Source organism: Pinus tabuliformis, chromosome 5_2 (genome assembly GCF_031772625.1).
Source record: "Pinus tabuliformis cultivar Carrire ecotype Pingquan chromosome 5_2, CPIR1, whole genome shotgun sequence".
In the NCBI taxonomy this organism is placed as follows: Eukaryota; Viridiplantae; Streptophyta; class Pinopsida; order Pinales; family Pinaceae; genus Pinus; species Pinus tabuliformis.
Window position 1 is genome coordinate 167,123,170 of NC_142306.1, and position 72,089 is coordinate 167,195,258.

The window sequence follows — 72,089 nt, forward strand, 5'->3', positions numbered from 1 at the left end:
GATACCTATAGGAAAGAGGTCTAGAATTGGTTGATAGCAAAGATTGAGGCCAGAATTTCTCACTGGAGTTTTAAGTGGCTCTCCAGAGCAGGAAGGTTAACTCTAATTAAATCAGTCTTTCTAGCAATCCCTGTATATTGGGTAGCGCTGACCTGGGTTCCCAAAGGTATTTTGGGGAAGATAAGAAGAATCTGTAGCAGATTTCTATGGGCTGGAGCAAAGGAAGACTCAGTGCTACCTTGGATTGCCTGGGAAAAAGTGGCAAGGCCAAAATAATGGGGAGGGTGGGGAATAAAAGACATCAAAGCTTTTGGGTCCTCCCTGGCAGCGAAATCAGGGTGGAGGATCATTAACATGAATAACCTATGGATGAAAGTGGTGAAACGAAAATACATAGACCCCACTCCTCTTGAGAATTGGATAAGGAACCCCAAAAAAAAGGAGGCAATATGTCAATAGTCTGGAAGGCGACCTTAGATGCTTTCAAAGTTATTGAACAAGGATTATCATGGCAGGTTGGGAACGGTGAAAACATTCGAATAGGAAGGGACCCCTGGGTGGGGTGTAATGAAAACTTTGCACTACCTCCAAGGTTGATCAGGCATCTAGAGTTCAAAGGAATTTTTTTCCTAAATCAGGCAGAAAAAATTGGTCACTCAACCATCAGGGGACAAATGTGGAAATCAGGAGAGGATTTGGACCTTCATCCTCGATGGTGGAATAATTGGCAGATTTACATTCAAGAACTCTCCAGATCGAATGTAAGGTTGAAAGACAAACCAGATCAACTGGTTTGGGCTCACGCTGATTCTGGAATCTACTCTCCAAAGTTTGGATAGAAGTTTCTCATGACAAAAAGGGTTGGGGAGACCCCGAATGGTGGGCAAAGTCAATATGGAGGTTAAAGTGCCCTGCAAAAGCAAAATTGTTCTTCTGGTGTATTTTAAAAGGTAAAGTCCCAACATGGGACATTCTGCAATCCAGATTTAAATCAGGACCAGGAAGATGCGCTATGTGTAAAAATGACTCTGAAACCATATTGCACCTTTTTGTTGGTTGTCATATAGCTAACAAAGTATGGAAGGAGATTGAGAAGATTATTCAGGCACCAATAGCCTGGGAAGGAGATAATATATCCAAAGTTTGGCATAAATGGTGGCACTCAAATCAATCTTGGAAATTGAGAAATCTGCCCCCTATCATTTGTTGGGGCATTTGGGTTGCAAGAAACAGAGTCATCTTTCAGGACAAAGAAACTTTAGTGGAATCAATTTCCATTCAGAGTACCTCAATTTACTCAAACATACTGGATTCTAAGGAAGATAGGATGCCTAGATAGATTAAAGAAGAACAAATTAAGGAAGGAGTACCTTAGGCTTACTTTGATGGAGCCTCTCATAATAACAAAGCTGGAGCAGGTTTAATCATTCATATTACAAAAAGACATTCTCTAAAAGCCTATGTAGGACTAGGCAGTGGCTCTAATAACTATGTTGAACTATTTGCTCTAAAGCTTCTCCTATGTTGGCTGATTCACAGGAACATCTTTACAGTTCAGATTTTTGGGGATTCATTGAATGTGATCAAATGGGAAAATGATCAAAGCAGATGTCAAAATTATATTTTGCTTCCTTTATTAGAAGAAATACAACATTTAAAACTATCTTTTAACGCATTCTCCATTCATCATATCTACAGGGAACGCAACGAAGACGCAGACAAGCTTTCTAAAGAAGGTTTACAACAAGATCTGGGTAGCTGGAGAATAGAGGAGGAAATCAATGGAGGCGTTCACCACTCGGACCAGCCTCCTCATAGGCTGCACGCCTCAGCATAGCAGCGAGGGTCTTGCCAGTTTTCTTTTTTTGCTTATAGCTGAAAGTCTGTCCTACTGAAACCTGTTCCTAGTCTTTTATGTTAGCAATGCACTTCTTTTTTGTCTTGGGTTGTTTTCCTCGATAGAGGAAACCCGGAAAAAGATGCCAGAAAATGTTTTTATCACTAAAACTATAAACTGTTTTGACTCTTTTTGATAACACTAAGAAAGGGAGTTGTTTTCCTCATTAGAGGAGGCTCTGCTTATGCTCAGAATGACCCAAAAAAACGCTCTATTAAAGGGAGGAAGAATAGCCTTTCAGCAGGTGTTATGATGGTTTATCATACAACAAAAGGAGCTGCGGCATGTACTTGTAACTTTTTATTATGAATAAAAAGTTCGTTTTTTCTTTGGAAAAAAAAAAAAAAAAACTTAATACTCCTAATAAACTTATGATAAACTTACAATATAATAAGATTCTTAAGTATTGATATTCATTCCCATTTTCCCCGATCTTAATTTATAAAACGAAATTTAACAAACAAAAATTAATAAATTGGAAAAATATAAAGTACAAAATCATGGGCAAAAATTAATAAATGAAATAAATATAATGTACAAAACCATCAACTATAACCAAACTATGAGCGATAACACTTTTCTCAAAAGCTACTTTTAACACAATTAAATATGGTTTGGTAAATTATAAACTCCAATGATATTTAGATAGCTTGAGTGAGCCTAATGGTTAAGAGCATGTGTTTCCTCCTAAAAGGTCACAAGTTCAAAACTAGAGTGGGGTAGAGTATGTATGCATTTGTAGACTTAGCCCTTGTCCCACAAACAAGGGGTCTCATACACCAATTTTCTATTAATTAGACTTTATGGAATAAAATTAAAGATAATAATTAATTTATATTAATTTACAAATTTAAATTTCAAGAATTAAAAAAATAATTTCAAAAATAATAAATAAATATTTATTATAGATTTTTTTTTAACATAAATTACTATTAATATATTATAATTTATATTAATTTATAAAAATTATATTTAGACACTAATACTTAAATATATTTGAGATGTGATTTTTTCAAAAATTTAGCAGTTCTTAAAATACCATGGATGGAAAGGTTCTGCCATCTCTGTGAGAATAGAATATCGAGGATGAAAATCACTTCCTCTTAGAGTGCCCTATGTACAACCACATTAGATCTCAGTTTTAAAATCTTTGTGGCAATACTGACCTTCCTAGCCTTTTACGTTGTCAAAATTACAGTGAGCTCGGGAGACTTCTCCCCAAGCTTTTTGAGCATAGGAATAAAATCTTAAATCAAACTAAATAATTCGTTTCTTTAGGTCTGATAGAACAAAGTTTGGTCTCAGTGGATGTTAACGACCATCATCATCATCATATTATAAGTTATAAAAATAATATTTATCAAACAAAATACTAATACTTAAATATATTTGAGATATGAAATAAAAACAAAAATATATTATTTTTAAAATCGATTTAGATTTATTTTAACTTTGGATTCACCAAATATCAAGAGTGATCAGATCTTTTGAGATACAAACTTTTTTTATAATAAAAAAAAAATTGATTTCTCCATAAATCCAAAATTAAAATAAATCCAAAATAATTAATATCTATATAAAAAAAATCATATATAACTATAAAAATTAATTATTAATTACGAAAACAAAAAGTTCACCAAGAAATAAATATTCTCCTAAGTTGGAACTACTTCAACGATGAGTACATCTTTCTCAAAAAAAAAAAAATTGAAGAATCGAATTTTAATGGTTAATAAATGTTTTGAAGGATATTTGCAAACTTTTGTAAACGATTAATAAGATCAACCATATGAATATACACGGTTAGTGTAATGATGGTGTAATACCATTTATCGTACTACAAAATATAAGCTTTTAAAGTATCATATGGAAATGGTATCATATGGGAATGGATCACCATTGGTATGTAAATATGTTGGTTTCAAATAGCAAATTCCTCAAAAATAAAGATGGCTAGAAATATCAAAATAAATGGTTTTCAAAAAATTATTTACTATAAGCACCTAATTGTATAAAAGTGTTAGGATATCTAAATCACATCCACTATGAATTTGTACTTGGGAATTAGGTGTCTAATTATCTTCAATGCCAATGACAAAATTCTATTAAACATGGTAAGAACTATAATTTGACTCCAAAATTTTATGGTTCTTGTTAGAGTTATAAATAAGTAGCTTTTATAAGTTTATGCAATTGACATTTTTAATAAAGGGAAGATACATGATATCTTCTATGCATTGTGTTTAAAAAAAAAAGTAAATTTAAAAATAAAAATATCGCTTATTTAGATGAAGAAGGAAAGTTAGTGTTCGAACCAAAAAGAATTTTGGAACTAAGAACTAATTCCTCACATCTCAAAGACATATTTGAATATCTTTTCATGAGACAATTTATCATAAGATGAAATTACTGGGGAACTAAGAACTAATTCCTCACATCTTAAAGACATTATTGAATATCTTTTCATGAGACAATTTATCATAAGATGAAACTACTTGGGAGAATGAAGAATTTCACCTTTGACATCTATTTCTACCTATGTCTTGGATGAATTATTTCAAAAGTACTTGAGGAAAGGTTTGCACCTCGAGAGATTTGGTTGCTCTCAACGCTTTATAGATCCGGGGTTATGATGGATCTAAGTTGGTTATATAATACTATATAATATCTATATTTGTATCTACGTGTCTCTTTCTTATTCCCTCTCTCTATCTCACCCCCAAACATACACACTCTCTCACCATATCTATCTCTCTCTATCTTCCCCTTCTCTCTTTCTCTCTTTCCCTGCTCTCCCTCTCCCTCTCCTCTCCCTCTTCCCTTCCGCTCTTCTCTCTCCCTCTCTCTCTCTCCATCTCTCCCTTATCACTCCCTGTCTCTCTCCACCTTTCTCCTTCCGTGTCTTTCTTCTTCCCTCCCTCTCCCCCCCCCTCCAACTCTCTCTCTCTCTCTCTCTCTCTCTCTCTTCCTTACTCTCTCTGTCATTCTCTCCCACCTCCCTCTGTCTCTTTCCCCCCATCACTCTCCCTCTCTCTCTTCCCTCTAACTCTGTCACTATCTCCCTCGCTCTCTCTTTCTCTCTCTCCCCTCCATCTTTGTGTCTCCCTCTCGCTCTCTTCCCCTGCTCTCCCTATCTCTCCCCTCTCCTCTCTCTTCCCTCCTCTCTCCCTCACTCTCTCCCCATCTCTCCCTTGTCACTCCCTCTCTTTCTCCACCTCTATCTCTCCATGTCTTTGTTCTTTCTTCCCTCTCTCTCCCCCTCCCCCTCCATCTCTCTCTCTCTCTTTCCTCCTCTTTGTCTTGCTTCCTCTCTCTCCCTTTCTCCCCCCATCAATCTCTTTCTCTCTTCGCCCTTCAGCTTTGTCACTATGTCCCTCCGCCACCCCCCTTCCCCCCCTCTCTTAAATTTGATTCCATGATATTGCGTTTAAGAAAGTATCTAAATTAAAAAAACTCAGTTGGTTGTAAAATATTAAACCTATATTTTGGATCAATCATATCAAATAAAGTACAATAATGAAAAATTTAAAACAATCATGCACTATCTTTCTTCTATTATTGTTAGTCAATTTGTTTGCTCGTTGCTTGAATCCTTAATTAAGATGGATCTATGTTGGTTCTTAGTAATATTATTCATGGTATATATATTTCACATCTTTATATATAAACTATTCTCATTTTTAATTTTATTGAAAGCTTGATTTAATCTCTATGTGAATATTTTTAGTAGTTGTGAGGATAGAGGGTTTAGATATATCTTAAAAACAATGATAACCTTTTTCCTTTTAGATTTAATTTAAAAAATGTTATAAAATTAAATTAAATTAAAATATTTTGATTGTGAAATAAGTTATGTTTTTTGAGCATGTGGTATTGATAAGCCATGGTATTGGCCCATGGTATTGTAACAAAACATATTTACATGTTAATAATATCCACCCTAAAGTGGAGGTGAATATACATGGTGAAGAATCATGTCATATTGTTATAAAATATTTTGATTGTGAAATAAGTTAAGGTTTTTGGGCATGTGGTATTGATAAGTCACTATATTGACCGTAGTATGGTAACAAAGCCTATTCATGAGTTAATAACAAAATCAGAATATAATAAATTGGCTTTAACTTTAATTTTTTTATTATTAATTGAGCCAACATGACCATAGTATGGTAACAAAGCCTATTCATGAGTTAATAACAAAATCAGAATATAATAAATTGGGTTTAACTTTAATTTTTTTATTATTAATTGAGCCAATATTTAAATGTTTACGTTTTATATTACTTTTAACTTTTTTTTGGTTACCTTTAATGTTTTATTTTTTAATTTAGCAAATGTTAAATGTTAAATATTTACTCCTACACATATACACCTATATCTACCCCATACTAGGTTGTATAGCATGTTAAATGTTAAACATTTACTCCTACACATATACGCCTATATTGGGCCGACATTGACATTATATTAATTTTGTTAAATGTTAAATGTTAAACATTTACGCTTGACATCTACCCCATACTGCTGTAAAGTGCCTCTCAATGCAATAAGAAATATTAATAAGTAAAGTTATTGAGATATAATAAACACTCATCATTGTAAGTGGATACTACAAGTCTATCATTTCTCAAACTTATATGAATTGAAATGTGACACATTATACATCATCCTCACACACACAAAAGATAAATATCATCAATTGTCCCATTGCACAAATACAAAAAAGGATATGGTTGCCTATGATATCATCATACATGAATGTGCGTAAGCACTATAATGTTAGAGTGACAATATGACTCAAATCAATGTGTCACATTAACATTATAACCAATCTCATACATAAGATATTCCACTCTACAAGTGGACATGATACAAGTTAAAAACCTACCAGGTTTAAGCCATGGAGGATGAAATTATCATTAGATTTATACAATACAACTTGAATTAGTGGGCCACATCAACATTATAGCCAATCTTATATGTGAAATATTACACCCTACAATTGTACATAATATAGAGTGGGATAAAAACCTGCAAGTTTGAGGTAGCTGAGGATGGAATTATCTTCAGATGTATCTATATCATGTGTATCTAACTACCTGTTTCCTTCCACTTACAATATTACTCAAAAACTTTATACTAAAAAAATCTAAATATATAAGATTTAAATTTTTTCACGTAATCATCATCAAAATTTAACTATATAATTTTTGTTAAATTATAATTTTCCATACTAAAAAATCTAAATTTATAATCTAAATATATAAATTTGGATTTTTTCACACAATCATCATCAAAATCCAACTATATAATTTTTGATTAAATTATAATCACAAAACTTAACTCCTTATAATAACATATAACATCAAGGTTAGGATGGTGAAAGAGATGGTGTGATGTTCGAAACCCACCCTCTTGGGCTCCCCATCATGCACTCCCAAGATTCTGTATAGATATTTTTAATGGAAACGCTACACGAGTCAGCATCCTTCAGTCCAAGGATTCGACGGATTATTTCCGGAAAGCGTTCTTCTTATAATAATTTACCACCGCCCTGATTTTGACCATACGCGTAGCTTTTACATTTAATGTCCTCGTCCTTAATTTTGATTTAGGGGTAACTCAGTTGAATATGTCAACGAATTTAGAATGGATGGCTGAGCTGCATAACACAGTGAAAAAAACCCATTAAATTCTATGCTAATTCATTTTATCTGTAGTTAATTAATGATTTAAACCCTTGATGGGTTAGTCGGCGAACAGGCTGCCAAAATGGCCCACGTCATCTGAATTAAATAAATGGAGTATCGGCAGATATCTTCATATATTTTGGTTTGAAGTGAGCGAGTGGCACGGCAGAGACGATGAACAGAGCACAATGAGATGCGGATGCCCTGGAATAATACATAGACATTGTATATACAACACTTGAGAGCTGCAGTTGGTACTGGCGGTGATTAATTTCAATCTGTTTTGCGTCTTTTCAAAGGGCCTGGAAACCTCTATTTTGGTTTTTTTCAAGGGGTCAATTATCTGCAGATTATATTAAATTAAATTTGCGGCGTTGTAGTTGATTTGGTGGTCTTTTGAGGAAAAGCGGTCGAGTAGGCGCATTTTGTTCTCTGGAATGGTTAGTGCAGTCGATTGAAGAAGAATAACTGGGCACTTACAAGTCCTTTCTTCAGTGGGGTTTAAGGAAAGTTATATCTAATATATTTGTTCCAAAAGGGTTATAGGAGCTGTTGAATTAAGATCGAATTTTGGTTTAAGCTAACGGTAGCAGCGGCACGATGAACGGCGCTGAGGATGTTGTGGATGACGTCAATGTCATGTCAGTTGAAGATGCACTCAATATCATTACTACTGGATCGCCGAGGTAACTCACTATTTATTCTTAGGTTTTTAATAATTATCTTCTGCAACAAAAAAGGCCAAACCTGCCATGGTTGTTTGGATGTTGGGCTAAGATGAGAGTGGCGGTGATTGAACGCAGTGGCATAATTACTGGCGTGGAAGATGTTTTCTCCGACAAAGATTATGTGGACGACATTAGCCTGGTCAGCGGTGGATCAGAAAGGTACTTAAAATAGCTTCTTTTTATGCTATTTTTTAATTCTTATTTTTTTACAAGATGCTGTATATTATCACGAGTGTGGCAAACGAGTTTTACCCCAATCTGGGAATATCATAATGTGATCTAGCGATATATATTTTTTTATAAGATGCTGTATATTATCACGAGTGTGGCCAAGGAGTTTTACCCCAATCTGGGAATATCGTAATGTGATATATATATAACATTGTTTGATTATATGAAGCTATAATGAAATTTGCGTAATTGTGTTTATGGAAATTTTCTTGAATTTTATTTGTACCCCCTAATTCGAACATGAACCTGAGTCAGCTGAAACAGGTCTTGGTTTTATATTTAAAATTTATGCACTCTATCACACATTTGTCTTCTCTACAGAGACGATTTTAATTATGTATATTTATTTGCAAGGAACCTCTACCCCTGAGGGTGGCTCAACCACCAACCGCAATAATAGCAAGTGGATTAATTAAAGAAAAACAGTGTGTTAATTTTAGTATTATAAACCAGACATCTTGACATTACGTTATCTTCATAAGCATAATTTCAATGAATTTCCTCTACTTGCAATAGATATGTTGCTAATCTCCTAGCAGGAGGCGTTGGTTCAAATTTAAAAGGTTCTTTTGAAATCAAGAAGTGTGTGAAAGTTGAAGTTATCATGGAAAGGACGTTCTACGTTTCTTGGCATAGCATGGACATAACTACATTGTTGGCAGGATATTTACAGGGAAATCATGTAGGACTTTTTTTGAGAGTACTTACAAATATAAACTCAACATATTGTCTTTAGTATTTGTCAAGATTTTCTAGTGGTAGTTGGAATGGCCTTAAGTTTTAACATTGCAATTACAATTGAACCTGGCGTACCAGAGTTATGCAAGATAGTGTGTCATTGCTGTGTTGCTTGTTTTCGGAAAACTATTGCATGCCCATCCATCAGACTTTTTAGCAAAAGAAATTTCTGGAATACTTGGATTAGAGGCTTTTGTAGATTGATCAAGGTATTAGTACTTGCACTTCAGACTGGCTAGTACATAATGGTTTTACATAGCATAATACTTTCAAGACCAGGAACCATAGGATTGTCTCTCATTACTCTGCACGGGTAAAGTTCTACTTTCATGTTTTTAGCGTTTCCAACAGGGCATAGACGTTTTATTTTGGCATTTTGTGCAACTTTGCACAAACATCATATGGTGAACTTTGATGTGATGGACTTTCGTTTAAATCTGAAGCATTGGGTTTGGTGATGTCATCAATCCCAAATTGGTATTCAGGAGAGCCCAACTTTTCCTTTCTACATGCTTTCATTTTGATGAAAATATGTCATTACCGTTACCATGTTATGTGATTCCTAGAATCCTAGTCTTTAGTTGAATGTTTTTGCTACAAAGTAGATGTGCATATCCTAGTAGAAGCTGATGCTTGATCTGAGATTCGGCTGCATATCATATGCATGGAATGCTATGTTTTTGGAACAGAGAATATTCGTACAAAATATTTTACTGAAATATTTCAGGAACATGGAATGTGCAGCAAACTTGCAACATTCAAACTTCCTTTTCACTTGGGTGTGGATTTTAAAGGTGCTACTGTGGGTTTACAGATACTTCCTTCTACTTCCGTACTTGTTGAATACCATATAGCCTTTAGCTTCCTAACGTGTTTAATGCTTTACAGCTTACATTATCTAAATATGTAGCTCCTGTCATTTTTATGAGTTTACTGTATATTTTCATTTTATAGTATTAATTGCTGGTGATTCTAAGTGACTAGTTGTTTCTTTGGAGCCTATTGTATCTCATGTATTGACATATCTGTGGCATTTCTTCATGGTTTTCTTATGATAAAATCTATGAAGTAATAATCAGAGAACCATAATCTACTGCAAGACCAATTAAAGATAAATAAAACAGTTATTCCAGGTAGAGAGTGGGTGTAATTAAAGTTCCAATCTTATAAAAGAACAGCATGCATCAGAGATATGTTGTAAGAAAGTCTTAAAAATCCATTTCTTTTGGACCATGAGAAATAAATAATATAAATGAAAGAACATCCAAAAACCTGTATAGGATGAATTATATCAAGTTGTATGAATGAATTTGTTTAAAGAACTTTAAACAGGGAATTGTGCCATTCACATTTCAAACTATGGATGTTGTTGGCAAACTGACTTTGAAGAAAGCAACACATCTTCCATTTCAAAGAATGAATTATTATCATAAATATGGTGGTTAAGGTCATCCTGTATTTCATACCTGCTGCTTGGTTGTGTACTCTGTAATGAATGATGAAATTGTTAAGGGAAATGCTTGATCCACATTGTACACTATATAGGGTACCTTTTTGGGATTTTTTCAAATTGGAGATAATTTTGGATGAGTATTATAAAAGAGTTTTATCAAACTCCCACTTAAAGCATCAAACTCGGCCAAACTGATGTCACTTAAAGAGTTTATCAAACTCGGCCAACTGATGGCACTTCAAGAATCCCTTTCCCTCGATTATAACAACATTAGACTTGGTTCACATTTTTCTTAATTGCAAGTATTCTTAATTAGTTCAGGGTTATTCTGTTGTCTTAATTCTAAGATACACTTTTCACTTGGTTATTCTACCTTTTCTCTTCTACAAATGTAGCTCTTCTTTATTCTTTTATAAATACACCTAGAATTTGTATATGGGATATGTTGACTGTTCCTGATTCTTAGTGTTTGGTTGCCTCTAAGTGTCTGTATTATATTTCGCTATGGTATATTGTAACTTCATATTTCACAAATTTTGTTTTTTTAAGTGATGAAAATAATGACTTATACCTTCAATGCAAAACCTAACTAGGAAAGAAAACAGCTAAATAACATTTACAAGACAAGAGTTGTATGCTCACAGTGACAAAGGAGTCTTGAGTTTCACACTGCATTTTTCATGCTTCTTGGTCACAACAAACACTGAAACTCCTGTGATCCATATATTTTTCTGCTGTGCACAATTGAACTATTTATGGTCTATTAAAATGCAGTGAAGATAAGCGTTGTATCTATGGATATGCTAGCTGTCAAGGGAGAAGAGCAACAATGGAGGATTTTTATGATGCAAAAATATCAAAGATCGATGGTCACATGGTTGGCTTTTTTGGGGTTTTTGATGGTATGTTTCCATTCAGGACTTGACCTTTTATTTCTATGCAAGTTATTTATTTGTAAAGGCACTCTTATGTTTTTAAATGAACAATGGTAATGAGAATATTCAACACGAGATAAACACTTGTTTTGGCTTTTTGTTCTAGTTCTGAGATTTTTTGCTGGGTTGTTTCTCCTAGGCCATGGTGGATCTCGCGCTGCTCAGTATCTAAAGCAACATCTTTTTGATAACTTGGCAAGCCACCCCAAATTTATGACGGACACCAAGTTGGCCATAAGTGCGTGCAGGTTTCGAACGCCTCCTGGCTATGAGTTTCCTTATCGATGTTATAATATTCAAATTGGATCCTTCATAACCATTACGTTGTGTACTCTAATTCTTATCTGATATTTAAAAATTTCAGCTGAAATCTATCAGCAAACTGATGCTGAGTTCTTGAAGGCTGCAAGTAGTAGTTATAGAGATGATGGGTCAACAGCATCAACAGCTGTGCTAGTTGGTCACAATCTGTATGTTGCCAATGTTGGAGATTCTCGAGCAGTTATGTCAAAGGCAGGCGAAGGTGAGGCATCTTTATTTATATGCTACCGTCTGTAATATCTTCATTTTGACAAGTTCCTTTTGTATTTTGGTATGGAATATCTGCCTATTAGCATGTCTGTACAGCCTTTGAATGACTTTGACCGGAATGCAAATAAGGACATTTTACTGTTACTGGTGTTAGTTCAGAGCACTGTTGCAAATATCTCTGGTTCCTCCTGATTTTTGTTTTTTTCCTGGTTTTTCAGGCTATTGATATTTCCAAGATTTTCATACTTTTTCAGCTTGCTAATATTTCTAAGATTTTCTGGGTTTCTAGGTGTAGTTTATGCCTTGCCATAGTTATTATTTTCTGATAGTTTCCCTGATATTCCTTAAAAGTTTATTTTTTTCCTTGAAAACAAACCTGTAATCTTATTACTGAAAACAAAATTACATTTTGTAAATGCTGTTAGAAATGCATTCAAGAGATAGCTATAAGGCCTTCAAAAAACTGAGCATAAAGCTCCAAGAAACAACCCCCAACATCCGGAGGTCCACAAAAAATACATACACCAGGCCCAAACCCCCTCAGAAAAATAAAAAATAGGGCGCAAAGGCTTGCCTGCAATAAATCCCACAGGGGACCAAAAATATCACGGGTCGAACTCAGAAGAAGGGCACACGATGCAAACTTCGGCCCCGACAAAACCCCCAATCCGCAATGCCATGAACAGCCATGCCACAAACGAGCCTGATCAGAGGACAAACGTGTAGACGGCACCGGTGGAAGACAGCAGAAGAAAGAGGCCAAAATCAACGAGTGGAGAAGCCATGGCAACAATCTAGCGCCCAAAAATGCAAAAGGACGGAAGCACCAGTGGAGAGAGGCAGCATCGGCAGCAAAGAAAACCCTGAGAACGAGCCACGAAACACCAAAGGAACCGTGCCAGTGGTGGACAAAGGAGGAAAGCCACGACCACGACCACTCGAACCAGGCTGAAAGTGGGCAGGCAGCACGAACTAGAGGGCAAAGGTGGCTAGGGTTCCAGCTGCCTAGCCCTTCAGCCCCTCAATGCCATCAAGTTTTCTCTAATTATTCCCCCTTCAAGGAAATCATTCCCAAAAAGTTTCTTTCTGGTTCCTTAGCGATATATCCCCCAAAATGATAGTTAAAACTTGGTTCAGAGCACATATGCATGAGACGCTGTATTGACCATATCATTTTTAAATTTTCTTTACCCAAAGCCTCTCCCTGAACAATCGAACTTTATTCTTGTTTGCTAGCCGATTTCCATTTTTACAATACAATTCTTTAATTTTTTTGTTCTATGCTAACTTTCTCAGCTGCGAAGATGGATCTGAATATGCTTGGCATTGACATAAAACATTTTGATTGTCACAAAGCGATGGTGGTTTGAATATTTTGAAAGCTGAATTGGTGTCCATATACGGTAACTATCCCGTGAACAAGACACCCAAGCGCATACCAAATGAGTAACCTGTGGTACGTTTCTTTCATTGATGCAACCTGCCTAGTTTGATGGTTGTGGCCAATCAACATGAAGTTATCAGTTTGCAGTGTGCACACTTTCAAGACCATAGTGCATCATTCAAGACCTTAGGATTCTGTTTTCTGCCTTCTAATGAATGTCTTTGGGATGTGCCATGAACTGTGAAACCATTTCAACATAATTGCTCAATTCTAGCATGGTAGTAGCATGGTAGATTGGGCTCCCTACCCCCAATCCCTGTACAATGTTGCAGTGACTACCTTTGAGTCTTCACAGGTTGATAGCATTCATCCTTGTTTCTATAGGAGTTGCTACTAATTTACAATAGCCATGTTAAACCTTTTTACTATGTATTTTTTTTTTGTATAATCTAGAGAAATAATTCCCCACAGCCTCACACATTTAAGCAAAGAATGAGGAAGCTGGTACCTTGCGAGTGCCATTCTTTCCCGCTCTTTCCCATATTTCTAGATGGAGGTGTGAAAATTCCAATATGGAATCCTATTGCAGCAACTACTATTATTTCTCTTAACTGATAAATTAATTATTCAGTTTATTGCTACGACAACATCGAAATAAACACACTGCAACCTTCACAAATAAAACTGCGGAAAATAAATAGTGCTGGAAACTGAGAAATGCTGGTACACGTATAAAATATGAGACAATTATTTTTGGACAAATGTCCCTAGAAAAACCCAACTTGGGAAAACCAGTGCAACTGTGAGGATTTTTATTATTATGCAATAGTGAAAATCTAAGTACAATCTGGATGCTTGAAACTGACAATCCACAATAAGAAAATTGGGCAAAATTATTGAAGGGAATTACCAGTGTTGTGAAAATTGCAATTTTTTGCCTGAAACGATTAAATCAGCCGATCAAATTGGCAATTTTTTCATTTTGAAAAAATCACGATTTAATCCTGATTTTTCCCAAAAAATTGTGATTCAATCCAGATTTCTCCCAAAAAAATCTTGATTTTTTAATTTTTTTAATTTTATATCTATATATATATATATATATATATATATATATATATATATATTTTTTTTTTAATCTCGATTTTCACGTATTTTATCCCGTTTTTTGCGATTTTTTCCGATCTCGGAGCCTCGTTGATTTAATCTCGATCGCAATGTTTGCAACATTGGGAATTACCCTTCCTCCACAAGCAATCCTGACACAACCTGCCTACAGAGAACTCAGCCTCCTGAAGCCTTTGCGTCAACCTCTGTACTACACTGCGCAGTCTCTATGACGTCAAGCTTCTAATTGGTCTTTGATGAAGTCGTTTTGCCTTTTGTTGCTGAGGAAATCGTCTCTCCGACCCTCTGGAATCTCTACTCGGTCACTGGAACTGAGAACAAATTTTCTCCTCAACAAATCGAACTGCCCTCTTTGAAGCAACTCTGCAGTCCTCCGTGCTGCCTCACTGGGAAAACTCGGCCCTCTTGCTGTTGCCTCTCCAGATATGGAAAATATCCTCCGTACTCACTGTCCCGCCCCTCACTGTCCTTGCCCTGCACTCACTGCTTCGATCTCTGGATCTATTCGACAACTGACAGCTGCTACTCAAGAAATTGATCTGCCAAGAAAATCGAACTGCTCAAGTGATTTCTCCAAGTGCCCATCGACTTTTTCTTATAATCCTCTGTTGGGACTCCAACGACCAAGATTAAATCTTAAACATTGGCTAGGATTATCTTGAAGTCTCATGCATTCTAGCCTCTCCACCAAATTTCGTGGTTAGAACACATCTAATGCTACAAAAACTAACAGGAGGGTCGTATATACCACTAGCCGCTACATCTGCAATAACTGCTGGTAACCCCTTAGGAGTTGTTGTTTATGGATCATTTTTTTAGTCTTTTTTGTGTATAATTAGTTCGGGATAGGAAAATGTTGTCATCCATCCACTGTCCAACATACTTCCTCTCCTAGATATAACAAAGCTAAATCTGTCATTTCAAAGGCTTTGTGTGACATGTAGTTTAGCTCCTCAATCCATATCATATGTGTAATAATGAGGTCATCATTAATATTTTCAATGATCAAGTTATCATTTCTTCTCATCTTTAATTCATATGTAGACCTTTATGCTTGCTTTACTCCATTAACACATTAAAATGCATTCATTAAACATCATAGGTAGGAGTTAATGCTTTCATACTCTCCCTTAATGAATACATGTGATCCAAACACTTCTCTTTGTCTTTTTAATTGGTCGCATTTTCTTTTTATATGGTCTTTGCCTTTGTCTTTTGTCTTCTGCAATCTTTGGCCTTCTTCATTTGTCATGCTCAATCTTCTTCAATTTTCATCTTGTACTTGCAAAACATAAACATTGTGTTTTCCATTGAAATACTTGGGTCATCAATTGTTGTACCAACCAATTCTCTAGGAAGCATTTTTAATACATGGTTCATCAACCATTTTTCACTCACAAACATTTTTGCCCCCTGTATCATCATCAATCATCATTCCGGGTTTTCTTTGGCTTACTCGTAACTATCACATCCTTAAGCGGTTTTGATTGACTGCAAACCATGCACTACATTAATGGTTTCGGTTGACCAAAAATCATACATTACGTTAGTGTTTTTCACTGACCACAAACCATACATTACATTAGTGGTTTTGGTCTACCACAAATTATACAACATTCATATTATGAGGGTATACTTGCCTCATTAGGCTTACATCAACATTTGACTTAGGTACATAATTCAAATTTTCATTTCAGGCTAATCTAGCCCATCATTTTCTTTTCATCCTTTAAAAACCTTATTCAAGAACCATTAAACTTCTTAGGGATGTCATTTTTCATGTATTCGTTGCTTTTGCATCGCAATTTTGAACACATGGTAATATTTGTTCTTACCTTGCTTCTTCACTTCATCCTTCATTCAATTGTGTGCTTCATTTTCATGTCCATTTCTCTGTGCCATTTTCTTTGTTGCTTCATCCTTCTATGTCCTTTCTTTGTCATTTTTTCCTTCAATATTCCATTGCCTTTTGCTTTTTCTATTCATGTCTAGGAGTCTACCTTCTACTTATTTTGCTTTTTCTTTTATATTGTTCTTGATGCCTTCTTTGCTTTTTCTTGTTGTCTTCTTCATTCACGGATTGTGCTCTTCTTCATTCATGGAATTTGCATCTTCTTTCTTCATTAGTGTTCTGGTTATCTGTTGATTTTGGGGTAGCATCGGATGTGCTCTAGCTCCAAAATTTTGTGGAGGGGCTAGAACACATGAGATCTCCAAGGCCTAGAGACCGTTTGGAGAAATTCCACCCGGATTGTGAATTATTAAAATAATTAATATTTTTAATGGGGTTCCTAAGTCTAAACTTAGGAAAACAAAAATATTAGTGGGTATTAATAAAAATATGGGTGAGAAGCTTTTAAGAGACGAGGATCAAGTCTGTTTTAATCTTAGCCGTTGATTAGGGACTTAATCTCGGCCGTTGATTCATGAACAGGGAAAGTATAAGAGGAGGGTTGAAGGTCAGTGGGAGATACACTAAGTGATCAAATCAGTTCGATTTTTCTAGGGCGTGATTTGCTGAGAAAATTGAACCAGTGTTTTGAGTTACAGTGAGGGGTAGAAGCAGAGATTTGGATCGGAAAGGAGTTCTGAGCCAAGGAGTATGTGGCAAAGAGGGAACAGTAGCATCCTAGGAAGGCCTACGCAGCCTAGGAAGGGGTTCACGCAGTGCTGACGCAGGCCGGGGGGGTCTCTTGCAGTGGCAGTGCAGAGTATTCGTCAAAAGTCCGAGATTTTACCGGAGAAGCGAGGTTCTGAGTCGGGAGGGCTAAACAACAGTCTTCCTCCAGCAAATCAATCTAGTAGAAGGGGTGACGCAGTTTCCTAGAGGCAAGACGCTGGCCCAAGCAGGGATTGCGCTGGGATTTCGCATTGTTTGCCAGAGTCAGGCCACTTAATGGATTAGTTGTGACTTGGAGAACAAGGTAAACCCTCGTATGTATTTCTTGCTGCTGTGATTTCTCTGTAAGGTTAGCCGGTGTGAGAGGCAACCTGTTGTACTCAGATTTTGTTTGCTTTATAATACAAACCTCTATATGCTGCACCTGTTTTCCCGCATTGGGTTTTTTCGAGGACGTGTTGTCCAAAAATAACGGTGTCCCTTGTGTGTTTGTCTCATTTATTGTTTCATTTTATGATCTATATGTCAGTGTAGTCTGTAGTAGTGTTTTTCATCACTGTTTATAAATTAATTAACTTGTTGAATGAAATAACAAGTAGGAGATGCTAAACCAGTGATTGCAGTAGGATTTTTGTTTGTAAAGATTCAGAAATTTTCACATGGTATCAGAGCATTGCAGATCATAGGATATTGAAGCCATCAACCGGGAGATCCAACAAATCTGCGGCAGAGAAGTAGCTGTCCCAAGTGACAACGCTATTCCGGAGCTGGAGACGCAGAGGGAGAGTGACGCAGGGCAGAAGAGGGGACGCAGAGGCTCATGTAGTCTCTGCGTTAGCGTTTTGAGCTAGGTGAGGGTGACGCAGTAGCTGGGAGGAGCCCACGCAGTAACTGCGTCAGCTATCTAGGCCAGCGCAGAAGCAGAGAGGGGTAGATTAGGCTCAGGAGGAGATGATCTAGCTCACACAGTGATTGCGTAGAGCCTGAGGAGCTCAGATTCTTCAGTTGCTGGGGCAGAGGGAGCAGTGCAGATTGAATCTAAGGTGTTGGTGGGACGTTGTTGCTATTGTTGCAGAACAGTGTCTGTGGAGACGAAGTCGAGGTAGAGGGAGTCACAGCCTTAACGGATTTCTTGCCAAAGAAGTCTAGGTCCAGGTTGTTGAGCAACAACAAAGGAGGATTGGAGAAGGGGTGATTCGACATTATTTGGTAGGAGGATTTTCGTGAAGGAAATCAGGGCTTAGAGGGAGTCTAGAAGGAACTTGTTCCTTAGAGGATTTCTAGCGCCAAAGAAATCTGGATCCGAGTCTTGTTGGGGCATCAATGAGGGAGGGAGAAGAGAACTTGTTCTACACTTGTTTGATCAGACATGGCAGTCAATGGACTGAGGGATCAAGACAGATTGGATGGAGCATCCAACTTTGTCATTTGGAAGGCTAGGATATTGGCAGTCTTCGACAAGAATCACATCAAGGATTATGCCTTGAAAGTGGTTGCTGTACCGGTTGATGCTGTTGCTGTACCGGTCGATGCTGATCCTCTCAAGAAATACGAGGAGGCTCAAGCAAAGGCGAAGTGCATGATCTTGGATGGGGTCAAGGATCATGTGGTCCCACATATTGCTGAAAAGGAAACAACAAGGGAAATGTGGGAGGCCTTGACCACCTTGTATGAGGGAACTTCTGTCTAATGGAAGATGTTGTTTGAGAACCAACTAAGACAATATCAGATGCAGAAGGGAGAAGAAATCGATCCCTTCCTTCTCAGGTTGCAAGGGATTCGAGACCAGTTGACTTTTGTGGGGTCTACACCAGATCTTGAGTTCATGGTCAGGACTGCCCTAAATGCAGTCACTGAAGACTAGGAGACCTTTGTCTAGAGCATCTTGGGCAAGGCTTGTCTCCCCAGTTGGGAGGAGATGAGGGTAGCTCTTCGACAGGAAGAGATCAAGCGGTTAACCAAGGTAGGAAGTAGCAACAAAGGAGTCAAAGTCAAGGAGGAAGAGGAGGATGCAATGCTCGCATCATCAGGACAACAAGGGCAACAAAAGAGGAAGAAAAAGGATATAACCAAAGTCAGATGCTCCAGGTGTGGGGAACTGGGACATTTCGCCACTCAGTGCCCTTGGAAGAAGGGCAAGGAAGAGAAGTCTAACTCAGAGGTTGCTCCAGCGAAATCTGACAAGGAGGATGATGATGAGGATTGTGCCATGAGTGCTCATGCACCTCTGGAGAAGAGGTGGGGCGATATTGAGCTGTAGTCAGGAGGAGTACATAAGGGTAGGATCCTTGAGGTGCCCAAACTCTTGGATCACGTACAGCTATGAGAGCCCTTAACGACAGTAGCAGATTGACAGGAGCTAGTTGGTGCGAGGGATGATGGAGCGACAGTGGTAGAGCTAGAGTGCCAAAGTATGAAGCAATGCAGTAGAGTGTTGAGTAGTGTGGGAGGCACAAAGCAGAAAGAACAACAATGCAGTAGCATCATAGGGTTAGCACAGATTAGCAACAGAGGTAGCTTCAGTGTCAAGGGGCATCCAAACTGACCAGCATGTGAGCTTTTGGGTGGCTTTTCAGTTGCTTGCTTCTCAGCAACAGAGTTACAGTGCAACAGTTAGCAGTGGCAGTGCTATGGGAAGCATGATGCAACATATTGAGAGGGATCTGTAGTACAGATGCAACAGTACAGGTTGCAATAGTGCAGTGGATGAAGGGCAGTAAGCCGAGCATCAGCAACACAGAGGACCGATGTCGTGGATCAACGCGATACCTCTGCTGTGAAGTATTGCTAGAGCACATTCCTCGCTAAGAGGGAGTGTTGATTTTGGAGTAGCATCGGATGTGCTCTAGCTCTAAAATTTTGTGGACGAGCTAGAACACATGAGATCTCCAAGACCCAGAAATGGTTTGGAGAAATTCGACTTGAATTGTGAATTATTAAAATAATTAATATTTTTAATGGGGTTCCTAAGTCTAAACTTAGGAAAATAAAAATATTAATGGGTATTAATAAAAATATGGGTGAAAAGCTTCTAAGAGACGAGGATCAAGTCTGTTTTAGTCTTAGCCGTTGATTAGGGGCTTAATCTCGACCGTTGATTCAGTAACAGGAAAAGTATAAGAGGAGGCTTGAGGGTCAGTTGGAGATGCACCAAGTGATCAAATCAGTTCGATTTTTCTGGGGTGTGGTTTGCTGAGAAAATCGAACCAGTGATCTAAGTTGCAGTGAGAGGGCAGAAGCAGAGATTTGGATCAGAAAGGAGTTCCGAGTCAAAGAGTACGTGGCAGAGAGGTAACACAGAAGCCTACACAGCCGAGGAAGGGGTTCACGCAGTGCTGACGTAGGCTAGGAGGGTCTCTTGCAGTGGCCGTGTAGAGTATTCATCAAAAGTTCGGGATTTTGCCGGAGAAGCGAGGTTTTGAGCCGGGAGGGCTGAACAACAATCTTCCTCCAACAAATCGATCCAGTAGAAGGGGTGACGCAGTCTCCTCGAGGCAAGACGCTGACCCAAGCAAGGATTGCATTGGGATTTCATAGTGTTTGTCGGAGTCAGGCCACTCAGTGGATCAGTTGTGACTTGGAGAACAAGGTAAACCCTTGTATGTATTTCTTGCTGCCGTGATTTCTTTGTAAGGTTAGTCGGTGTGAGAGGCAACATGTTGTACTCAAATTCTGCTTGCTTAATAATTCAAACCCTCTATAAAAAAATCTTTTTTGTTCCATCATCCAAGGACATCCTTAAAAAGCTAAAGACTTGTCATTGGGGTTTGGAAAGAAGACTAGAATGTAACCTCCCGACTATAGTGTAATATTTATGCTATTTGATACTTTGCTTGGCACAAAGTGATATTGTCTTTTGTTTAGGGCTAGGTGCCCGTGAATCCACAATTAAAAATGTACTCTAGGATGACCACGTGTGAATATGTAACTTTGTAGACTCTATTTTGCTTGGTGAAGGAAAATATTTTCTTCCTCCCTTATTGAGAATGACAACCAACTATTCTATTGCGTTGGCCTAGGGCTCAATTGCTTTTATCCTTGAATCCATATGAAAAATCTGGGAAATTGTTGTTGGCAAGGCCTACCAAAACTAGAAACAACATAGAACAAAGAAAACATAAGAAAGAAAAGAGAAGGATAAGAAGTGAAGGTTTGAATCATATCTGGATGCTCGAGTAGAACTTGGAGCATTCCAAAAACTGGGAGATCCAACTACTAAAAGACAAGTGGTATGATATTGCTCCTATCTCTTCTCTAATAAATATTAGTACGAAACCATTTTGGAATGTTACAGCGAATTCTTGCACTTCTTGAGATGAAGCTCAAAAGCTCAAGTGCGAGACCTACTGCACCTTAGAGGGGGCAATTGTTACCTCACCAACCCTCTTTTCACTTTTGGCCAACTCTCCTACGACTCAAGGGAGCTTCTCCATGGAACTGGATTGTTAGGGTTTTATAAGTTCTAAGATTCGAGTTTAAAGGTTTATGGCTCAATCTAAGGGTTAGGCTCAACCAATAGAGGCTCAAATAGGTTCTCCAAACACACTCGATCAAGGGATTTAATCTTAGCCATCCACCACTTTGGAGAGTAAGGGTTAGGGATTTGGCTTAAAAGTTAATGAAAATTATAAAAGAAGCCTAAGGGAGAGGTGAAGAGTCCATTCTTGGGAGAACAATTTTCTCAAGTGAGTGAAAGACTTAAGACTAAAGAGAGGTGAAAAGTGTGCAGCTACAGGGTTCGTGTGAGCCTAGGTTTGTACTTGTAGGTTAAGCACACAGTAGGAGGGTCATGACGTATATGTGGATAGGTTGAGGGTGTGCTGCATGGAGGAGGAGGTTGAAATTTTTGAGGCCGAGTTCCAACAAGTAGGATAAGAGTTTGGGGAGGTTGAGAGGGTGGACACTAGACTTGGAGGAGGTTGAGTTGCTATAGGGGTGCCAAAATTGTGAAGGATAGCTAAGCTAATTTTTGAGGGGGCTGAGTTGCCAAGTTCCACTATTGTATTTTTTGTGTATTTCGTGTGGGTTGATTTCCTTGTTAAAGGAGGTCCAAATTTTCCTAGGTACTAGAAAGGTGAAGGAGAATTTGTTGGGCAAATTTATGTTGTTTACAAATTATTTAAGTTAAATGCCAATGTATTTTTTATTCAGTGATTTTTAGGAAAATTAATTTCTTGTGGTGAATTTAATATCCGAGTATAAATTAAATTGTTGAGAGTATTAAATTAGATTTGGTATTGAAAAATTAACAAGGTATCAGGGCACTAAAACTCTAAGGGGAGAGAAGATTATATGTCACAATGGTTTACAACAACAAAAGAATTTTCCAACATTTATATTTTTCTGGGGTTTTAGTATTTGATTTGGAAGTTGTGAGAATGGTTGCAACACAATTGAGGTTTGAAGTTTGGTTGGAGGGTGCATCCAACTACAATCCTTAGAAGGAGAGGAAAACATTGGTGTTGACGGAGAATGGGATTTGGGAGTTTGGAGATTAGCAACTCACCTCTCTTACCAATGTTGCATAATTAGCCATCCATAAAGGATCATGTGATCGCTCATCTTTCCAAAAAGCAATAAGCCAAGGAAATGTGGTAGGCTCTAACTAAGTTGTACCAAAGTGACAATCACAATAGAAAAATGGTGTCGAGGGAAAATCTCAAGAGCACCAAGATGTCTAGGTCATATATTGTAGCATCTTATCTCACCAAGATATCACAGGTTCATGATGAGTTGATTGCGGTTGGGGAGGCCATGTTAGATGAGGAGCTTTTGAGGTTGGCCCTGAATGGCTTCATAAAGCCATGGGCTCTCTTCATTAAGGGTATTGTGGCACGAGAGAAGCTTCCAAATTGGGAGAGGTTGTGGGATGACTTCATCTAGGAGGAGATTTGAGAGGAGTCTTTACATGGTGGCCAACAGAAAGGTGACGATGAGAACCTTGCCCTTGCGAGTTAGGTAAGGAAGGGCAAGGGGAAGCCCAAGATTAATGCAAGTGGGGAATCTACTTCACAGGATGTGAAGAAGAACACGAGCAAAGTCAAGTGCTTTGCATGTCACAAGTTTGGCTCCTATGTAGGTCAATGTTCGAACAAGAAGAAGGGCAAGGGGAAGGCACATGTAGTAGCTTCAATAGATTCACAGATCAACGAGTTTGCCACCAGGTTAAAGGAGTTCTCGCTTGTGTCTTGCCTTTTTGGCACCTTAGCGAGGGGTGTGTGGTTTGTGGACAGTGGTGCTTCTTGTCAAATGGCGAGATCACGAGATTTGTTCATTAGAATTTTAGAGGGAGACTTAGAGCTACATGGGGAGCTTGGCAATAATGCCAAGTGTACAGTAGAGGGGGTTGGATTATCTAGTTTCAACTAGAGTCAAGAGAGCCCTTGGAGGTGACAAAGGTATTTTATGTTCTAGGGTTGACCAAGAACCTTCTAGCAATCTCAACCATGGGGGACAAGGGGTATGAGGTTTTCTTTTGAGAGGGAAAACTACTTGTCATGTCGAGATCTTGTAATTGATGCACAAGTTGGGTGATTGGAAGGAAAGAAGGGGACTTGTACGTGAAGGGTTAGCCGGTATGTGCCTTGGTTCATGACAATGACAACTTGTACAAGTTGTGGTGTAGGTAGATGGCACATTTGCATCACAAGGCTTTGCCTATATTATGATAGATTGTCATTGGTATTCCTGAATTTAGAGTGGAACAGTAGGGTGTTTTCCAAGGGTGTGCCAAGACGACCTTTCTTATTAGTGACAATAGGTCTAAGGAAAAAATGGATTTGGTGCATTTAGATGTGATCTTGTCTTTGAGTGGGTGCAATTCTAGGAGGATATCTACTTCATGAAGGCCAAGGATGAGGTCTTCAGTGGGTTTTGGGAGTTTAAAGCTCTCATGGAAAACCAGATTGGGAAAAAGATTAGAGTCCTTAGATCAAACAATGGGGTTGAGTATGCCTCTAGTGAGTTCAAGGACTTTTGTAGAGGTAGACATCGAGAAAGAGTTGACAGTTCCTTACAACTGCAATAGAATGGCATTGCTAAGAGGAAGAATAGGGTCATCGTCGGGGCTTCTAAAGCCATGATCCATAATGAGGATATTCCCATGTTCTTGTGGGCAAAAGCATGCAATACAATAGTATATATTTAGAACACGAGTCCTCACAAGGTCTTGGGGGACAAGACTCATAAGGAGGTGTTGACAGAAGTGAATTCAGAGGTGGGGCATTTTCGTATCTTCAGGGTTTCGATGTATATCCATGTACCATCAGAGAAGAGGGGAAAGTTTGTGCCCTTAGGATAGAAGGGCATTTTTTTTTGGGTATAGTGAGACTTCCAAGGCATACATTGTGTAAATTCCATGAATAGGGAAGATTGTGGTGAGCAAAGATGTGAGATTCGAGGAGCATAGAGTGTTGAGGGAAGTCACATGATACCATATCGACAGTGGCAGATGATCAGGAGCGAGAGGTTCCCAAGGTTGAGGAGAGGCCAATAGCACCAATAACAAGTACTCACTCTTCAGATCAGGAGGAGGATTCATTGGGACCTTGGTCTCCACTAAAGGAATTTGAATATCTGATCTGGTTGAATTAGCTGCTCAACTTCTTGCTAAGGGAGCGGAGTGCCTTTGATCAAGCCTTTGCCCATTTTATGACATATTAAATAGCCCAAGGTGTCTATTTCCATTGTGTAGAGAATTGGGGTTATTGGGCATCCTTGTTGGAAGATTGAAAAAAAACTTGTTGTTCTAATTGGCATATGTTGACATATAAATATGTCGAAGCCTTTGAGAAAAGGGTTTTAGCAACTCTAAGAATGAAGGGACATTTAGCATTGGCATAAATAAAGGCAACTAAACGATGCTGCAACTGCAAGCCGTTACTGCTCAACATCCTTGTTTGAGATTCAAAAGGTGTATGTCAGTCTAGATCAAGACATGTTCCCATGGCCATTCTATGTTTCTTGACAATGCCTTGCGGTTAGAATACCATCCTATAATGAGTGGTAAACACCCCCTCAATATCCTCCCATTTGCTGAGATTTTTGTTGGGTGGTGTTGTCGCTCAGATTGTACAAGCACGGTACGACAACGACTCAAGGAGGGGGCTGTCACTTTGATCTCCACCCACTTCGTTCTAGCTGTCTCCCAATAGCAGGCTATGGGGGGGTCGTCCATATGGAAATAAGATGAGAGAGAAGTTGGAAACCAACCTTTTTGGGAGACACAGTTGAGTGGCCTAGCTACTTGGTAAATTTAAGCAAGATATAAGATTGGATTCACTATTGAGACCAGTGCAGTCAAATTCTCGTTTATTTACAAATTAGATGCCAAGTAACCAGATCAGCAACTGCTGCTTAGAATGATTGACTATCCTAGGATGATGTACAAGGATTCTGAGTGCTTTTTAAATTAAAATCGCTGAGGTTGTTTAAGCACTTAGTTATGGTTACGTTATGTCAATAAGTACTTGTCAAAGAGTTATAATTTTGACCATAAGCAAATGTGCCGAGATACTAAGTGCCAATGAGATACAAGTTTTGATTGACTACGGGATGTGCTCAGATCTTGTAATAATTCACTCAATGACAACTGGAGCACTCACAATGTTTTAACCAACGAGTATCACCACAAGATTATAAAAGCTCTTTTACTCGAAATGTATTTGATTCGATTAAGCATTCAATACTAATGATCAGGACATTAATGATAATTACTAGGAGCAATTAGAGATCCCTCAAGATATTAAAATGATGGTTCCTCAACACAGATATTACCTCAGCCTCCTTTATGTACTTAGATTCCAATATAATCACGGTTAGATCTTCTATGCCAATAATCCTTTGTACACAATGTAAAAAGGAGACTGCTTATTCAAAACATTGACAATCTGAATGATTCAGCAATTCTTAAAGGGATGATGATAATGCTAATTAGTTGGTGATATGCTCAAGCTTAATATTCATTTCAGACTACCAGATACTAGGATTATGCTAAATGCTTTAGGAGTGAACTAATGTTATTGCAAAATTTATCTTAATGCCAAAATGGGAGTTGCAAGAGTATATATCATTATGCCCAACTTCTTTTGATGATAAGCAAAGGCATGCAGCTATAATGAAATCTGATTTTATGAGTTAGGAAACCATATGCCAGTGCCAAGTGGTAATACCACTGTTTAGATGATAACCTACAAATTAGAATTACAATGTTACCTTATTTATACCTTGTATTCAAAGATATGAGATATTTATCTCGGACCCTGTAATCAAAATGTTAGCTAAGGAAGAAAGATGTCACATTCTTATACTACTGCTACTATTTTGTACTCAGAGATTTGTATTTAATATATCAGTCCATGAAGCAAACAAATCAACTCCAAAGATTATCCAATGACTTGTGTTGACCATTTATCACATTCATGCCACTCTAGATCTTTGAAATTTGATTGTATCATATTTGGCTTGGTTCAGAATATTAACATCAGCCCTCAACAAATCAAACAAATGAGCTATCAGATAATGCAAGTGACACTTTGATGAGTTATATGAATGTTTTAGACAGCTGTAAACACACAGTGAGGAGATCAAGGATTGGAGGATGCAAACCAGTGAGCCCTTTGGGCTTGAAGAGGACTAGTCTCTTGTCTGAAATTTCTCCAATACTAGACTACCTGTAGACACAAAATAATCCCACTGTCTCTGCAAAACCATCAGAGGATTAGCCCAAATTTCAATGATGCACACAGAGATAAATAGAGGCAGCTGAGATAATGACGAGGGCTAAGTAGGGCTCAATGAGGCCAACACAGTGATGAAAGAAGGCTGAGATAGGCCTGCGTTGAGTGAGAGGAGGCCCTAGAGGGCATGTTAGATGGTAAGGAGGGCTACCAAGGGGAGGGAAGGGAAAAGGAAGCTCACAGAGGCAGGCCGAGAGGAAATAGAGAGGAGCAGAGGGTGGAAGGGAGGTCATGGAGGGATAAGGAGGGATGGCAGAGGCAGGGGAGAGGGTTGTGGGGACAGTTATGCTCACGGCCAAGCCAGGAGGGCTCACGGCAGAGACAGAAAAGGCCAAGGAAAGGCCTGCGGTAGGGAAGGAGAAGGAGCAGGAGGGCCAGCGGAGGCAGGGAATGGGCTGGAAGCCCACAACAGAGGAGGAACGATGCTGCGGGAGGGGAATAAGGGCACAGCAGAGAGGAAAAGGGACAAGCGGAAGGATAGGAGGAAGGAAAAGAGGGAGCCGAGGGGGAAGAGGAGGGAAACGGATAGGATATGAGGGAGAGCGGAAGGCAGGGAGAGGGTTAAGAGGCAAGGTGAGGCCTGCTGCAAGGGGATGAGGGAGGAAGGCAGGGAAAGAGACTCACAACAGGCGTTATGGAGGAGAATAGGGAGGAAAGGAGACAGCGGACGGGATAGGAGGCTGGAAAGAGTAATGGTAATGAGAGGGAGGACTATGACAACCTTTAAGAGGCCCAATTTGGCCTGTAGCCAAGGGATGGTGGCAGAAAATAGCAACGGCTGGGGTTGGAGGGCCCACAAAGGGTAAATTTTTTGTCAAACTTCTGCAACTTTTCCAGGTCTATTCCAGATCTTGAAGTTCCACCTTAAATCACCGCGACAAAACTCTTTAAGGACTCACAGCTTCTCCTTGGCATGGGTGCTGAGTTTGGAGAGGGAAAAGATGGTGGATCTTCTCTTCGTGGGCCTAGATCCACCTCTAGAAACCCTTGAAAAATATGCCAAGGCCTGAAACCTCGAAAATCTTCAGATCTAGCTTGAAATTCACTTGCAAAAAATAAATTGCAAAATCCCCAAAACCCCAAATATATACAAAATCTCGAAAAACCCTAAGCCACAATTAGCAAAAATAATTTACAAATTTGATTTACAAAATTAATATACAAATTATACAAGGGTTTTAAAATAAATTTTCGGAAATAATTTTTATGGAATTTTTCTTTGATAAATGGCTACAAATATTTTAGAAACCCAATGCACACTATAGCCTTAGCGAAGATTAAATCAACCACATAAATATTTGGGATCCAAACAAAGTCAGTTCATGCCCACAGTTTGTGAACTTGGAGACCAAGGACTGGGGTACTTGCAAACACTGTATATATCTCAAGAAAATCCGTTAATCATGTGGCAAATTAAATCATCTAGATTAGCCCAAAACTATCAATAGAATGACTTTATCCCCATCTAATGAAAAACAAATTTTATCATTTACCAGCACAACATAGGAAAGCCTGTAGCCAGCACATACCACAAATCAATGAACACTGAACACCTTGAATTGCACCCCAAAGTCTTTATTATGATAGAAATAAAAGTTCCCAGTGGGACAATAGTGTTACATCAATGCTTTAGCTACAATTTCTTAGCCAAAAATTAGATGGCTAGAGACTTAAATGACTCTAATTTATATATAAATCCTCAAAGTGAAAAATAACAGCTAGTTTGCTTGATCCTTGTCAAAATAATCTTGACCGTCATAAGATACTTGATCATCTTTTAATCTTAGACCGTTGAATTTTTATTTTTGAGGAATTTTCGAATTTGTCATTTTATTCCATTTTTATTAGCTCAAAATTAATTATTTTGAGCTAATTTCCTAAAAAATTTGACTTTGACTTAACCACCAAGGTCCAAGGGTCCAATTTTTTTTGAAATATACAATATTCCCTTGGTGGAAGATCTCCAAAAATTAATTCTTTTAAGACCCACGAATTTTTCCATTTGGAGAATTTAATTTTGACTCTAAATTAATTAATTTTTTGGCTTGGGATTTAATTTAATTTTTGTCAGAAAAATTAATTAATTGACACTTGAGGGGATTTAATATTTTTTCCACTCTCTAATATTTTAACCATGGTGTCTAAGTATGAAGGACCATGCATTAAAATATTTTCTATATAAAATTTTACATTTCAACTTTCAAAGGAGGAATACCCGTTCGACTTAGACCCTCAAAATACATACCCAATCTTACGACACACCACAAACTAGTAGACCAAGTGATTTGTAATAAAATAATTTAGCCAACTAGCTTAAATTATTCCCAAACCACTTTTATATAAGACTCGACTAGAACACTAAGACTCACCTAAGATTTTGACGAAGAATTCCACCCTAGCTTTGGGGTGAGGCTGGAGGGAAAAACTTTGCCAACCATCCGTGTTTAGAAACACAAAAGAGTCAGTGAGATGAAAAACCTCCTAGGATGAAATTATCGCCAAAATAATAGACTTACCTAGGTTGTTACATACATTTACGGTCTTACTAGCATCATCTACATTACATTTGCAAAATGGGTTTACAACGACACACATAAACTGGTGAAAGAAGATCCGATCCTTTGAAAAATATTTGGCATATCTGCATCCTTGAACTTTGACAAAAAGTGTGCAACAGGTGGGATAATCACAAAAATATTCTTTATAGCTTCCTTGAATGCCATAACTTTAAAGAAAATCTTTTGTTGGATGGTCACTAACATGAAGCTCGTGGCACCTTGTTGTGTATTCTCAATTTCATCAACTTTAAGAAGGAAGTGAAGCTCAATAGCCTTGGATTGCAACTCTTAATCAAAAGAGATGTACTAAGTCGTTGACAATGTTGATCAAACTTCTCATGAATAACTTTTGTGGTTTTCATTGAATAAGTGTGATATCTAGATTATTCACCATAGCCCCTCAAGAAAGAGGTAGTACAAGCAATAATATCTTCCTACTAGGAAATCCAACAATTCTTGTTTTTGGGTTTGGATAAAATGTTGCAAATTCTTTTGATAGAATTTAGGCAACTATGATTTGTCAAGTGAGACATGCATAATAGAGCGAGCCTTAGGCATCCACTTTTTTTGCAACACCACAGGAGATCGAGAAGCATATTGGTCATTGATCTCAGAGCATGAACTCACTTAGGACTCCTATTGGCCTAGCTCCATTACAACTAAAGAGTAATGTATTATTATGTTCATTGACTATGGTTGTGTTAAGCCTCTTAAGGATTCCTTTGTTGCCCCTTTGGAAATTGGGCCAAGTGAACCATAAATTAGACGATTCCTTTCTTTCAAATTTGTTACAATCATACAACCCAAGCTTGGCCTTGAGGGCACGCTATGGTGTTACCTCGCAATAAGGCATTTTGACAAGCAACATGCCTTGTTTGTATCCTTGAGTATCCACCATGTTGAGATCCCCACAACCAAGCTAATGAGCTTTGGGGAGTTCATATATAATCCATCTTAGGAAATGGACTCTCCCTTGAACTTCATTCTATGCATAGATATTAGCTAGGCCCAATACGTATTCCTCTATATTCAACATAATCCACACTAGCCTTTAAGCATGATTAGTGCCATGTTCCATGATAGAAGCAAGTTGAGGTGAGACAAGGGTTCCAATCCTTATTCTTTACCTTGCCCTCTTCATGTACAAAGGTGATAAGGATGCATTTGGCCAAATATGGCTCAAAGGTGAATAAGGATGCATTTGGCCAAATATGACTCAAAGCATTCTTTAACAAAAAACTAATAGTTTTGACTTCCTGTAAACACAATATTTCAAGATTATGGAATGCAATTTTAATCTTGTGAGCCACGATTTTGTTTTAGTAGTCAATGAGATCCATGACATTTTATGATGGTACCTTTGTTGAGAAAGGGTAGCAATGTTGCCCATGCTATTTACATCAACATTATTACCCAATTTGATGAGGGTTTTGAATGAGGTTGAAGTTAATGGAGCCTTTAGTGCATGCATTTAATAATCATCTATGGTGCCAATTTTGGGCTTCCTATGGATCTTCTTGTTAAAAGCCAATACACAAATGTCCCTGTTACCGCTCAAACTAGCAGGGGACCTAAAGGGGATACCTAAAGGGCAAATGCTAGACCAAGGGCAACAAATGGAGACTTAGCCCACTGTCACCTCAGCTAAGGCTCCCTACTATTTACGGACTTTCATCGATGGGAGGAGACCTGGTATATTATGGAGTCACCAATGAAAGATAAATCAATGAATGGATGTGTTGTGACCCAAATGATTCCTTTCCAGAAGAGGTTGAAGGATAGAGCTTGCTTGCTTTCTAAGCAAGGTACAATGACTTCTAGGAGAGGAATGAGAGGATTTAAGGGTTAGGTTTAAGGGATATGATTCGTGAAAGAGTTTCCCAATCCCTAAAATCCTTATTGAAATTGGTATCCCGGATGGTTCTTGAAGAATTGTCTTTTCAAAGGAATGGGACGACACGGGACCAAGTGGACCCCAACCTAGGTTAGGAGGTAAGAGTTTAATGACCAATGATGTTCTTAACCCAGACAAGGAGGGGGAAAGGATCAAAGAAAGGATATTCACTTAAAGGTGTTGAATTGATCTTACAAGGCACTAGCCTTGGGGATACTAGGGCAAATTTTGATCTCGGAGCTAGGGCTTGGCTTTTCTCACAACTCCACCGTTGGAATGGCTTCAAAATTGGAGGAGGCCTTGGGGAGACACCAACGCAGGAGAGGCTAGGAGATCAAAATTTTTGGAGGGATAGTTTGCTGGGAAAATGATGGCCTAGGTGACCCACCTTGGCTAGACCTAGGAAAAGGTGAAAAAGAATTGATTTTAGGTGACCACCTCTCTGCGGATCAGTGCCTTAGTTTTGGGAGAATGGAGTCTATGATAAATATGAATGAGGACCTTTGGTTCTTATTCAAGGAGGCCTCAAGGCCACTTCGCTAACCTATAGGTCAAAGAGAAGCAATCTTGTAGCTTTTATACTTCAATGTGCAAATCGAGATGGCTTATCAAGATGAATTCGTTGATAGAAGTACCCCTAGGAGATTTCATTCAAATTACATGGCCCACACATTGAGGGATGCTATATCGAAAAAATTCCACAGTTGAAGCAGTAAATGCATGCAACAATTAGCCCTAAGAATAGCGAAAATCCCAGTACATTGTATATGACAAAGTAAAACATAATAGCATTAAAATCATGTACTTACATGTGATAGAGTATATCCAACCATCCACAACCTGACAATAGAAAAGCTTCAAGATAAGATAAACCAACTCCACACATCAAAATTCATCCATAAAGCTCCAATTTATCCTCCAAGAAGAAGTGTGAAATTCTCAAGAGAGAGAAGAGATCCAATCCAAAGTGATGATAAGATAATGAACTCATCTCACTTGTATTTATACACTAATGAGGAGTTCAAATTAGCCTCCATGGCCTACATAAGCCCCAAAAATAAAATAATGTGCTAATAATCTAACTTTTGGTGACATGCTCACTAAACTAGCTCACAAATGAAAGAATAAGCCTCTTAAGAGGTCAGATGATGAATAATACATGTCATAGGGCCCTCCAAGAGGCCTGATGAGGTCCATAGGTGCCATAATGAAGAATAGGACCCTCAAAAGTGTTGCACAAGGGGTTGGCCCCTTGTTCTCCAAACAATAAACCTGTGGTGCTCCCAGTGGGTGTGGGGGCACAATAATAATCTCATAGGTCTCCAAATGAGTCGAAGATGCTTGTAGGTCATCTGCAAGGGCTCCAATGATGGTGTAGGGGATGCCATATCATCCTACGAGTTCTCGGTCAGCTGCCAAGTGCATGCTACATCTCTGGGGCCGCCTGGGCAAAGGTGAACTAGGTGCATCATTCTCGTCCAATGGGAGTATCTCGAGCATCTTTGATCATCCTTGAGGATCCATGGAGTGCTTTCTATTGCTGTGGAGACCCATGGCTCTCAACACACACCCTACATTTGTCGATGTAGCCCTCTGGAGGATTACGGCCCCGTATAGGGAGACCAAACCCAAGATGGAGACCATCTGCAATCTTGCATAAGATCCAATGCGTCCCCTAGCCTTCCAGTACAAGAAGTCATTAGGGAAATCGAGTAAATGAACTTACCAACCATGGACCACAGGTGGGGACTTCATAATGGCCTGCCCTTCCATAATGGGCTTCGGGATGTGCCAATGTATCATAAACTCCAAATGTGGTTAACCAAGTATCCTATTAGGTGGTTTCTACTTCCAAAGGGAATAATATGTTCAAGGTACATCCTTTAAAAAGTCACCGTGACATATAGGTGAATGAAGTAGGGGATGAGAAGGGGCAGCCTTCCGTGACATATAGGTGAATGAAGTAGGGGATGAGAAGGGGCAGCCTTGGGTCACATGCTGGGGCACAAGGGTAGCTAATAAGAGGGGAGCCCACACTTTGTTTATAATGTATAGGAGGGAGCAATCGTGGTACATGAGGTGCCCCAGACTTGATTTTTCCACCTTTCTTTATATGCCTTTTTCCTTTTTATGATTTTCTTTGATTAACTGCTCGGTGCTCAAGGGGTAAGAGCATGATGCATAAGATATAACAGTGAATACCCCCTTTTAAGGTAGGGCAGTTCATTGCCCACCAGGGGTTGGGACAATCATGGATTCCTATATGATGAAAGAGGCTCATAGAACCTGTAGGAACTAGGGTGATGGCCATGATGATGGGGTAGAGCTCATGTAATGGCTTTTGCCCATGCGCTAAATGTGTTTGTCCCAACCATCTTTTGCATTTTGTGGTACATTTCCCTGTTGAATGTGGCCAAATATGCTTTTATATTTCTTTTTAGCTGCATCAACCTCCGGGGCATCATTCGAGGCCTGGTCCAAGGTGTGGGCGAGGGGAAGGTGTGAGCTAACCCTATGTGGACCTAGTGGAGGAATGTGGACATAGGTGGGAGAAATGATGAATGGGGTAATAATGAGTGGAAAGGGGGTAATATATGCGGATAAGGGAGCGGGACAATGCAACCAAAATTAGGGTTTCCCGTGAAATACTATCCCTAAAGCCAAATGGTTAGTAAAAGAGATCCCACGGGATTAGAATCCAAGGTTAATATCCCAAAGGGGTCTAGGGGACAAGAGCACAAACCTAACCCATTCTTTTCGCTGAATCCACCCTTCAATCCATGCTCAAAAGTGTCCATGATAAGCAAACTACAATACTCAATTACCAAATGACAAGGCGTAGCTTAGGTTCGGGAGGCCCACCTTCAAACATACGATCATGGCAGATGGGTGAGGGACCACATGGATGGTGGCGGAGAAATGGCACAATGAGCTAACTAGTGGCTGCAAGGGGCTGCTTGCTACCCACTGAGGACCATCTTGGAGAAAAACATTTCTCCTAGGGATATCACCCACAAAATGGTGGGTAATAGTCCCATCACAAAGATTGATGATAAATATATAGTGGAGAAACCCTTATGGGGTAGAGAAAATCCACATTGAAAACACTAATTCATTACATGATTCCATAGTGTGTAACATGGTGTATTACAATGGGGTCAAGACCCCTTTAAATAGTGATTAGCTTTAGGCTAACTACCTCATTATATGTGGAACACTAGGCCACCTTCTAAACACCATATTAATAAGTTACCACTAAGGCCACTTTCTAGCTAGCACCTTAATCACAAAGTATTCAAGGCTTACTTCAATGACACTTAATTTTCACTAAGTTATGATTAACTGATATATCCCTAACATCTTCCCTTTATAATTGAATTGGGGACACAGATAAGAAATGTTGGATAAAGGGATATTTGACCACATAAAAATTACATTCCTAAAGAACAAAATAAAATAAATTTACATTCCAAAATCCCCCTGTATTTTTCACTTGGGAAAGAAGTGATATAGAAAAAGACATTGGCCAAATAAACATCACAAAACCGCCCCCAATAATGGTTAGATGGGCGGGGATACAATAATGACTGATATTGACAACAATGACCTAACCATGAGAGGTGCAATCAAACATATGCTTGTGTTGTAAATGTTGTCGCATAATAGTGTCAAGGAATGATATAGAAGATGGCAATGTGCATGTTGAAGTTGAAAAGGATCCTCTTCCGACATAGCTGCAAGCAAGTGTTGAAGTTTAACAAGAGTGCTCCAATCAGATAAGCCAAGAAAAATATTGTTCATCATGCATTTTTTTTAGCAAGGGTAAAAAATACTCAACAAGTGCTCTAGATAACAGATACAACAAGATGGTTTTCGCATCATAAAGGCCTACTCTAATCATACATGTGCAAAAGAGGAGAAATAAGGAATGAATGCCATCATAAACTATCAGTAGGAGACTGCAACCATGGTTTATCAATAAAAGAGAGATTTGAGAACTGTACGATTGTATAGTGGATGATGTAAGTCGATAAGATATGAAACATGATCTAAAATAATGCCATGATCATTCTTCAATTCAATTATAGGAAACCCTTGTAGAAGGCTTTGATCTAATATTTTCCTTGTTTCATCTCTTCTCCAAAGTTTTGTAAGAAGCACTATTAGCATAAGAATTGTGATACTGAGATAGAGAGCAATAATGCTTATGATCACATTGATGAGGTTGTCAATATGATTGAGATGTGATTGGTGAAGAATCTGATATTTGTTGAACAAAAGACAGGTGCATGATGTGGTTTTTGTGACTTACTAGTAGAATAATCATTGGAGGTGTTAGAATCGAGCTCTGACATATCATCAATGGAAAAATCAACAAATGGTGTAGGATTTTCTTCTCAAATAGTATGAGGGGGATTAAGACGACTTGGATTTGTGACAAAGTCTCAAAACATCCAAGCTCTACTCATTCATTTCATCTTAGGCCCTATAGGAATAATGATACACTATCCATGTTTAGCAAGTCCACCATCTGTACGTCCCATATGACAAAGCAATTTATAACTAAACCCCTCAATATTCTTCTCATACTTAGGGGAACACTACTCGTGAGAAACCAGCATAACATGAGAAGAAGCGACATCAAGTGAGTGTTGCACATCCTTTTATGAAGAATCAAGTGTTATTTCCTTTTTCTTTTATTCATTCATGACTTTTGATTGATAAGTTTCAAGATTTCTCTGTCTTGTTAATATTCAAGGTCCAATTGTCAGCATTTTAAGGATACCTTTCACCAAGATCAACAACAAGACATTAATCTGTATGAAAATAATGAGCAATGTTTTGAACACTGTCATCTTTAGGACCTATTAAATCTTACTACTTGTACTAGATTCTTATTGAGGGCATGCATATTTAGGATGGACATGGATTTTTCAGCCAATTGTTGATGTGGGAGATCATGATTCATAACCAAACTTCAAGTCATCATCTTGAAGTCAGATATGATTATCTTCACTAAAGAAATTTTCATTAGTACCTTGCAATGAGGTAACATCACAAAGCCTGGCTCTAGAGTCTCATAGCGACCTGACTTCAATGTTTGGTTGGGTGTTAGATTCCTACAAAGAAGTAACCTGTATTTAAGTTGAATGATAGTGATTTTGTAGTGAAGTATTTTTAGAATGACATTTGCCTTTAATAGCTTGCAAGGAAGATATTCCATCAATAAGTTTGTGAAGAAGCAAACTTCTTCTGATGACATTTATGGAACAACAATTTCTCTCTTCTTCATCAAGAGCATCCAAGGTGAGAAATATAAGTATTTTGCAATAGTGACTATAGTGTACATGTGTTAAATCTATGGATGAGGTGCACAAATCGCAAGGGCACAAATGTTAGCAGGATCCCAAGTCATGTTTTTATCCAAAGGAAACCATTTCTTCAACCGTGGCCTTTTTCCAGAGTTAATTATCCTTTGAATCCACTGCCTTCCCAATAGTTCTAGGATCATTATTAGTGATAGTTAGAACAGGAAGGACAATCAGGAGAGTGGTATACCTTTTGGGATGCCTTCTTTCTTGAACCAGTCTCATCAAGACTAGAGTCTGAGGCTCTTCCTCTCTTGATAATCTTCTTATGAGGTAGATTCTTCACCCTCCAACTCAAACTCTATTGTTTTTTGTTCATCTTCCATTGGTTGAACTTCCTTGTTGAGAACAATTCTAACCTTTGTAGACACTGCAACCCCACTTTAAACAACCTTCTTTGTTAATGGGTTCCAATGTTTATGAGCTTTTATACCCTCTTTATAACCAATAAACATACATTTTTCAACCTTTTTATACAACTTATGGAACATGAACATAAGCAATACAACCAAAAAATCTAAGATGTTTAAGGGAGGGGCTTTCACCAATCCATGCCTCATGGAGATTGTGAACTAGTGCTGATGTAGGTGATTGATTTACCAAGTAATATGCAATACCCACTGCCTTTGTCCATAATTCATATGACAACCTTGTACTATTGAGCATACTTTATCTTTTCCATCAACATCTTGTTCATTCTTTTTGCACTTAATTTTGTTGAGGTGACTATGGAGTAGTCTTTTGCTTTTCTATTCCACACTTACAAAATTTAATTCTTTAAATTTATTGAAAATCTCAGTTTTGTTTTGGAGGAAATAGATCCATATGTTCCTTGAGAAATCCTTTGTGAATGAAACATAGTACATACTACAATGATTTTTCTAGAGATGGAAGAGGAACAAGTTCAAACACATCACTATGTATCAACTTCAAGATTCCTTTTGCTCTTTTAGCACCACAGGGAAATCTTATCCTATTTTGTTTGCCATGTATACATTGTTCATAGAAATCAAAATTTAATGAGCCACCAGACATACCTTGAGCCATGATTTTAGAATTCGGACTCAAAATTTGACTTGGCTACTTATTGACTTGAGTTTCAACTTGGACCCAGTTGACTAGATTTAATGACCTGATTTTCAAAAAAATACATAAAATAAATTAAATTTTAATGAAAAAATTATTTTTAAGATCCCAAACCATGATTCCAGAAACCAAATCATTAGAGAGTGAGAGAGAGACACACACACATCTAGGTTGTGCAAATCATTTGTAGCACAAATTCCGATAGACGCTCTTGGATATGCAATGGATTTGTAGAAAATCCACGAAATTCTGCAACTGCTAATATGAACAATCCAAAAACTAGTTTCTTTTCATATAGACAGAATTTCTGTACTCAATTTGCAGCAGAATAGGAACACAAATAAATACACAATCACACAGTTCAACAACACAATTTTTGAAAAATATGATTTGTGCTTTGGTTGCAGCTATACCTCTGTCTGAAGATCACAAGCCTAACAGGGTTGATGAACGGGAGCGTATTGAGCAAGCCGGGGGCAATGTTATGTGGGCTGGTAAGAGTTTTTATCTCGTCTCATGTTCATTTTAAGTTTGCATATGATGAGTGAGCTTTGCGTTTGTTGTTTGGAGATTAGGTTCCTTGAGTTGTTTTCAGGGATGCATTACCCTATAGGTGGCTTAACTAATTTGTGGTTTCCAATGAATGGCTTGGTTGTGTGTTATTATACAGAATGCAAGTCATTGTGTATTTGTTTATTACCTATTAAGAATTTCTTATAATTATACTAGATTTGACCAATGGGAGAGACATTTTACTTTAGACTTTGGATAATTAGTTGTCTCTTGCAGCTACATGGAAAACAGGTAAGCTTTCTTTGCCTTGTATACTTTCACACTGATGAGTGACTTTAATTGCAGGAACATGGAGAGTAGGAGGTGTTCTTGCTGTATCTCGGGCATTTGGCAATCGGTTATTGAAACAATATGTTGTGGCTGAACCTGAGATTCAGGTAGCGTATCTATATTGACTGATTCTTGTGTCAGGGATGCCCAAAGCACTAACCTCTTCCGACAAGAAAATTAGAGAGCTGCAAGGAATATTTTAAAACCAATTTTCTGTATGAACAGATTTTCTGCCTCCAGGCAGTCTCATGCATGGACATTTATAAAAATTATGAAAGCACTAAAATCTTCCAGGAAGAGAATATTAGAGGTTACTAGGAATATTTTGCAATCAATAGTTTGTGATGCATGGAGGTGTAGAAAAGAGTATGGAGGAAGTACATAGCAGGCAATTAAACAAGAATATGATAAATTTACTGAAGAATGTGGCTTTCTTGGAATTTTAATTCAAGGCAAGTGTTACATAAAGGAATGCGAGAAATAACCAAGGGGTGCAAACCAAAACATTGACCCCAATAGAGCACAAGGACATGAATACACCAAATTTACAAAGTTGAGCCCCTCATAGCTATGTTTGATAAACTTTGGGAGAGGTTCAATCTTCAGCCACACCCCATACATTTCATCGTAGCTGAATAAGTTCAAACAAACATTTCATTAGAGCTTCTTTCCTTTGGCCTCAGATGTTAAGAGTATCCTTCACTCCTACATCCCCCCAGGATCATGCAGCCAGACTACTCATTGGATCCAGAGGACTCTGATATCTAGTCAGCGCCACTGTCACCCCCCTTGCCGCCATCTATCAGACTCGGGGCATTCTTGACATTATCAACCTCCAGCCCTGGACTGATTCACTTAGCCTTATACATTATCCAGTTGTATACATGTTTATGAGGCTTTCCTATTATTGTATCCTTCTTTACTTCATTTTATCCTAGATTTAGCTTGTGATTTTCCAGGAGTTGCATTTGCACTCCCACATTGTACTCGTACTGGTTGTATCCTTCAGTCCCATTGACCTATTTACGGTCATTTGTTGGACATTAATAAAATAATCTTATCTTATTATCTCCCTAAAGCATTCAAACTTATTACTTTAAATCTCCTCATATGCTAAATCTAAAACCCATAGGTTAATTCTTAATAATGTTTGTTCTGCTGGTAACAGTGTGCTGTAGACATTCAAGACTTTCTTTAAATTCTCAGGCCCATTGCCATCGAAGTAATTAACTTCTTTCTGTATGCTAAATCTAAAGTCCTTAGGTAATACTTAATATTGTTTGATCAGTTGGTAGATGTATGTCATTGGTGCTGCAAACATTTGAGTATTTGATTGAACTCACAAGCTCTCTAATGCCTATGAACACTTTGGTGAGTGTTTTGGCCTGTCACGAGTAATTGTGACCTCTTAGATGCTTTAGGGACTGTACTTGGATTTTTTTTTTTGGTTTTGTTTTTATTTCTTATATAATAATATTATTAAATCCATTGGCAAACTTAAGTTTTGAGCACAATTCTTCTAAACAAAATGCAGTTGGGTGTGACAGGTGTCGCTGACCTGCTACCCACATAGTAGAAGACATTATTACGTTGCAAAAAGATTTATAAACAACATTAGTCTGGGGCGTACTGGTTTGGGAATTATTATCTGAACGTCAAAGAGTGCATAAGGCACACTGACACAGTACTCTTTGGGGTCTTAAACTTGCTAGGATAGAGATTTAATAGCATAAGGCTTGAAAATGCCAAAAAGCTACTGGAAAAAGCAATTGAGATGAACCGATACTAATAATTTGCTCATATACTCATATAAATTCCATAATGTAAAATGTAAAAGAAAACAACTTTCATCATTGTCTTAATCTATTTTACATGAGATAACAATTTGGGATGTTTTGAAAATATTGTAGTGAAAAGCAAAATAAGAATTCGTGTAAGGAGATATTTTCAGTGTTATTAAACTCAGAAACTTGAGTTTTTCAGGAAGCAATAATTGATGATGATTTTGAGCTTCTTGTAATTGCGAGTGACGGGCTATGGGATGTAATCACAAATGAGGTTAGCTTTCATGATCTTTAATGATGCATATTAAGGTGGTATGCATTTTCAATCATAGATGCTATTTTCTTTTGCATTTTCCCCTTGTTACTTTCTTATGCGCAGTATCCCTTCATCTTTTACTATCCCTTAGTTTTAAGGGAGAATCCTGTTTCATTACGTTTTTGTGTGATTGCTCATGCAGGATGCAATTGCTCTTGTTAAAGCAATAGAAGATCCAGAAGTTGCAGCAAAAAAGTTGATTGAAACTGCCTATGCTAAGGGCAGCGCGGACAATATCACTTCTGTTGTGGTGCGATTTCATCATGGCAAACATGATCTGCCATAACAAAACAGCACAACAACAATTTTTACATTCAATGATATTATCTCCGTTCTGCTGATCTATGATAGTCTTTGTAATAGAAATTCCAAGCTTCTTCCTCTGCATCAGCAGGAAAGATGATTGTATGGAAAGCAAAGTGAAAACTGTTTGGAAATGCACGCTAGTATGGCAGTTTAGTTTTTGTGATAGACTCGTGCAGATACACTTCATTTTAACTATGCTATTTATTTTTAGCATAAGATGGGTGCATGAAGCTTGTACAGATATTTTTTTTTCTAATGCTTGTTTTTATTCTCATTTTAAAAAATACCATTGCTTTTGATTTTGATTTTTCTTCGTGATATTATATGCTTGTCTTTATAGGGAGAGATGAAGGCCAAGTGATCTAACGTTCTTTATACCATATGACACTCCCATGGAAGTTACACACAAAGATTTCGAGGGCAAATGATAGATTTACAAAATTACCTTTTTAGTAAAGCTTGACACTGGAAATAGTATTAGAAACTAAAATTGAACTCGGAAATTATGACAAAAGAAACTGATTTTGATTTCCATAATAGGCAGGATTGAATTTTGTTTGCGCTGTCGCATTTGTAGCACAACTGGTTGGTACCACTAAATAATTGAAGGTGCATATATTGACTTGCTTTGCTGTGCGTCGCTATCTCTCACATTGTCTGTGCTTCCATTAATTTTCACACCAACATTGTTGTGAAATTACCTGGCATTATTTTCTACCAACTTGCTGGCTCGAATGACATTTTATTTTCTGGCCAGCTTGACAATATTGTTGACATTTTATTATTCTCAAAACCAGGGAAACTCAGTGAAGTCATGTTCAACTCTTCTTTACTACGGGTACTAAATGCTTTATGAATTTTCTTTTGGGGATTCCTTGTGGTAAATCAATATTTGAAAGTCAAATTTCTTACATTCTCAATCAGGAAGTGCATCCTAGATATTTAGGTACATGAGTTCCATTGTGGATATTTAGATGTCATTACCTACCGTAACATTTGTGATTTAGTTACTTCATAAAAAAATGCTTTGTAGTGATGATGTACTGTTGAAAACATTTTTTGCAATTTCGAAAATCTCTTCTTAGCTTGCAATATTGAAAGCGTTATTGATAAATTGAACAAAGCGTTATTGATAAATTGAACAAAACAGGTGGAATCATCGGGGGCATTTTTTTTGTATTCTTTTAACTTTGATGAATAATTATCATATATATTATATAAAATTAATAATATTTATATTTTGTCACCTATGAACTACACTGGATGGTTATGATGGTTAATAATACTACACTGGATGGTTATGATAGTTAATAATACTGGATGGTTATGAAATTAATAATATTTATATTTTGTTTTGACTATGAACTACACTGTATGGTCCCAATTTTCTTTAATTTGATCGGAAAAGCATGACACAATTTTTTAATTTGATTTTTATGCATCTAAATTATTTAAATAATAAATTTAAAATTAAAAAAAAATCAAATTCTTTATATATGTAAAAATTTTAATATATGTAAAAGTTTTAATAATATATTAACTATGTTATGAGTATCTATTAAGGTTAGTTGTTACTTTCCATGGAGTCTATTATTTATAATTAAAAAAAATTCAAATTCTTTATATATGTAAAATATTTAATAATATACAAACTGTGTTATTAGTATCTATTAAGGTTAGTTGTTACTTTCTATCGAGTCACTGTAATACTTATTTGTTGATGTATTAAGGTTAGTTGTCACTTTCCATTTGTCATTGTAATACTTATTTGTTGATGTTAGCTATATCTTAAGGTTAGCTATTTTCTCTTGAGCTATTATCACAAACTTATTTGGTGATATTTTCCAAGTATTGTTGAAGTTATTTTGGAATTGGAATTTAGAATTATTTTCCCAGTCAAAGTCTTGTATATTTTGATATTAAATTTTATTGTTTTGTTCTCTAGTTTGAAAATAATTTGAAATATTTCATAATTTTAACAAAGAATTTTCAGAAAATTTGAACTATAAAAAATTTCAAATCAAATTTCTTTTTTTTTTTCTTGATTTAAAATAATTTGAACTACTTTATAATTCTGACAAAGATCTTTTTGAGAATTTGTTATAAGATACATGTTTGATGTTGGGTTTAATGTTAATGGTCCTTGGGTTGAGCATCTTTGGCCATGACATTTGATCAAGGAGGTAAGTAAGATGTAGTTATCTGATATGTTCATAATGACTAGAATACAGTTAACACACTGCAAATATGTTACCAATTTGCCATTTTACAAGTTGTATTTATCTATAAAGTTTTTTGTCGCCCTTTTTTCTCATTTTTTTAACAATTTTTTATTATAATTATTGTTTATAACCTTTATGTTATCATTATGAAGCTCCAACAATATTTTTTTCATAAATTTGTGTTGTTACTTAGTTTAAGGTATAAAGGCTCTCATTGACTTGTTCATCTTATGAGAATTTCTATAAAGCCTCATTTGATGACAAATTGAACTCACAAGCCCTCTTAAAGGCTTACCTATAGCGACTTTATAATTTGCATCATATTCCACTATGCTAGAAATCTTGAAAACCTTTCCAATAATTTGAATCAATAAAAGACTCAAATGGACTATAGCATTTCTCGGTATCAAACCTACATTCTCTTTGCGTAAACTTTTTGAACAAATACTCTCACTAGTAGCAATCCATCACACCCCTTTAACATGCTTTCTGAAAAATGCGCATTACCAAGTTGTATATTCCTAGAATCTGTGTATTGTAATTGTTTGCATGACAATCTTTCTTCTCTAAATATAATAAAAACTCCATTGGTTGGTTGTGGGGGCAATTTTTTGTTTTTTTTTTTTTATGCTTTTCTTTTCTTTAAATGGTACTACTCTACAATGCTTCTTTCATGCGCTAGCAGCAGTGCCTCCTACTAACATAATAGTTGATTGACTGTGGTGTGAACAATATGTTTGCTGCTTAGTATTCTTCCTTCCCTCTATACAAAAAAAAATAAAAAACTCAAAAATTCACTAGTGGTGCTCCATAACATGCAACATCTAATATACCATGTTCCTTGTCCCAAGGGGTAGGCATAAGAGAGTGATAGTGCTTCATAGTATCCCTTTCACAAGCCTTTCTAGAAAATAAATGATCAAAAGTACATCATTCAAAACAAAAAAATGTGATCAAAGAACTTACAATGAGATAGGGATTACTCCATACTTTATTGGTAAAAGGCATTAACTAGGGTCTAAAGTTCAAATTTTATGGCATTTCTGTCTATTTTTTTTAATAGTAATTGGTGAATCGGTAACTTGAGAGGATTGTTTTCGGCATGACCTAGGATCAAATCACAATGGTTATCACTATTCACCTCAATATCAAGATATTCAAATTTTCCCGTCCCTTATAGCTTATAGGAATTACTTGTCACAATTTTGAACATGTTAAAATTTTTATCACAGGCTAACGTGTCCCCATAGAATAGAAATAGAATGGAAAGGAAATTAAATTTGCTAGCTACCACTTGAGCTATTGTCCTTTGACGTTGTTCTATCCATTTTAAAATGGGATTGCTTCGTTAATTTTAGGTTGGGATATGAAGCTCTCCATATATTGGATTTATAAAAAGAGGTACATGTTATGATCGTCAAATGCAACAAAGAATTAAGGTTATTTATTCCTATTTTTTGACATGGAGATTCATGAGATACTAAAAAAATATGCCCTGAAATAAAGGATATTAAACAATTTGTGCATTTTTTAAAGAAGATACATAGAAATAAGAGGAACCTTTAAACACTGTGCACACACGTTAAAGAAGATACATAGAAAATGAGAGGAACCTTTAAACACTTTGCATACACGTTAAAGATACACAAAAATGAAGAGGAACCTTATTGTAGTTTGATAAGTAGTAGATATGATTTTCTCAACCTCTTTTAACAAATAACTTCCCATGCTTACTTTACAAAGGCATCAATTGTAACATAGTGAAGTAATTTGGGAATCACTTTTAAAACCTCTTTACCATAATCAAACATTTATTTCTACGATATAAATAATAAATATTTTACTTTTGTTTCAAGAAATAAAATAATTGAGATAATAACAATTTTCTTATGTATTTTAATAACACCATTGTTTCGTGGTGAATTATATAGGTGCAAACAATCTTTCTTTCTTATAGGCAAGAGTTTTGCAAGGACAAAAATGTTGCTTCAATTACCTTTACCATCTTTTCTTTTGTTGTTTGCATTGATCATAATGAACAAAATCTCCATCCTTTGGAACAAATGCGACTTATATTCTATTGATGCACATAACAAACAATATATTTTGTGTTAAAACGATATTTTTCCTAAATGAACCTCACATAACTTATAAGCAGCAAATAACTCACTTTTATTTCAAGATTTAAAATAAATGAAATAATAACAAATTCTTTGTGCATTTTAATTGAATCACTTTTGTTTGGTGACATTATAGAAGTGCAAAGAATTACTTTTCATGGAGATAAGAGTATTAGAGGTAGCAATATCTTATGGGGGCATAATGTGAAAGGTTCATTTGACTTTTTTTGTTATAATTGTTCCATTTTAGTACACTATTTAATAAAATGATATATATTTATGGGACAAATAGGTAAAGGATTGACTACTCCATCCAATATTTTTTTTCCTTGCTTTTTGCACTGATATGGAAGTGGGTTGAGAGAACATTTCTCATTTAGATTTTTAATTAAGACTTAACAAACTCAGAAGAGCTTTATGCCAAGAGAATAATATGGAAGGATCACCAGACTCTCATAGAATTTCTCATGTTTAGGAGAATAATTGGGAGGGGTCCTAACTTATAAATTTTCATTGAAGCATTTTCAAACTCACAAAATGTTTTCACAAGGGGCATAATATGGAAGGGTTGGTAGACCCTTCTTGATATAATTGTTCCATTGCAATATCCCCATCTTCTCATATAATACTATCTATGTTGGGGAGGGACAAGGAAAGGTCGACCACCCATTCATTTATATTTTTAATTAATGTTTTTTGTCATTTCTTAATTTTGTAGGGTCAATGGATCCTTCCATGTAGAAATTTTCATTTAAGCATGTTTTCATACTTATCCAAGAAAATCACTAGTGGCATTATGCGGAAAGGACGATTGGCCCTTCTTGATATATTGTTCTGCTCCAATCCATTCTCTACCTCATATAATATTATATCTTTAGGGGAATAAAAAGGAAGGGCTAGTTGCCTCTTCTCCATTCCTACTTTTAATTAATTATTTTTGTTATTTGTCTTGATATGGAAGGGTTCATCAATCTTTGTATAAATTTTCAATGAAGCCTTTTCAAGCTCAGAAAAGAGGTTTTCATTAAGGGAATAATGTGGAAAGGTCACTTGATCCTTCTTGATATATTTGTTCAATTTTAATCCTATATTTCTCTAATAGAGCAATTCCTCCTTAGAGGAAGAAAGGGGAAGGGTCATATTCCCTTTCTCCATTTTGATTTTTAATTAATCAGATTTACTATTTGTTCTAACTTGGAAGGATTGATTGATTGTTCCTCCTGTAGTTTTCATTCAAGAATTTTCACACATGGAAGACTTTTGCACTAGGGCATTAGGTGGAAGGGTCACTCAACCCTTTCCAATACAATTTTTGTTTGAGCCTTTTAGAGTCTATACTAGTAGTTGAACTTGCTTTTTTCAAGGAGAAGAATAGGGAAGGTTTGGATAACCCTTCCTGTTGACTGTCTGGATTGTTTTAAATTGGAGGAATATGATGGAATGATACCTCAACTCTTTTCAATATAGTTTCTAGTTATTTCCTTCTAAGACTAATCATATAATTGACATTTGTTGAGAGAAGATCATGGAAGGGTTATTTAACCCTTAATAATATATATTTTAGTTAAGACTTCTATTTCACTTGTAAAAGGGGTTTTACTTAGTGGAAAAGTGTGGAAGGATCAACCTCCACTTCTCCATATGAGTTATTCTCTACATTTTTCTCCCTAACTCATTAATGAACTCTTTGCTAGTAGAAGAAATTGGAAGTGTTGGTCAATGCTTCCTCAATTCAATCGACTCTTCTTTCCCTCTCATTTAATAGTTATACTTTTGCAATGAAATCACATTTGTGATGTTGTTTCATTTACATTTGTCATATTTTTTTTGAAAACAAGTTATTTTTTACTTTCATGAATACGCTCTTTAATGATGTTACTTTTAGATGTTATATTTTGTTTAAACAATTTTTAATATTTTTCATCATTTTTAAAGAATAAAATACTTTTTTTGCTAAACAATTTTTAATGTATTGACTCTATGTTAAAATGTCGATCTTTTTCGCTCTCGGTCAATTCAAGGAAATTATGTTTGTGCTTGTAATATTTTAACGTACCATTAGAGAATTTAAATATGAATGATTTGCTAAATTAAATGAGCTGACTAACTTCCATACACATTTATATTATTTGTCAGGAGGCTCATGCCAAAATTATGTTATTGGCATGGTCACTGCCCCATATGTACTCAACGAAGATATCTGACATGTTGAACCCAAGGTCATGGACGGTGAAATTTGGTTTTATGTTGCAAACAAATATTCTCATTATTAATGATCTTTGATCTAATGAAAAGGTGTAATTCAAATGATGAATTATCACGTGGAAAACCTTATTGGAATTTTCTATCGTATCAGAAGTCAAACCAATTAGGCGCATCAAAAGAAAGTGATTTAAAGTTAAGTGATTTTTTTTTATAAACTCTACATCTTCAATATTACATCATATGAACATTACAAATATTCGTCATGAAAGCTTCACATTTCTTAAAAGAGCTTGTTCAAGAGATTCATAAAAATATTTCATTAACTTTTCTTACAAAACCTTGACGCTGAGTCCAACTGGAGTGGCAAGGAAAAAAAAGTACTTAAATATATAAGAAGTTGGAGAGAAATGACAAAGAAAAAGTCAAAAAAAGATTATTTGATGATCTTTTTCCTTATCCAATGTTACTAGATTTGTTATTGCACCACCAAATTTGCAATTCAAAAATGGTAAAGAAGAAAATGTGGTAAAGCTGTTTTTATTACTTGTCACAATTTTGGAAACAATAATTAGAGAGGTTATTTTCATGCCTTTCAACAAAACAATCGAACTACCAATTGAAATAAAACAAAAAAAATAAATAGAAAATGACTACCAATTTCTATATCATGGATGGGCCACAAACAATATGATTCTTCCTAGTAAGGAATTTTAAAGCAGATCAAATATCAATTAGTTCACTCTTATTCCGATATTGAAAAGCCTATTGGCTAAAACTTGATGTTCCATAGAGCATGATCACAAATATATGTAGATAAAAAATATATTGAGTAGAGAATTGGATAACACTACTTTTATTGATCAATCTCGAAAGTAAGGGAGAAATATAGCAACATGCTAAGTCGTTGAGGGAAGGGTCACACATAGAAAATTAGTATGTATAAATCTTAAACACTTTTAAGTTATTTTGTAAAACTATTATGCACCATGGTTGAATTTAGTTTGTTTTTAATTATTCAAAATTTGTAAAAATTTCAAGGTGAATTCTTGGATATCTTTGTTGTACCCAACAAAAACAACTTAAAAGATAAGATGACAATTTTTTTCTTTCTAGATAATATATCTCGAGGAACCATTCATTTATTCCACTCATTTTGAGGATGGTAATGAGTATAAACTCTATATTCTTTAAGGCACAAAAATGTGCGCTATTATAAGCAATAAAAACCATTAAAAAAATATGGAAGACTAGAAAGTAGAGGAAGAGGAATGTGAGGCTAAATTGCCTAAGGTTGTAGGAAAAATATTGGATCTTTGTATTAAAATAAGGGAAATTGGTGTTATTATTGAATTTGAAGATAATGAAAAAATTGTTTGTCGATGTAGCTATTATCACTATTGTAAAAAACATTTAGCAACTTCAAGCTCTTTGTTGTGAGCTAGTTGTTGTTGATATGAATAACAATGTTACTAAGTGGACATAGAATTATGTCTTTGAGTTATTTTCTTTTGTTTGTTAAAAGAGAGAAACTTGCCGTTATTTTTTTTAGTTAATATATATATTGCATATGTGGTTAAGCAAGCACGCTATCAATACCACAAGAAGGTCAAAATAGTCTAACACAATATCCATAAATTACGGTTTAAATATTATTTTCAAATAATAATGACACATTGTTCCCTACTATATAATGTTGGAGAAGTTCACTACATGAGGAAAATCTTGATGCTTTTATTACTTATATGGATATGAATTGGACATATTTAAGTGCACAACTATTGGATATATTGACTTTTGGGTTGCAACCTCTACAATGATATGTATTCACAAAAGAATAGATCCATAATTTATGGGGTCAAGTCATTAACGCCCATACCTTAATTGGAGGTATGATTCTTTCACTATATGTTAGATGTAGATTTATTTTCTTTGTCTAAAAAGCTAAAGACAAGGATCTAATGTCTATTGCAAAGACGACACATTAATAACTATATAAGAAAAATCTACACAAAATCTTACTTGGTCTGGATCAATAAGAAGCCCAATCAAGCTAGTGAGTCATGTTGAAGTAATTTTTTGTTTTGTTTTTAATATAAATTCTCAATAAAATTTATATATTATGGTTTTCAAATAATGATTTTATTACAATTTTGTAGTAATTATGAATACTTTCCTATTAGCTAATTTGATTTCTAACTAGTATTTTAAACTCCCTAGATTTATATGTTGTAGATGTCAACACACACCACTCTAATTTGCAATAATAAGATGATAATAAGGATGTGGATTCAAATGGAGATAATGAAAATACAAAGGATCATGAATATAAATATGGTAATTTGATATGTTTCAGTTGAAGTTCTCAAAAACATAAATTGAAACCAAAATTGTTTTCAATGAGGATAAAGTGAAATACAATTCTTTATCATTATGTAAGGACTATTAATAAAGGAGATAAACCTCAACAAAAAGATAGTTACATGCCAAATCAAGAAAAAAAAACAGAAGATTAGGAAAAAATAACTTATATCTCAATTGGATAGTGGCATTTAAATTTTTTCTTGGAAAATTAAAAAATCATTTTTAAAGTAAGTCAATTAGGCATGGAAATCAAAGGAGTAGCGAGGAGTTATAGTGTGGCTTGTCACCCTTTCTCCATTATTATTATTGAAATTAATAAAAGGTAAAATAGAAAAACAAAAAAGAGAGGCATTATTTCCTGAGTCTTTCAAAATTTATACAAGGTATATCATGTATTATAAGATAGAAACCCTTAATTTGTGTAGATCAACCTAAAAATCAATTGTTGATAAGAGAATTAGAGAATTTCCAGTTTAGTCAAAATGACCAGAAAAAGGAAAATGACACATCCATATCTACTAATCAAGACACATAGTTTAATATAAGACAAAATTGTACAATTTGCAACCATTTGCAATCAAATTCTTGCAATTATGTCTTAGAAAATTCCAAGTTGAAATTTGGTTAACCTATAATGAAGATGGGAGGGCTTTATTTAAAGATTTTTTCAATCCAAGGAAAAAATATCTTGAGAAGAACATTAAATTTCTACAGTTTACTAATAAATTTGATAAAAATAGTGAAGACTTATTATGTCAAAAAATTGCAAATGGCTTGGAATGCATTTAATGGTGATTTTTTTTGAGAAAAACACCATAATGATTTTTAAATTTTCTTGAAACTTTGGAACTACTTAGATGAATTACTGAAAACAAGGCAACTGAAAATTGAAACCAAATTTACTTTCGCAAAGATACAAATTTTCTTAACAAAAATTATAAGCAACGAAATAAAACACCAAAGATAAAAAAACATATCACACAAATTGGCACAATTGTTTACCTAGGAAACCCAAAGAGGAAAACCCACTTTCTTTGCTGTGGTATTTTATTGATAGTCCTTGAGCAATTGGATCTATTACAATTCGCGCTACTTATTGTAGCCAATAATCTATCTTTGAGAAGGCGTTTTGCTTCTTCTCACTAATCTCAACTGATACAATTGATATTAGCTTTCCTTGATCACTCCTTGATCTCGACCCTCTAGCACACAACTTCCCCCCTGCGAAATGGCCTTAACTTGCCCTTACAATCCCTGATCCATGCTCCTTGGTATTTACTCACTAGAAGCTCCTATTTTTTTGCGCACTAGGTCCCCATTTCCTAGTGCAAGTCCTCCTGTTTCTTTGTGAACTTGTGGTATCTTATTTATTAGGACACAAAAAATAAACTTTGTGCACACAATCAAAGAATAATCTCACAAACACGTGATGATATTGTGCCTTTGTTCTCCTCTTTATAGATCCAATTCGAGCAAGAAAGGAAGGCCCAGTTCAATTTTAGTAATTGAATTTTGGTAGTGAGTGAACTAAGAGTGATACTCTTTCTCTCTCCAATCAACACTTGGAGTCTTAACTCATTCTTCCTTCAATCAAGACTGAATACTATCTCACTCTAACTGAACTTGTAACTTCCACATCGTTCTGTAGTCAAACTAATGAAGACTCCACTTAATTGAAGCTCCAACTCTACACATGCCATATTGATGATTATTCTAGTAAAATAGAGATACACTCATCCTAACTAAAGTATAACTCATGAGCTCTCAGTTATGGCTAGAGTAAGACAAATCAAGGTCTTCATTGGCTAAGACACAAGCCAGAAGACCCATAATCACTACATTTTCAACACTCAGGCTCTTAGTGAGGAAGGGATTCTATATAACTCCAAACTTATCTATGAAATAGTCTAAACTACCTCTTTCCAATGCCTTGGTAAAGATATCTACTACCTGCTCCTCTGTTGGAATGTATGGTAGCTACACTATTCCTTTCTATACACAATCATCTACTCTCTATTCTCTAATAATGTCCACCTTCCTTTGGTTTGTGACTAGAGGTGTGGTCATGGGCCTACAACGCTGCATATGAAACCTTCCAAGGATCTCCGTAGTGTACTTTCCCTATCCCAAGAATATTTCCCCATCACCCTGCCATACCTCCATCCCTACTGATTTCCCCTCTGGGCGTGGCACAATATCCCAAACAATGTTCTTCATGATGGAGGAAGCTTGTTACACCGTGGCATCTCGCCAAACCTACTGAGAGGCTACCTCCTTGTAACAAGAAGGCTCTGAGTCTATCAACTTTATCATCAGTTCCATGTCCCCGGTGTACGTTTGTGACTGCTTTCTCTACCTAAACATAGGGCTAGGAGTCTCAACTCACTCTCGAGCCTCTTGAATCAACCTATCATCCCACTTGGCTATCCTCCTCCCTATGATATGAGTCACTGAATGAGTGGCAACCTCAAATCATCCTAGTCTCTCCTCCTAATCTTGTGCTGACTCCTGGTCATATTGTTGCGCGACCTGTTTTCCACTTGGATGGGACTCAATCTGTGATACCGGTTGAGGCTCCTGCGTGGCAGAGAGCCATTCCTCAGGCAAGCTAACTCAAAGGACTCCCTCATAACTTTGCTCTCAAAAATCACATCTCTACTTTGTGCACTTCCTGCCTTGATGCTCAAGGTTGTTCTAGTATCAACTTGCAACAGGTACAAATTCTTCATCCTCACACTTATTTGCTTCATACATTTAGAAGCTAAGGGCTCGAGGTAAGCCTTATATTTGCTGAAGATGAAATTGTAACCCCATATCCTCGAGGGTAGCAACAAAAACACAATTATTATTTAGTCCTGGAACATAGAGGACATATCTGAGATGGAGAGAGATATTTGACTCCTAAAAACTGATAGTACCAACTCCCCTAGTCACGTACTTTCCATCATCTCCTAGCTCAATATGAAACTGTATTCCCTTCTCCTTCAAGTGGCTGAAGTATTCCTTGTTCTCAGTCACATGGAAGGAGGATCTAGAATTAATGACCCATACACTACTATCTATTGATATTTCCATGCAAGTGAATAATGAGAAGTATTTCTCAAACTAAGAAGAAAACTCATCTACCTCAGCTGATGCAGTCGTATGGTCCTTACCGGACTCCTTCTTTCGACTAGTTCACTTAGTAGCATAATGCCTGAACTCATGGAAATGCAAGCACTTGATCTTGCTTAGATCCTTCTTCTTCTTCTTCTCACCCCTTTGAAAGGACTTGGCCTCACCTAGGACCTTCTCGCCCTTGGATTTGCTACCTTTGTCTGCCAAGGCAAAGTTCTCTTCCTCTATCACAGTTGATCTCCTAGCTCTTGTCCCTCTCTGGATTTCTTCTTGGACACAATCTGACCACAACCTTTCCCAACTGGGAATATTCTCTTTTCCACTAACTGCATTCTGAAAATTATCCCAATACTTATGAAGTCCTAGAAGCGTAAGACTCACAAGGTCACTTTCTACTACAGTCTTGCCTACTCCACCTAGGCCATCCTAAACCTTAATGAACTTGGAAAGATAAGTGATGATGGGCTCTCCTTTGCTCATCGAGATATTTTTTAGGTTTTCCTTCACAGAAAGCTTCCTAACATCACTAGAACCCTAATACAAATCTATGATGGATTTCCACATCTCCTATGTTGTATTATTCCCATGAAGATGAGGGATAATATGGAATCTAACCCCTTCAAGAAAGATACTCCTTGCCTTGGTGTCATTCTTGTTATGTTGGATCAACTGTTGGGAATATTGAGGGGGCACTATTTGATTCTTCACAAACTCTAACACCCCATTATCTTCCAACACCTCTGATATCCACTCCTTCCAAGAGCAAAAGTTCAAGGGTCCTCTAAACAATGATCTACCCTTAGTCCTTGGAATTCCATCTTACTATCTAAAAGGTACTGCTATTCAAAACTCTAGTGCAAGCCTTTCTGACTGATCTACGCTCTTCAATAACTGATCAATTTGGTGTTGATCTTTAAACAGATATCTTCAGTTTTCACTCACTACATTGTGGGTTTCAAATGGTCAAAGTCGCCCAAGCACCGTGAATTTTGGAGCCCCTTTCCTAGGCCACAAAAGATCTCAGAGCTAAATTAGACCCTCCCCATTGCGTAGTTATCGGAAAGAGATTTCCGACCATATATGGAAGTCCAAAAATGGGCTCTTGGAGCAGAAGATAAAGCATTTTGAAGGTCTACCTTGGAAAAACCCAACAAACAAAAAATGTCTAGGTCTGGAGGGAAAATCGCAATTGGCGATCGACTATTGGCGGATTCCCGTGGCTGAAACTTAAGGATTATCGGCAGTTCTTAGTGTCGAAGGTCGATATCGCAATCCCGCAAATCTGTTGTCATCGCAGGCACGCAGTCATTGCATACTCCAAGAACTCGTGGTGGCTGATCTGCGATATAATGTTGTATCGCCGGGGAAGGACTAAAGCAATTTAACATAGGAGAGGCGGAAAAAGCAGGGATGGGCAACCCCTTTCTCTCTCCTCCATGTGGCATCGATGATCAACGATCGGTGGATCGGTTGGGTTTCAACTTAAAAAGACTTGTAAACCGCCGATATTGTGATAAAGTGGTACATCGCTGAGGGGCTGAGAAAGCCAAATACAAAGGAAAAGCATGAAAAAACAGGGCTGGGCAAGCCTTTTTCTCTCTCCTCTAGGGGGCCCATGTGGCGACCTCTAATTGGTCCTCAGAGCAAACATGGAAGTTGGCATCACAAATGACGTGGCAATATGGAGGACACGTGGCAGTACATATGCTGATGTGGCAGGCAGACACATGTCACTTGGTTTCGACGTTTTTAGGGGTCCTATGGGGCCATTTCCAGGTGACACGTGTCACTACTCACAGGGTGACATGTGGAAAAGATGATTTCATCCCACATATCGGTGATCGCAATTTCTTAGAGAAAAAACTTAAGGGAAAGTGTATTCAGAACCAGATGCGGGATTACAATTGCGATAAGAAAAAGGGGCCCTCGGATGCAATGTTCCATAGGATGTATTTCATAAGGTTCTCACGTCCAAGATATCGATCGATGCAATTTAAGCGGTTATTGAAGGTTTTTCAAGTAATAAAGGAAAAGGCCCCTGCGAGACAATTGAAAGCCTGAATGCCCAATTGACTAAGCGCTCGGTTCAAGCCCTCGATCACATAAAAGAAGAAGTGGAAGGGGGATGTATTCCCAAGGGCATAAAGGGAAGTCAGGCCCACCTATTTCATGGTGTTCCTGTGTTAAAAGTCCAATGTTCGAAAGGCTCCTAGGTACTCCATGAAACACAACACCAGACTTTTTAGGGCACCGATATTATTTAACAGAAAGATAAAAAGGAATATGAGTTGGCAGCTGTTTCAGAGGCTGTTAAAGACTGAGAGTGACCCAGAACCGGCCGAGAGAGGATTAACCATGACTTAGCAGGAACATGCTAGGACCAAAGGCCAGTAAAGAAGAGTGGCATGAAGATATTTCCAGAAACCATCATTTCAGTTGCGATGGATTAATTCTGTTTTGTTGTTTTGATCATTGTATTGTTATTCTGTTTTGCTTTCAAGAAAGGAATCTCCCTACTGTAATAGTTAGAGGATTTACGCTGAGAAAACCATTCATACAGACAACTGTAAATTTACACATGAAGATATTTCTATAACTGATTTTCTTACCCTCCCTCTCATTATAAAATGGAGGAAGAAACATTGAAGAAAGGTTCTGAATTCTAGGAAAAAACTGTATGTGCTTCTGAAGTTGTATGGATTCCAGATCTACATATTTCTTAATATAAATGAAACAGTGGTGATTCCCATGTTCGAGTATTACAATATGTTGTTTCTCTGTTAAATATCTCTTATATTATTACAGATTCATTGGTGTTAACTAGTTAATACATATGCGTGTATGCAAGTCTAAGATTATATCTTTAAATGTGCTTCCTGAAATCATAGCATTCACTCTTCTTACATCCACCTGTCTATATTTAACTTAGATAAGTATAGAAATCTTGATGCTTCAAGCTCTATGTGATGAGTTATTATTATCTTTCTCTTCTTTCATTATTCTGCAAAATATGATTAAACTGTAAGTCCTTGATTACTCACACCCCACTTGTTTTTGCCTTATTCTTGTGAGTTGTATATGTGAAAGGATACCAAAAATACATGGCTTATATCCTTGGATGAAGGAACCAACCCATGCTGTTATACATATATTTGTATATTTGTAATTACTATGTGTAGCGGTTTCTTGAGGATCATATGAGATACATAGAATTTAGATGTGCCCAGGCACTAGTCTTGTAAGCAATCCAAGGCTGTCTTTGGGAGAGATAACATCTTTTGGCACCATTGCCGGGGATCATATTGAAGGATTTTCCCCTGGGATACGACAAATTGAACACCGTTCTTGTAGGAGAGCGAAGTCTGTTCTGATTGCATTCATATCACCTTGGCAACTCCACACCCCCTCATTATCATTAATAACCTTGGCTTCTAAAAGGCCTCATACTCACTTAGATACATCCCAAAAGAAAGCCCCATTTGTATCTGATCCAAAAAAGCTATTTTCCAAGAATGTTGGGAAAGAGAAAACTCCCCCGGCTTGTATTACCATCTCATCAGCCTTTTCCACCTCCACCTCCACCTCCAGTGATCAAACCACTGTTGCTCACTATTCAGGACTTACTCCTAAGGCCCTGACATACCCTTATTCTCCTCCAACCACTATGGTATTGACCCCAGTTCCTCAAGCAAATTTTAACCCCCCTCCACTAATCCAAATGGCTCTCCCGGGCTTTTTGCTAAATAAGTATGCACCTCTTAATTTACCTCAGCCTCTAAGTGTAATGCCCCAGAACCAACTAAAAGAAGCTGCCTAGGTTCAATGGGGAAGATGATAACACGAAAAAGAATCACATTGAAGCCTTCAGTTATTTTTCTCACATCATAGATGTGGATCAGTTGGATGTGGTCATGAGACTTTCTGTACAAAGTCTCGAGGGAGAAGCCAAAAAATGGTTCAAAGATCTACCCAATGCCTCCATCACTACATGGGAAGAGTTGGAAAAGAATTTCACACAGAAATGGGGAGAAAAGAGGGATTATGAGTACCTCCTCATTGAGTTTAATTCCCTAAGAAAAAATTCAAAGGAGGATACTTCAGAATTAATCAAGAGATTCAATAAGAAGTACAATAACTTCCCTAATGACATAAAACCTCCTCCAACTGCGGCTCGTGCGGTTTTCCTGGGAGATTTTGAGTCCGACATTGGTTTTTCCCTAAGAGAAAGAAAGTCTCTCACTCTAGAACAACTTTAGACCGATGCTCTTGAAGTGGAAGCCAATATGGTCTCGGTAGGCAAGTCAAGGGTAAAGAAAGAAACTACTGAACTCAAAAGATGGAAAGAGGAGGCATCCTACTCTTGTCAAGATAAAGAATCACTAGACCCGAAGTGGGACGAGCTAGAGAAACTCATCAGGAGTTTAACACAAAAGGTTGGAAAGCTTGAAATTGAGAACAAGAACCTTTCCAGACAGAACATTCAAGTCAACAATCGGGGATATAATCCTCAATATAGAAGGCCTTCATTGCAACTACTTCCAAGGGAAAGAAATGAATAGCTTGATCAGATCCACCATCGATTATACTTGGAAGATGGTCCTGATGAACAATCATCATGCAAGGAAATATGTATTCTACTTTTACGGAAGAAGAATACGAGAATATGGCTCACTAAGAGGCCATCCATGATAGAGAAGAAACAATAGATGATGAAGATAGGGATATTATTTCAAAAAATTTTCAGAGTTCATGCAAGCACAACCACAGCGTAAGTATGATCTAAGATCTTCAAAGAAGAGGACGAGAGAACTAGAACAACAAGGGGAAGCTGCTCCCCAAGTTGTTCCCCTAGTACTGAATAAAGGGAAGGGTAAGCTGAATCCTGACCCTTCTAAGATAAAATTCTCCTCTAATGAGGAAAGAAATAGTTTAGAGGGACATATAGAAAAAAGAGACACTTATTCTACCGAAAGCTTCCAGTGGCAAGGCAGAAGGACCAAAGCTAGGAGGTACAAAAAAAGTCAAACCTGCATTCAATCTCCAGAAGGAGCTTGAGAAGGTAAAAATACATGTTCCCTTGATTGAGCTTCTAAAGCAGCCTATTTATAAAGCTCAGGTCTCTCAATTTATGTATCCCTCTATATTAGCACCAACCCATGATAGTTTAAACCTCCAGGAGGAGAGGACAATGGTCGTTTTTGGGCCGCATGTGGAAGGGTTGGATCCTTCTACCGCACTTTTATATTTGACTTTAGTGATCCATGAAATTTTGTTGCATAATTTCATGTTGGATTCAGGAGCCTCACACAACCTCATGCCATTATTAGTAATGGAACAACTGGGCTTGGAAATCACTAGACCACACAAGGATATGTACTTAGACTCCAAGAGAGTCAAGTGCTTAGGCATGATAAAGGATCTGGTGGTAAAATTGGATCAGATCCCGGTGAAAAGTGTGGTTATGGATATAGTGGTGGCTGATATACCTCCTCGTTTTGGAACGCTCTTATCCAGATGTTGAGGTTCAAATTTAGGTGGCTCTATCAAGCTGGATCTGACTTATGTCACCATTCCCACTTTTGGAGGTGAGCAATGAAGGCTGTACAGAGAATCCTGGTTTGTGAAAACCATGACCCCAGCTAAAGGCTCAGAGAACTCCCTAGTGCATGGGAAAGATAACAACATCTCCTGTCTATTCGTATAATAGGATGAGAACTTCTTAGAGGAAACATCAATACACTTAACAGGGCAGTCAGAGCACTTGCGACCAAGTGAAAATAAAATATGGAAATTATACTTCGATGGAGCAAACTCAAAAGATGGAAATGGAGTTGGAATATTGTTGGTATCTCCGGAGGGCAGCCTGATACCCCTCTTGTTCAAACTAGAGTTTGAAGGAACCAACAATGTGGCAGAATATGAACCATTAATCCTTGGGATATAAATAACAAAAAATATGAATATCGAATGCCTTGCAGTCTATGGAGATTCTGAACTAGTCGTAAAGCAGATCATAAATCAATGCCAGGCCAAACACCCCAGGCTGAGGATGTACTGAAATGAAGTGTGGAACTTAATCGACAATTTCTTCTTAGCCTTTAACATCCAGTTTTTGCCCATGGAAGAAAACATGATGGCTGACTCTCTTGTCGTAGCTGCAAGCACTTTCAGGCCCCCACAAAATCCAATCCTTAGATATGAGATAGAAGTCAGACATAGGCCTTCAATACCTAATAATATCAAACACTGGAAGGTATTCAAATATGACGATCAGGTCAAAAGATTCATAGAAGTCGTTGGGGAGTTTTCCCACTCCACCATCGATCAAGAAGAAGAAGAAGCAGAACAAGAAGCCGCTCCGTGGAAAGAGAGAGGATGGGAAAAACATTATGCAACTAAAAGGGAATACCATCCCTCGTGGACTTGTTCCACTTGAAAGAATTTTCAATAAATATGACATAGCGTCCAAACAAATGGCCCTAGAGAAGGATGAGCACGTAGAAGACTGCAACATCGGATCAGAAGAGGAACCCCAAACGATCAGGTTGTTCAAAGGAATCCCCTTGCAATACAAACATAGGTATTTAGATCTATTCAAAACTTACAAATATTATTTTCTTGGTCTTATGATGATTTCAAATCATTTGATACAAATATTATTCAACATAAAATTCCTTTGAAGGGTAGGATAAAGCTAAGCAAACAAAAACTGTTGGGTCCCTATAATACTAGTGATTACCCCATTACTATTGTAGTTATACCCCTTATTTATATTGTTGTGCCCCTATTACCCACATATTGTTATTTCTGTGCCCCATAGAATCCCTCTATTATTATTTTTGTGGCTTTATATTATTATTGTTTGGTCCGCTGGATTATATTGTGACTCCTTAGACTCCTATATATAGAAAGGAGGTTTTGTCATTTGTATCATCCAAGAATTGTTCATTTATGTAATGTAAAGGAGGTTGCCCCCTCGAAGAGGCTGAATTCTAAGGCGTGGATCTCTATTTTCTATCTTTTTGTGAGCTAGTTTCATAACATTTGGTATCAGAGCTTTGGATTCTAGGGTTTCGCTGCTCCAAACAGGTCATCGTGGCATTTTCGCTATAACTTTTTTTCTGTGACGTTTCAGAAGTCGCAAAAAAAAACCCATTTGAAAAGAAATCGCGCTGAACCTTGGGTCCGAATTTCAAAGTTTTTCGCGCGATATTTTCGGAGATATGATCTGAGGAAGTTGGTCTTTTTGCAGACTCCTGAATTACTCTCAAAACAGGTGACCTGGGGAAAATCGTCATAACTTTCTTTCTGAGCATCGGATTGAAATTTCGTAAGAAGGTATAGAAAGAGGACGGACTGTAGTTTTCTTTTATATATTTTTCAGAGTCAAAGGTTGAAACAGTGACACGTGGCACGTCGTACAAGTTCACTCTACTGAACTAGTCTATAATCAAGTCACTGTGGGAGATTTCGCATAACTCTTCCTTGGAGAATCCAATTTGGGCCAGACTTGTGGCATTGGAAAGAGGACACAGAGTGCTACTACAGGTCACAAATTCAGAACTAGATAATCAGAAAGTACAGAGATACATCGGAGGCAATATCGAGCTCCTACAAAGTGAAAAAAGGTGTGTAGATTTTCTTTAATTTTTGCTTAAGCTTGGTTTGAAAATTTATTTTGAAGGAATTCAAAGGGCATATTAGAGAATTATTATCGGTAACTGATGCCCCGAGGAAAGAAAATGCAAACACCTAGTAAGGAGCCTGAAATCTCTAGCATGACTCATGAAGAAGAAGAAGAAATGCTATATGATATATCAAAATTACAAGAACAAGTGCAACGAGTGTCACTTGCACAAAAAGCAACAGAATCTAAAATGGATGGTTTAAGGAAAGATGTAGAAGCTAAGATGGATGGTTTAAAGAAAGGTGTAGAAGCTAAGATGGATGGCATGGAAGCTAAGGTGAATGGCATGGACGCTAAAATTGATGGCATGGATGATAAGATGGATAAGTTGCTACAAGAAATAGTCACTAAGGGTGAAAGAGTACTAAAGGAAACTCATGAAAAGAACAAAATAAATGTTAATCATGATTCCATAGACTCTAATGTTGGATCGAACACTCACCATGTTCCAAAAATCGATATGAGGAAGTTTGATGGCAAGGATCCCGCCACATGGATATTACAGATGGAGCAATTCTTCGATCTCAATAATGTGCAAAACACACAAAAGGTACGTATGGCAACTTTATATTTGGAACCAAATCAGTTTGTATGGTATCAATGGCTTTGTTATCGTAAACAGTTTATCACTTGGGCAATTTTTACGGAAGAATTGATAGCACATTATGAGGATACAAAAAGCAACACTTTTTTTAGCCAATTGATAAGTCTCAAACAAAAGGGTTCAATAATGGAGCACATTGAGGAGTTCCAAAAATTGAACATAAGGGTAAAAGATATTCCAGAGGAGCATAGGATTGATGTGTTCATAGGGCCTTTAAAGGATAATATCCAACATGATGTGCGCCTTTGGGAACCTGATTCATTAGAAAAGGCATTCAGGTTAGCAAGAAAAATGGAAAGCAAAATAATGGCAACTAGGAAGCATACCATTCACAACTATAAAGACGGAAGTGTTGTTGCCCATAGTCTTCCACAACCTACAAGGTTGACACCACAACAATTGGAAGAAAAAAGAGCAAAAGGGCTTTGTTACAATTGTGATAGCAAATACACAAAAGGTCATAAGTGTGCTGAGAAGAAATTATTCTACATAGATTGTGAAGAGGAAGAAGAAAAGGAGCAAGAAAGGTCAAAAGAAGAGGATATATTCCAGGAACAAAGCCTAGATGAAGAACAAAGAAACCCGACCATATCTTGTAATGCATTGGCGGGAATTACCACTCCTCAAACCATCAAGATAGAAGGACAAATCAAGAAGAAAAAGGTAATAGTGTTGATTGATTCAGGAAGCACCCACAATTTTATTCATTGTAGGGTAGCAAAAGAATTGAATTGCTTCCTATATCCAGCACCAGAGTGTCAAGTGATGATTGCAAATGGAGGAACAATAAATTGTTCTGGAAAGTGCCATAATATCAAGCTATCCATGGCAGAATATGTATTGACTAGCCCAATGCTTTCCATTCCGATGGGAGGTGCTGATGTTGTACTAGGAGTCCAATGGCTACAATCCTTGGGTACAATAGCTTTTAATTTTCAAGAACTTTTCATGAAATTTTCTGTGGAAGGAAAGGAAGTTGAATTAAGGGGTATTGCAGGGAAACCAGGAAAGTTAATCAGCTCTAATGGCATGACAAAGCTTCTAAAAAAGGAGCAAAGAGGTGTAATTGCACAATTATGTTCGCTAGATGTTTCCACATTGGAATCATCTATTTCTCTAGATCTCCAAAAAGTCCTGGACAATCATTCCAAGGTATTTGAGACTCCCAAAGGTCTCCCACCTATGCGTGATCATGATCATGCTATTCATCTGATTCCAGGAAGTGTTCCTCCAAACATCAGGCCGTACAGATATCCATATGTCCAAAAAAGTGAAATTGAACGTATGGTTGCAGAAATGCTAGAGGCTGGTATAATTCAACCGAGTCAAAGTTCTTTCTCAGCTCCAGTAGTATTGGTGCACAAGAAGGATGGATCATGGTGCATGTGTCCAGATTATAGGGAGCTCAACAAGCTCACTATTAAAGATAAGTTCCCCATTCCTGTCATTGATGAATTACTGGATGAATTGCATGGATCAATTTACTTCACCAAGTTGGATCTTCGTTCGGGATATCATTAAATCAGAATGAAGATTGAAGACATTCCGAAAACGGCATTTAGAACTCATGAGGGTCATTATGAATTTTTGGTCATGCCTTTTGGCCGTACCAATGCACCTTCAACATTTCAAGGTTTGATGAATTCAGTTTTCAAACCATTCCTTAGAAAATTTGTGTTAGTATTTTTTGATGATATACTAATCTACAACAAGTCTTGGAAGGATCATGTTGAACATGTTGACAAGGTGCTACAACTATTGAAGGAGAAACAATTATATGCAAAAAGATCCAAATGTTTCTTTGGAGTCCAGGAGGTGGAATATTTGGGTCATATTGTATCTCATGAAGGAGTTAAGGTAGACCCTAGCAAAATTAAAGCCATTAAGGAATGGAAAATCCCCACATCCATAAAGCATCTGCGAGGATTTCTTGGGTTGACAGGGTATTATCGCAAGTTTGTTAAGAATTATGGGAGAATAGTAGCACCTCTAACAACATTATTGAAGAAAGATTCATTTTCATGGACTCCGGAAGCAACAAAGGCCTTTAAACATCTTAAGGAGGCAATGTGCCAAGCACCAGTCTTAGCTACACCGGACTTCACAAAAACCTTTATTGTGGAATGTGATGCTTCAGGAAATGGAATTGGTGCTGTTCTAATGCAAGATGAAAGACCCATTGCTTTTGAAAGTCGTCCAATCAAGGGAAAGTTTTTAAGCAAAGCTATTTATGAGAAGGAAATGTTGGCAATACTCCATGCACTTAAGAAATGGTGACCCTACCTAATGGGAAGACACTTCAAGGTAAAAACGGATCATGAGTCTTAAATACTTTTTAGAACAAAGATTATCCTCTGAAGAGCAACAAAAGTGGGTCACAAAGATGTTGGGTTACGACTTTGAAATCATCTACAAAAAAGGGAAGCAAAATGTGGTGGCAGATGCACTCTCAAGAAAGGATGAGGATATGGAAGCATTATTGTGTGCCATTTCTATTATCCAACCAGATTGGATAAATGAAGCAAAGGAGGAATGGAAGAATGACGAAGAAGTGTGGGCACTTATTCCAAAGCTACAACAAGATTCAAGTACTTCTGATACATTTAGCTGGCAAAATGATTTGTTATGGTACAAAGATCGCTTATACCTCTGTAAGAATTCCCAGCTAAAACAAAAGATTCTTATGGAATTGCACACTTCTCCCTTAGGAGGGCACTCAGGATTTTTAAAAACTTACCACAGGGTTAAGAAGGAATTTTTTTGGGATGGCCTTAAATCAGATATTCAAAAGTTTGTAGCGGAATGTTTGGTTTGCCAACAAAATAAAGTTGAAACAATTAAGACACCGGGTCTATTACAACCTTTATCCATCCCAAGCCAACGTTGGGAGGAGGTTTCAATGGATTTTATCACAGGTTTACCCAAGTCTGAGGGAAAGAGTGTCATCATGGTGGTAGTTGACAGACTTACCAAGTATGCACACTTTTGTGCATTATCACATCCATTTAAAGCCAGTACTGTTTCTACTGCATTTATGGAAACAGTTCAAAAGCTACATGGAAACCCAAAGATTATTGTAAGTGACAGAGATCCCATTTTCACTGGAAATTTTTGGACATAATTATTTTCTTGTCTTGGTACTCAGTTAGCTCATAGCTCATCTTATCATCCTCAATCTGATGGGCAAACTGAGATAGTAAACAAATGTTTGGAAGGATATCTTCGTTGCTTTGTATTTGATAAACAGACACAATGGGTCAAATGGTTGCCTCTGGCTGAATGGTGGTATAACACTTCCTTCCATACAGCAACAAAAATGACCCCATTTATGGCACTTTATGGGTACCAACCACCATCAATCACATCATATTTAAGAGAAAATTCTAAGGTTCAGGCAGTGGAACATCACATCGAACATCAACAACAAGTCCTCCAACTCTTAAAGGATAACCTCGTGTTGGCACAAAATAGAATGAAACAACAAGCAGATCAACATCGCAGTGAAAGAAGTTTTGATGTAGGTGATTGGTTATTCCTACGGCTACAACCATATAAGCAAATGTCCCTAAAGCAAGCTAAGAAGGATAATAAATTATCACCAAAGTATTATGGTCCGTACAAGGTGTTGGAAAAGATTGGTACTATGGCATACAAATTGGAGCTTCCTGCAACTTCTCGATTGCACCCAGTTTTCCATGTTTCATGTTTAAAGAAGGTTATAGGCGACAAGCTCCCAGTTCAAACAATATTGCCAGAACTTGACGAGGAAGGAAAAATTATATTGGAACCGGAAGCAGTCACAGAAACAAGAACTCGACAGCTACGAAATCGATCAATTTCAGAGTATCTTATCAAGTGGAAGAACTTATCCGCTGAAGATTCCACATGGGAGGATGAGAATTTTATGCAGAAGTATCCAGAACTGCTCAAGCGTTGAGGACAACACTTTTTTGAAGGAGAGGGGCATGTTGGGTCCCTATAATACTAGTGATTACCCCATTACTATTGTAGTTATACCCCTTATTTATATTGTTGTGCCCCTATTACCCACATATTGTTATTTCTGTGCCCCATAGAATCCCTCTATTATTATTTTTGTGGCTTTATATTATTATTGTTAGGTCGGCTGGATTATATTGTGACTCCTTAGACTCCTATATATAGAAAGGAGGTTTTATCATTTATATCATCCAAGAATTGTTCATTTATGTAATGTAAAGGAGGTTGCCCCCTCGAAGAGGCTGAATTCTAAGGCGTGGATCTCTCTTTTCTATCTTTTTGTGAGCTGGTTTCATAACAAAAACTCAGACAAATAAACCCACTTTTACTCCCCTCCATTGAAAAGGAGGTAAGGAAGCTACCGCAAGCCAAGATCATAGGCCCTCTAAGATACTCTGAGTGGGTAGCTAATCTGGTCCCTATCCGTAAAAGGAGCGGAGAGATAAGGCTATGCGTGGACTTCCAGAATTTAAACAGGGTGTCTCTAAAAGATAACTACCCTCTGCCCAAAATGGATAATATATTGCAGAAGGTAGTAGGTGCAACCAGAATGTCCATGATTGTTATAGACATTTTTGGGCCCTGCAACCCCAAGCATGAAATGTCCATAAATAAAGGGCTCCTAAGTCCCTAAAAGTGTTGTTCTAACCCCTAAAGGAACAAGGTCAACAGATTACAACTTCTCCCAGAAGTTCTCCATGAGAAACTGCTCGGAATTGGTCAAAACATGATCATTGCAGCTGCTCCACTGGCTAAGTGCGTTGCATCTCACCTAAATACACTGTGAGGGTGCATTGCATTTCAAAAGTCCCTTCTGTGGGGTGCGATGGGCGAGAATGACAAATGGCAGTGTCATGCTGCGAGGTGGAGAGGCAATGGAAGCTTCCAGAATCTTCTCCTGTGACACTTGCCTCACTGAATTCGACCAAGGATGAGTAAGAGGCCTTCAGTCTCCAAGTGGAAGCAAGAACTATCAGAGAGAAGACACTAATCAAATCACAAGATGACTCATCCCCCTTACAGATATATATATATAGATCCCTCATCCCAGAGATCTAGAGGGCTGGAATTTTGCATATTGTAAGGAATTGCTGTTGGTTTCTAGAGACAAACATTAGATTGTTGGGTGATCTAAGCGTTGTTTGAGGTGAAGAGGGGCTTCTTTGCTGGGAGGTTGATGCTGGGTCGGAACAACTGGTTGTAACTCCTCCTGTATCTTTTCTTGTTTATCAATAAAAACTATTTGAGTTTTCCTCCATGCTTTTGTATCATTGATGCTTGTTACATTTGTATGGTCAATTTACATCTGATCCTAGATTGTTTATGATTATAGATCCATGTCTTTGTATAGTGCTATGCTTCTGTGATCTTACAGGTACTTTGTGAAGTTGGGCGTGCAAGGGAGCAGGTAGCTGAGGACTATCAAAGAAGAGAGGGATCGAATCGAAGGATTAGCGCAAGACAGAGGTTGGTCTTTCTGTTCCTCTCTATCTATAATTCATAAAGGAAAAACAAAAGTAGTTTTTCTCTGTTTGTTTCTAAGGCAGCTGCCACACCTTAGTGGGATAGAGCAGTTCTAAATAGACACTTTTCCCTGTAACAATGATGGACGAATTCTCAGGATATAACCAAGTGGAGGTCCACCCCGAAGACCAGAGAAAGATTGCTTTCACCACCCCGTGGGGAACCTTCATGTACGTACACATGCCATTCAGGTTAATAAATGCAGGGGCCACATTTTAGAGAGCAATGGACATATATTTCGTGGGCGAGAAAGATAAATTTGTGGTAGTCTACTTAGGTGACGTCACAATATTTTATAAGACTGATGAAGATCATATCCTCCATTTAAAACTCACTTTCGAGAAGTGGAGAAGGTATGGCCTCTCTCGGAATCCGAAGAAATCTCAGTTCGCCCTGAATGAGGGGAAGCTACTTGGACACATAGTAGTGCAAGAAGGAGTAAATATTGATCCTGAACGAGTCAAAGCCATCAACCTTATTCCCTTACCCAGAAACAAGAAAGAAGTCCAAGCCTTTTTGGGGAGGATAAATTTCTTAAGGTGATTCATACCCAACTATGATGAGATAGTTAAAGGTATCACATATATGATCAAGAAGGAGAATGAAGTTAAGTGGAGCTTTTTCCCCCATGATTCTTTCACAAGGATCAAGGAATCTTTGGCTGAGGCCCTAGTGCTAGTCAACCTCGATTATTCAGTTCCCTTATACATATTTTCTTTCGCCTCTCCACATACCATTGTTGCTGTGTTGTTACAGAAAAATAAAGAAGGTTACAAGTAACCCATTGCCTTTTTTAGCCAAGTCCTAAGGGACACTGAGCTAAAGTATGATATATTGGAGAAACAAGCTTATGCACTGGTCAAGTTATTGAAGTCATTCCATATGTATGTACTACAATCCAAAATCACAACGTTTGTCCCAACGACTGCAGTCTAAGACATTCTGGTGCAGGGAGACAATGAAGGAAAAGGGGAAATGGATAGCTAAAATACAAGAATATGAGTTTGAAATCAAGCCTACCAAGCTCATCAAAGGCCAGGGGTTGGCCAAGATTTTGTCTGAATCCAACTGTCAAGCTCTAGGGATTGGACTGATCATAGAGGAGGGTAGTCCAAAGGATGAACATAACAAAATTAAAATGACTGAATCGAAGGTCTATGCCAAGTATGAGGGATCGCCTAGGTATAAAAACATTTTTCATTACTTCTTGTTTCTAAGATGCCCGTTGGGACTGGATAGATCAAAATACCAAAGTTTGATATTGCAGGCACAAAATACATTATATCCAACATACTTCTCTACTGGAAGGACCTAGTGGGGGTATTACCGTTAGGGTCCAACCCTAACCCCCTTATTTATGTAATAGGGTCGGATCATAGTTATAGTTAGTTAAAGAGTCAATAAAGCCCATATTAATATTTGTAAGTGGTTGACCCGCATTTAAAGAAGGGACCACAATTAGTTGCAAATGGGCCATGGTATTAGATAGATGGTATTAATAAGAACCATGGTACTGACCCATGGTATTGCATGTATGAATCCTATATAAAGGATAGAGACTCCCCATTGAGGAGCGTCATGTCTTATTTTGTATTTGAGCCCTGCTCTATTGGAGGTTGACCCCTCGAAGAGGCAAGTGAACATTGCTTTTCTTTCTTAATAATAAAATACATGTTGTTATCTCTCATTGTTTTGTGCTCTGGGTTATATTTCTTCACATATTTGGTATTCTAGTATCTTCTCACAGGTCAAAAGCATAACAAGTGGTATCAGAGCACTTTCTAGGGCCAATGGGATCTCCATTTTTAGCAGATTTTTTTTTGGCTAGAGACGTGTTCTGGCGTATTTAAACCACGGGATATGTCGTTGAGTGCATAAACCTGCGGATTTGGGGAGGCATGCACGCAAGAAATACAAGAGGTGGTCACACTTGTTGGACTCCCTTGTAACCTTTGTGGGCACCCCTTCGAGTAGTAGCGCATTAGACAAAACCGCGTACGGACTATCTTCCAAGTACCCTCTGGGTATATTAGAAGCCCCCTAGGCTCACCTAAAACCTCGCCATAGATCAATTGTCGGCTGTCTTGCTACTACAGTACACCCAGAACAACACTCGAGGAGATTACTCGCGCGTACGATATGGTAGTCGGGTAGTATGACTAAGGGTACGGTTGATCCTCCTTAGTTAGTGCCCTGAAAGACTGGGCCAAGTACTATTGTTGGACCCTTATGTATATTGCGATCTGTAGCACCTAACACTCCTTGAGACCATATTTCCCTTGTCTCTCTATAGATTGTACATCATCTTCTTTGCCAGATCAGATCTAGCAGGTTGGGTTCTGTTGTAACCGCAATAATCAGATCCGCCATTCAGATCTAGCAGCGGGGGTTCGATCACTGCCACATTCCTACTCATACTCTGCAGTTGAGGGTTTCGCTGACAAATCTAACTATTTATGCAGGGAGGCTTGTGGCTCCTATACCTTGGCGTGATTCTCGCAGGACATCGAGCATAATTAACTTTTCTGGGAATCAGCTACTGCAGTATTCCTAAGCGAGGAGTAAAAAAAAAAAAAAGTTTGAGACCCTCCCGGGGACGGTTATAGGAGACTTAGTCCAGAAGAATCAGGTCGACGGGCTAAGCAAGGTGGTACCATTCACTTGTCGACATTAAAATTTCGGGTGGTCCCAATTTTTTTTTCCAGTAACGACAAGTGCATTGGATCTGTGCATGGTACAAACCAGAGCTCAAGCTATGGACAATGAGAAGATAGACACCCTTGAACAAAATTTGGAGGACTTAATGAAGCAGATCCAATCCTTAAATGACACAATCACAAAGGGAAAGTTGGGGTTACAATCGAAGGCATATGATTTTAATGAACACCATGAGGGCAAATTAGACTAGCCATTCTCTTCACTTCTATGGAAACCACCAACAGTCCCATCCTCGACCACCCAAGATGGACATGTATAAATTTGATGGCTCTCATCTGGCCATATGGCTATCACAAATGGAGCAATATTTCACATTGAATCACATATGAGATGATGAGACTAAGCTAAGTGTGGGAAGCCTTTACTTGGACCAAGAAAGAAGGTAATGGTGGCAGTGGCATCAACGATGCTATGCAAGGCCAATGACTTGGCAAATATTCTCAAAAGCCCTTTTTGATAGCTTTGAACATGAATCTAACTTTTTGGGTTGTCTTACTAAGCTTAGACAGATAGGCACAGTGCAAGAATATATTAAAGCCTTTGAAGCATTAGCCTTCCGCATAGGAGGTCTAGCAGATGAATTCTACTTGGAATGTTTTATCAGTGGTCTCAAAGACGCCATACAAGCAAACGTCCGGATGCACCACCCAGTGGCATGGCTGCCAGCTTGTACGACAGCTCATGAAGTAGAATGCGCGTTAGCGGTCCAGTCAATTCGTCCAAATTTCATATCCAAGGGACACCCCACCTAGGCTCCGAGCACTACCCAAACACTTAAGGTTCAAAAGGTGTCACCAGTGGAAATGGCGGAAAGAAGAAAGCAAGGATTGTGTTACTACTGTGATGAAAAATACTCCCTGGGGCATAAATGCAAGGAACCAAAATTCTTTCAAATTGATGCTACTGATCACAGTTCATCTGAGGAAGCCCAACCATTTGAGGGACTAGAGGAGGAAGATGAGGACAACCAGCAGGACAATGAGCTCCCAGCTACACCAGAAGAACTAGTTATCTCGCTCCATGATTTGATAGGCATTTCTGCTCCCCAAACTCTCAAAATTAGAGGTTTTATTAAACATCGCCCTGTAGTAGTCTTGATTGATAGTGGCAGTATGCATAACTTTATCCATAAAAGAGTCATCGAAGCAGTGCATTGTTTTTTGAGAGTAGTCTGTAATTTCCAGGTCCAGATTGCTGATGTGGGGACAATGAAATGTGACAGCCGCTGTGAAAATGTCAAACTTCAGATGGGGGATTATCACCTAAAAACCCACATGTTTTCCATCAACATGGGTGGGTGTGACATTGTCTTGGGTGCTGAATGGCTCCGCACACTCGACCCAATCACAATGGATTTTCGGGAGTTATATATGAGCTTGAAGCAGAATGACCACACGCATACCCTCCGCGGACTCCAAACAGGTGCTCCTTCTATCATCAGCTCGCATAGGATGGAAAAGTTGTTAAAAAAGGGCCACCATGGAGTTATAGCCCAATGCCATTCAGGCTTTCGAGCCCACTTCTCTTCATATTCATCCTGAGATGCAATAGGTCTTAAACAACCATTTGCAGGTCTTTGACAAGCCTCATGAGCTTCCACCCTCAAGAGGGGAACATGATCATAGCATTACTTTGGTCCCAGGGGCACAACCACCAAATGTGCACCCATATAGATATCCTTTCGCCCAAAAGAATGAAATTGAAAAAATCATCAAGGAACTCCTGGAAGCCGGTGTCATTCATCCTAACATTAGTCCTTATTCATCGCTTGTGGTCATGGTGCTCAAGAAAGATGGGGAATGGCATATGTGTCCAGACCTCAGGGCCCTCAACAAGTCGACGTCAAAGATAAATTTCCCATCCTGGTTGTTTATGATTTGCTGGATGAAATAAATGGGGCTCAATTATTTAGCTAGCCCTTCGCTCCAACTATCACCAAATTCGCATGAAAGAAGTAGACATTCCAAAGACTTCTTTTTGAACTCATGAAGGCCATTATGAATTCTTGGTCATGCCATTTGGTCTCTGTAATGCCCCATCCACTTTTCAAAGCCTCATGAATCACCTTCTCAAACCATATCTCAGAAAATTTGTCCTTGTTTTCTTTGATGACATCCTCATCTACAGCCTCACCTGGGAAAAACATCTTCAGCATGTAGACCTGCTCTTGCAACTGCTCCAGAAGCATAAATTATTTGTCAAATTGTCCAAGTGCTCTTTTGGCATGAAAGAAGTCGAGTATTTGGGCCACATTGTGGGGCATGAAGGTGTCAGGGTGGATCCCAAAAAGATCCAGGCAATGCA

At 37.6% G+C, this 72,089-nt stretch overlaps 1 protein-coding gene across 1 annotated transcript; it reads left to right on the forward strand.

Annotated features, from left to right (window-relative positions):
- Positions 1-7,613: 7,613 nt before the first annotated feature.
- Positions 7,614-41,538, forward strand: LOC149158078 (putative protein phosphatase 2C 45). The gene is made up of 9 exons (XM_089436103.1): positions 7,614-8,273; positions 8,391-8,474; positions 11,512-11,639; positions 11,812-11,910; positions 12,037-12,195; positions 38,387-38,473; positions 38,838-38,929; positions 40,806-40,880; positions 41,065-41,538. The coding sequence occupies exons 1-9, from the start codon at positions 8,188-8,190 to the stop codon at positions 41,206-41,208; spliced, it is 954 nt and encodes a 317-aa protein (XP_089292229.1). The 5' UTR covers positions 7,614-8,187; the 3' UTR covers positions 41,209-41,538.
- Positions 41,539-72,089: the final 30,551 nt, after the last annotated feature.

Excerpts from the sequence above, each read along its gene's own strand:
- LOC149158078 (XM_089436103.1), top strand. The coding sequence starts at position 8,188 with ATGAACGGCGCTGAGGATGTTGTGGATGACGTCAATGTCATGTCAGTT. Across the intron at positions 8,274-8,390 it reads ATTACTACTGGATCGCCGAG|TGGCATAATTACTGGCGTGG; the intron begins GTAACTCACTAT and ends GATTGAACGCAG. Across the intron at positions 38,930-40,805 it reads TGGCTGAACCTGAGATTCAG|GAAGCAATAATTGATGATGA; the intron begins GTAGCGTATCTA and ends TGAGTTTTTCAG.